This window comes from Mytilus californianus, unplaced genomic scaffold, assembly GCF_021869535.1.
Source record: "Mytilus californianus isolate M0D057914Y unplaced genomic scaffold, xbMytCali1.0.p SCAF_7, whole genome shotgun sequence".
Taxonomy (NCBI): domain Eukaryota; kingdom Metazoa; phylum Mollusca; class Bivalvia; order Mytilida; family Mytilidae; genus Mytilus; species Mytilus californianus.
This window is the reverse complement of record NW_026262723.1, coordinates 72,565,400-72,637,488: the sequence shown is the minus strand read 5'-3', so window position 1 is coordinate 72,637,488 and position 72,089 is coordinate 72,565,400. Positions and strand designations below refer to the sequence as shown.

Genomic DNA, 72,089 nt, shown 5'->3' with positions numbered 1-72,089 from the left:
ATGTTTCAGTATCTACATCCAAAGAAAAAAAATGATGAAAGCTTCCTACACAACTTTGACAGTACGACGGGATGAAAACAACTACAGCGGAATACCACAGCAAATATCAGCCTCTAATACAGATCAATGGTATGAGGTATTGCCATTATGTGATGTGATGGGTTATTTTTTGTTTAGTTAGAAACAACTCGAAAATCCTTGCAACATGTCCAACGAAAACTAAATGTAGATTAAATATAATCATTTGATTTGGGATATTAAATTAAACCATTGTGGTGACGTCAGCCTATTCATTTACCGTGGATTCTTTTTCTAGAATTAACGCTTTCTAAATCTGCCGCTGAAATGGACTCACCAAATTATGTTCAATTGTTTCCTTTGTGTGTCTAATTTCATTAAGTTTGAATTGGCTAATTTACTGATTTCTGTTCACTGATGGAATTAATTTAAAAACTTACCTTTAATTTTTGTAATTTGTATATGCCTTCACTGGGAATCGAACCCTTCCTTGAAATCTGTTATGAATGACTGACATCAACATATCGACGAAACCTCTCGGCTACCAATGGGTTACAACTTAGATGTCTATTTTATACATATAAATGAACATCGGACACACAGGGATTGTACCTTTATATATACACAAAGGGTAGGCGTATAGTATAAGTTGGTAGCCGCGAGGTTAGCATGCTTAAAATCAACGAGTTAAAAGATAGGGATTTGTCGGTTTAGGTTCGAATCCCTGTATTATCTCTGTTGTCCCAATTCTGTTTTTTTCTAATCTTGCACGTTATAGTGGATATTTTTGTAATACTAGCGAGTTTTACCGTTTATTTTTTGGATTATTATTGGCTATTTCACATGTTTGAAACAAAAATGTTTACATGCTATTTGTCAATTTTTGTTGTATAAATATAGTATGATTTCATCTGTTTTACTACATAATTTTTACTAATGTTTGTTCGCAAATTCCTATGCGAGAAAATCGTGATGTGCCTAGAGTGCTAGAAATTTCGATAACATACTTATTATATACACTTTATATATGCTCTTACGTCGGGTTGTTGTCTCTTTGGCACATTCCCCATTTCCATTCTCAATTTTATTAGAAATAAGTTCGAATATGTCTTATTTTGTAAAAACAGATAATATTCAGATGCCTGATAATATAAAGATCTTTAAAGGTAGAAGTGTTATATTTGTATTTTGTTAACCAATTAGTTGTGATCTGAAATTTATCAATGCATCATTGAACACGATAACATGGTTATTTAAACTCACTAACAATACCTTCTAATTAAGAAAAGGCTTTAATTTTGAAAAGAAATTAACACAATAGTTTAAGTTATAGATACAATGGATAAGCGTAGATTCATGAAAAACAAACCACCGTCCGGGCTCATGGTTTCTTTTTCAAGAATCCACGCTTGTCCATTGTATCTATTTAACATAGCACAGGGAGATATTCTTGGTAATCCCCATTATAACTTTACCTAGGATTCACTGCTATAAAGAAAGGACCATTCTTTAGTCTGGGAATTTTTTAACGACAGTTGGAACAACAATAATCATAAATGGTTGGAACTATGCCAATTGACGATATTCCTTTTAACTTGCAAATCTTTATGGCACTGGAAGCTGGTTTTTTTCTGAATATAACCACGCGATACGATTTTGGCCTTATTTTGAACTGGTATAAAGTATAAATCCTGATCAAAGATAATCTTATTGTACCATACTTAGGCAAAAAGGGTGTGCGGTCAAAAATGACTTCTGAGCGAGTACTACTCACCTACAAAAATTTGATGCTTACGGGCATACGATACAGTTACAGGGGAGGTAATGACGTTGCAAATGTAATTTTTCGCGACGTCAAACTGCGACATATCGGGAAAAGATGCATTTTTCGAGTGATTTTAATCAATAGCTTGAAAACGAGTACATGGACCCCTCTTTTTTAAAATGACATTTGACTTGATACTGTATGAAGATGATTTATTCCATTTTTTATGAAGAAATCACGATGCTTTTTTTTCTTAAATTAGATAATTATACAGCAAAAAATGTTTTTTTCTAAAATCTTGAAAATTTGATAAAAATGAATTATTTCCTAAGAATTGTTACACAAATTAAGAGGATACTTTTGTAAAAAAAGATATTCCAAATCGTTTTACAAAAATCCGCATGTGTTTATCTTTTGAAACAAAAAAGGTTTAATATGTCTATCCAAAGGATAGAAATGTCCAAGAAACCGATATATGGAAATAGTTCCATATGGCACCCCAACGGAATAAACTGTAATACATTATTGTGTTCTTTTGTATGGTGGGGGTGCCATATGGAACTCTTACCGAAACTGTATCGTATGCCCTTAACGTCATTATCGAGGTGTCCTGCAAACGTTTAAATTTTGGCAAGTTGACAAACCAAAATATTGCGTAATAAATGTTGTAAACCACTAAGCCACTACTTTACTAGAACATGTAAAATAAACAACAGAATTCATTATATGATTATCTTGTTCTGTCTGTACAAGTTTATGAAACAGTTTTTCGCTATTCTTTTTATTTTATCCTCTTATTTGCAAGTTTTGCTCATTACTTTCTACTCTATAAGCCCATCCAGATCCTCCTCTATTCTTCTATCATTTTAAAGGACCAAGATGGCCAATCGTATGACTATGATATCAACAAATAATGACATGTACGTTAATAATAGAATAACAAATCGAAGAATTCAAATACAAATACTATATGTGTACATTATCGGAAAAAAATAATTGTATTTGAACGAGATTCGAAACAGGACGAAAAAACTTTAAGGCTCGCGAGTTGTTCGGTCACGATATTTATCGAAATTTGAATTAGTTTTTTTTAAATTTCATTTACAATGGGCTTTTTAATGAAAAAAATATAGAATACAAGAAACTATATCTTTTTCTACACTTTCACAATTAGTTTTGATGCAACGTCAATGATAATGATTGTCTTGACAACACTCGTTGTTGTATGACGCCAGTGGAGTTACACCCCAGTTTTATTGTTATACTTTATAGTTTCTATTTCTGAAACAAGTGTAAATTGAATAGATCCATTGTTACGAATAACAATGGGTTTTTACCACCTGTTGTGACGAGCGTGGTTTTGGAAACCCCTGCTTCTACATCCCGAAAGCACAATCCATTGTTATTTATAACAATAGAAATTGTTTTTTTTTCAATAGCATGAACAGAAGTGATTAGTAATAGTGTTCACTACAAATTGTATCAAAAAAACCCAACATATTTCAGTAAACCCTAATAGTGAAAACTTTCTATTCTGAATAAAAAAAAAAGTTCATTTACATTCTCCTTTGCTTGAAGCTAAATTTTAATCTCATATGGCTCAAAGAACATATATATACATGTAAAGAACTTTTATTTGCACGATACATTAGACAATATATAATATTCATCTGGGCTTAATCATCACTTGCTAAAATAAATATTAATGTTTGAATTGTTGAAGACAAACGATGGAACGGAGTCGGAGTTTTTGCGGTAATTGTGGTAGATGTTTTGAACACGATTGGATCGCTTCTGGTGATGGCTTGTTTCGCCACAGTTAGGCCGCTGCTGGTGGTGACTTGTTTTGACACGGTAGGGCCAATGCTGGTGCAACTATCCTCATTTAGTTGCAGGATATCGGACATTTTTCGTTTCTGTGGTTCAAATGGTAGGTTGTATGATCACAAAGCATTTCTCCGACGTCCTTTTTGCTCCCGTATTAGCTGCTCCGGATTGTCGGCATTGAATAGACGAGTTGCCGTGGTTGCCCTTAGAGAATGATTGGTGTAAAATCCATTTATGCTGGCTTTTCCCATCACAATTTTTACTTCTTGGTGTAGGTCTAAAATATGTGGACGGGACATCTATCTTGTTGTTGCCTATTATCGAATGCTCTGGCCGTGTGTGGTTCAATATTCATGTAGTCAAGTCCTCCCCTGTAAGTTAAGGACTGTTTTCTTATAAACCGAAATTTGCTCGCCATTATCTGCTTTTTCTAATTTAAAGTTTTCCATGCAGAGGTCGCGGTGTTCTTGGCCACCTGTCCTCGTAGACCAAACTTTATACCTATTGTCCAAAACATGGTATGAAATTTCTAGGTCTAGGTAATTTTATATCCGAGAGTAGCGAAATATTTTTTCCATTAATTTCAATTTTTTTTTTAATTGAAGTGATAATCGAGAAAATTGTGTCATTTTTATATTCCTCACAATCTTTTCTACTGACAGACATTATGAACTTTGGAAACAGAGATATTATTATCTTTTTGTAGAATGCGTCGTTCTTCTTCTTATGCATCCAACATTGCACAAAGACGACATGAATTGTACATGTTTTTTGACCAATTTGTTTTTTCATTGTATTGACCGGTATGTACGGTTGAGCATCAACTTCGTCGTTTTCTACGGGCTGGAATCTAGTATTCACCTCGTCTTTTTCTGAAACACAAGGTTAATATTGGAAATTATTTTATTCAATAACATGCAGTTTATCTGATATTTGGGCACGGATCAAGGACAAGTGTTACGAGGCGAACAGTTTTTGTTTTAACATTCTAGCCCACTGCATGAAATAGAACGGATATGGGGCAATGGCATTAAGACATCATCAAATCACCAAATGCAACACACAAAAAGAAATTGAGAGCTCACAACATGAACTATGTATGTTTTCGGGAAACACGTTTTTTTAAATTATTTTACCTCATTTGAAGTTAGTTAATGTATGTGTTTCATCTGTTTCAGGATATAGAATGGCTAGTGAGTGCCCCCTACCTTTCAAAGTCCTACTCCGCCATTGAAATGTAATAGATTATTTGTTCTTCAATTGAGTTATCAATGTTAATACTTTTTATTTTAATGCAAAGGCGGATTTAGGGGGAGAAGGGGCCCGCCCCTTATGGAGCTTGTCATTCTTGGTTAATGCAAGACTTTTTCAAGTTAGTAAATGTATGTGTTTCATCTGTTTTAGGATATAGTATGGCTAGTGAGTGCTCCCCCCCCCCTTTTTTTTCAAAGTCCTGAATCCGCTATTGAAATGTAATAGATAATTCGTTCTTCAAGTGAGTTATCAATATCAATACTTTGTAATGTTCGTGTAACATGCCTTCCCAACTAATTCCCACATATTGCGCCAAGGAAAGGCCATATAACACTGAGCGCGTTTGTGTAACATAGGGTTAACGTTGGATTCCTAAAATATTTTGATCAGGGAGAAGGAAAAATACATTTTCTGCAAAAAGTAGTAATTTAATCAATTGTTTGCGTATTTGATTTGATTTTGGATTCAAAACATTATCTATGCATCCCGGCTTAGACAATTTAATTTGAATTAGATTTCTCACTTGTCCTCCCTCCTTTTGCAACGTGACCAAAGGGAGAGCAAGTGAGATATCTCATTTTGATTAGATTGCGGCCTAAATGATTTATATTTTGAACAGTTCAGTGCATACAATGTTAATCCCTATTTTATTTTGCAATCGGATTTTATCCTTTATGTCTGATATTATTCCTGCTTGCAACCGAGTTGATTTCAGGGATAGAAGACTTAAAGGTAACTGGGGTGTCTCAACGTTGACCATAGATTTTTCTTAAACTTCTGTAAAAGACTTCTGGGTCAATGGACTTTAAACATTTCAAAATAAAAAAAAAAAAATGGGTCACAGACCTCGTATTTTCGTTTTAACAAAATCGCAATAATTTTATATTCATTTGGTTATATATGGGAAAACTTAGTTTTTCTTTATTAATATTTTCAAAATATCAAATAACAAGATGTCTCTGAACGACACGAATGTCCCTACTCGCAAAACAAAGAGTTTAGAAACAAGTGCGGAAAGCTGTTATTTTCACAAAATTTTTAAAGTCCAAAGCCTGTAATTTCGACAAAGATTAGCGAAGCGAAACAAAATGTAAACCTGATCTGTAACTCATCATAGTAGACATCATACCAACAATCAGCTCAATATTTGGAGGCGTTTAGAAAAAAAAGTCCGGAAAACATAGAGGGTCACGGGCCTTATTTTCTTGAAAAGTCAATAAAATACAAATTTCCCTATCAATTCAAATATAAATATCTAACCTTGATTTTTAAAGGAGTTTGTCTGACTATTTTGAATATATAATATTTTTGAATCAGCCTCAAAAGGGATGCTCAGACAACGAGCCCGGTCTGCCGTAAAGCACTTAAAGTGCATTTTCTATCTCTGATTTCCATATATGTAAATGAGAATGGTTTCCATTTCTGTAAAAAAAAAATGATAAACTGTTGAAACAGAGATATGTCTCGCCTTTTTGTAACTTTTGTAATATAATGCAAATATTGAAGGCAAATGGCAATATTTAAACATGTAAACTATACAAAACTAATCAAAATCAATGAACCATGACTTAATGTGCAGGACCAATTAACCTTGACTTATCATAAGTGGTACCCTTTATACTAACCAAAACACAAACTTTAACTTGTAAACAATGTAAAAGTTTCAAAGTCAATGAACCAAGATGAGGGGATGGGCCCACATATAAATCTTCATAGAATAGAGACTTGTAAATACAAACACAACTGCATACCGAATATCATTGACGTAACATTAGTTGTTCCTCATAAACTAATCTAATCACAAAATTTAGCATGCACAACATTCAAAGTCAATAGACCATGACTGAGGGGGCGGAACCAAAAAATCTCCATGGAATGAGATGTGCTAATGCATCTATACCATTGACCTACCACTAGTTGTCCCCTTAAACTGACCTAATTACAAACTAATACATGTAAACTAAACAACAGTTTCAAAGTCAATAGACCATAACTGAAGGGACGGGGAAATAATATCCATGGAAATGAGATGTTCATATGCTAATACAACTGCATACCAAATATCATTGACCTACCACAAGTGGTTCCACATACACTGACTTATTCACAGACTAATACATTGTTGACACCGCTGCAGAGTACGCCTCCGTCTGAAAGAGCATACGTTAGGGAGCTACCATTTGATTTTTATGGGGGGGGGGGGGGGGGGCTAGGATAAAAAATTGTGTCCTGCCTACTTATTTTTCCCTCTATTCGGTCTTGCCTTTTTATTTTTTACTCTATTCGGTCCTGCCTTTTTTTTTTTAGTTTATCCTGACTTTTTTTTTACATAAATTGTCATCCTGCCTTTTTTTTGCAAATAATCTCATCCTGCCTTTTTTTTTTAGTTTATCCTGACTTTTTTTTTACATAAATTGTCATCCTGCCTTTTTTTTGCAAATAATCTCATCCTGCCTTTTTTTTTTAGTTTATCCTGACTTTTTTTTTACATAAATTGTCATCCTGCCTTTTTTTTGCAAATAATCTCATCCTGCCTTTTTTTTACTCAAAACTCCTGTCCTGCCTATTTTTTCAAATTTCGCCCCCCCCCCCCCCCCCCTCCCCCCCATAATAATCAAATGGTAGCTCCCTTAGTCTCGGTTTTTGACGCCGTCAAAGCAAGACAAAAATCTACGTCCACTACTATAAGGTTTATTTTAAACTTGTGACAAGTGCATTTGTATTGCTCACCTGTCTATACAATTATCGACCATGACTTGTGGGTCCAAGTGTGAGTGAGAACATTTTATTTCTGTACAAAGCTTTGGATGTTTTAGAGGGGTAAATTGAACTCTTTTAAATCATTAATTGATCAAGGAATCATAAAGGCGAACAATAAAAATGTTGTTTGTCACTAGTTTGAAATGAATTTATATAGACATTTTTTTTTAACTTTTTACAGAAATGGATACCATACCAAATAATTAATCACCTTGTAAATCTGGTATAACAAGGGGAGATTATAAAATGAGTAGTTCATTTTATAAATGAATATCTTTACCTAACGAATAACCAATCCAAAGCTTTGTATCAAACGTAATCTGTATCGCACAAAAATAAATGGAAAATATCAACAAAAGCGGCATGACAATTTTATATCAAAAGATCAAGACAATTTCTAGTGAAAACAGGTAAAATTAAGCACCCAAATTTATGAAATGTTTATATATTTTCTCCAAATCAAAAATCAGTTGCGTGTTGTAACCGCATCTGCCACACTATATAGAAATCGACGATATAAAATGTTTTTGCACTAAAGATTCGATACAAAGTCTGCTATCCCTGAAATCAAGGATCGGGGTATACCTGAAATCAGTTATAATACATTAATTCAAGGATTATACCTGTATAAAAGATCAGCCTTTTACAAACTTTCCAAATATTGTTTCCATTGTTTTGTCGAATTAATGCAGCGGATTAACATATTATTTACTGTTCAACATACCTTTAGAAACACATTCTTCTAAGCGCAAATCTTCACATTCATCCGGAAGTAAAAGTTGAAATATACCGATGTCAAATGCAGACTCTTCCTCGGTTACGTTTTCTGCAGGTAAAAAAAATCATGATTCTAATGAGTTAAAAGATGTTAGGGGTTTCTGATAAAAATAGTTGATTGACTTATCAAAGATCCAATGATATGCAGAAAAATGTAATAAATCATATATACACAAGTATTAGCTTTTCCAAAAAAGAGCGTCGATTTTCTTTGTAATTCGAATACTTATTACTTTTTTGGAATTAAAAAAGATACAATGGTATTAATAGCGCCCATGTTACTGGTAAACCACCGTCGCTGGTGAATCCAGGGAGAGGCGATGCCAAGCTCCTCCCCCTTTATCTAGAAAAATGCGAAGATGTTGATGTCTTATATCAATATAAGTTAGATACAGAAGTTACATTTAAATGCCAATTTATAAATCATGGTTTGATAACGTTAATAAAAATACTATCCGTTCTTTTTCATTTATTATGCAATGTAAACAAATATATAGTTTAACATCGGTTGTAAGTTAGTTATACACTTCGGTATACGGCGTGTCTGGATAAGAAACCTAACCTTTTACTAACTGCTAATAAATTTAATTTATCATATGTGTTCTAGCTTTCTTTCATAAATTCACAAAACGCCCTCAGCATGTATTTTTTGTATTTGATCAAATAATTGAATTGACCAGGTTGTTTATAATATAAAACGGAAGTTCTGGTATGATTGTCAATGAAACAAATATCCACCAGAGATCAAAGGACAATGAGCAAAACCAATACCGTATACCTTATAATAAGCTATCAAAGGCCCCAGCATGACAAAAAGTGAGAAAAAATTAACGGCCTGCTCTATGCTTAAAATAATTATATATAACAAAAAAGAAAATAAATCCACCAGCAACCAACGGCTTTCTATAATCTCATTAAGTTTTGCTTGATGATATTTTCATGAGTTTCAATTGAAAACTTGAAGTGAAAGTCAAGGATAAAATGTATGTGTAAAATTTTGTTTTAAAAACGACAGTATTTAAAATAAAGGTAGTAAATAATCATACAACTAACATAAATCAAAATCTAAAAGAAAAAGATAAGACAATTACAAAGAATGAAAAGTATAAAACATTGTATTTATAATAAACTGAGCACATGACAAGAATAGAAAGCTACATTTGATTTGTATTCAAGATCATTACAGAAAAACATTTACGCAAATGCTAACCTTGAAGACCTGCTAGTGAATTTATTATCTATATATACTTACAAATATTTTTAACTTATTTCTAACACGCAGCACGACAGGTGCCACATATGGAGCAGGATCTGCTTACCCTTCCGGAGCACCTGAAATCATCGCCGGTTTTTGGTGGGGTTCGTGTTCCTTAGTTTGCTATGTAGTGTTTTGTGTTCTGTTGTTTGTCTTTTCGTCGTTTTTCGTTTTTTTGCCATGGCATTGTCAGTTTTTTTCGACTTATGAGTTTGAATATCTCTTTGGTATCTTTGTTCTCTGTTTTAACGTCTCTTCAATGATGCTAAGGGTCTAAATATTTTTTCAAAGTCCGAAACCTAACACAATCGTTAAAGAGCTACAGAAATGCGTAATTTGTGGTTACTAGTTCTAAATCTACAAAATAACTCTATCTCTATCTGGAAATATATCTTAATATCTTTCAAACTCAATTTTTTCTTAAATAATCGGTATAATAAGCCTTATGACGAATTACCAATATATGAACGCCAGTTTTGTTTAATATTTTAAGTTATCCCCTCCACAGATTAACCATATGCAATGAAGGTTGGAGAAGAATTCTTCACATTTTGCAATGTTTTGCAAAATTTCAAGTAAACTCTTTTAGTAGTATCTGTATTACTGAATACCAAAGTTTCAAATAGATTAAATATGCTTCACTATTTTTGGAAATAAATCATACTGGAACTCACAGATAGGATGTGGACGCTCCTCCGTTTTAGTTCTTTGCAAATTGCACAATAATTAACGCCGTCAGTGGAAACGGACAAAATAAACTACGAATTTACAGACAGTTTAAGTACTCATTTGAGACTGAATCATATGTGACCAGGGAAAATGCAGCTTCAGTTTAATGTTTTGGACTTTAATATAAAATTCTCAATTTTGATGATTTAGACTTTATTTCTATGTGTTTTAAAATTCATTTAATTTTATATTTTCGTTTCTATTTACATTTAATATCCAGGACTTAAAATCAACATGCTTTGATATGCAATTTAATTCTCAGTTTGGACATTGAGTGACATGTTTTATTCTATTAGCTAATTAGTGACATTATACCTTTTTCATTATTATATATTTTTAAATATCATAATCAGATTAGTAAATTAACTTTATTCTTCAAGTTCTAAAAATAGTTTAATCAGTGAACAATATTACTCAAATTAATTGTTATTTGTTATGTCTATACTTGTCAATTCAATTGTGTATAAATACTTGTTTATAATTTTTATAAGCAAGATTTGGACTCAGGACTTTACACTGAACACAGTCCATCTGTAATAAAAGTATTAGTATTCCATGCTGAATTATTGGTTTATTCATCGCTAGTTCCAGAGTCTCAACAGTTAGTTTTCACCAGAGTTTCAGTCTCAGAAGTGTCATTGCTATTCAGAGCAATCGTTCATTGTGTGATCAGGTGCATCACACATTTTCAGTAACAAGAGGCCATTCAGTCAGGCTCTTGTTACACAACCCTACAAGTCACCCATTTTTCCCCGGTGACAGATTGGTGGACGACGACGGCGTGCTGACTTCTTAGCTCAGCACACGATTCAGAGACCTCAAACAGCCAAGCGAGTTCCCCAGACAAGTAGCGTAAACAATATTCAGCGGTGGAGTACAGCTTTCGACCACAATGGAAACCATGGAACGTCCAGTCAGGTTATAGTCCAGCATGTGGAAGATGCGGTAAATTTCACAAACACTATATATGTAATTCAATCAATCAGAGATGTTTTTCTTGTAAAAAATTCGGACATTATTCAAGTAAGTGTTTTTCAAAAGTAGCAAGGGACAGACAAAGTAAACCAATTATAGTGAAATCTAGAAAACAAAAGGATCGTGATACAGCTAGAATGAACAGCTATATTGATCGTAAAGATATCATCCGAGCCTTACTGTTCTCTGGTATGAGAAATTCAGCGTTCGTTCAATATTTGGATATTGCAAATGTGCTCAAAACAGAACTGATAAGTGTAAAGCAGAAAATTTCACAGGAAAGGAATAAAAATCTAGAACAACAAAAGTGCATCGAGGACCTTAAAATTGAATTAAAAAATCAACAGAGTATCGAGTCCGAGAGAGACCAGTATAAACAAGAACTTGAAAACATTCGGCAACAAAAAGAACAAAGTGCTTCGCCTATAGACGTTCAAGAATATGTACATCAAATTGCAAGACCAGGTATTTGAAAAAGACAAGACTGTGAAAATGGTGCATGATCTATACTATTTACGTTCAACCGAATTTTCTGACGAAATACAAACATTGAAAAAAGAAAAATCATACCTTCATTCAAAATTGCAATTTCATGAACATTCTATCAAACAGCTGACAGAAGAACTTCAAAGCCTTCGTCATGAAAACTACATGTTGTCTTCCAGCCAAAACCAACAGCGACCCAACTATAACAACAGACACTATAACAACCGCAGAGGAGGCCGATTTAGATAGTGCTAATTCCGAGGACGGACTTAATTGGGAGGAGAGGCATATGTGACCAGGGAAAATGCAGCTTCAGTTTAATATTTTGGACTTTAATATAAAATTCTCAATTTTGATAATTTAGACTTTATTTCTATGTGTTTTAAAATTCATTTAATTTGATATTTTCGTTTCTATTTACATTTAATATCCAGGACTTAAAATCAACATGCTTTGATATGCAATTTAATTCTCAGTTTGGACATTGAGTGACATGTTTTATTCTATTAGCTAATTAGTGACATTATACCTTTTTCATTATTATATATTTTTAAATATCATTATCAGATTAGTAAATTAACTTTATTCTTCAAGTTCTAAAAATAGTTTAATCCTTGTCAGTGAACAATATTACTCAAATTGATTGTTATTTGTTATGTCTATACTTGTCAATTCAATTGTGTATAAATACTTGTTTATAATATTTATAAGCAAGATTTGGACTCAGGACTTTACACTGAACACAGTCCATCTGTAATAAAAGTATTAGTATTCCATGCTGAATTATTGGTTTATTCATCGCTAGTTCCAGAGTCTCAACAGTTAGTTTTCACCAGAGTTTCAGTCTCAGAAGTGTCATTGCTATTCAGAGCAATCGTTCATTGTGTGATCAGGTGCATCACACAGTTTCAGTAACAAGAGGCCATTCAGTCAGGCTCTTGTTTCACAACCTTATAGGTCATCCAGTTTCCCCGGTAACAGATACCTGAAAGTTAACATGCCAACAGCATACAGAAGTGCGTACGCCAAATTTAGATGTACTTTAGCCCCTACCAGGGAAGAGACAGGAAGGTATGAAAATTTACGAGTACAAGAGAGAACTTGTGTTTGCTGTCCGAATTCCACTCTAAGAGCGTGTACTTTTATTTTGTCCATTATATGACAATTATAAGAGACGGTTGTTTTAATAACTTTAATGTTGGTTTTCATAATTTTTCTAGACAAAATAACCTATCTGTGATTCTAGGTGGAGCAAGCAATATCCGTTTGAGTGCCAAAATCTGCAGAGATATTTTAGATAGACGTCGTAGATTTTTTTATATACATATAAATACATATTTTTTTCTCTTTTTTTATTTTACTGTTTTAAGTGTTTTATCAGTTTGTTTCTAATGTGTAAGTAATCACCTCTTGTAATTATATACGAATGGTTTTTAAATACTTGTTAGTTGTTCTAATCAATGTGTTTTGTAAAAGGGGATATGTTAATGAAATATTGTGTTGTAATGTGAGGAGCATTGTCCTCTGGTGTTTATTGTGTGCCAAAATGTTAATATGTTTATGTTGTTTTAGCATGTTCTTTGCGGTAAAGAATTCCTTCAAGAGATATAATTTGTGGAATATTTAGTAAATAAAAGATGTGAATTTTCAGTATATTTCTAGTTATTTTCATAGAAAATTCTCCTTGATTTACTAATTATATCTAAAAAATATATTTTGGGTATACACAATAAGACCACAACCTAGAGATACCAAAAGTTAAAAACATTTATTTGTCTCACTTCTTTTACTGTCTTATCGATCATTTTATGCCATCAATCGTTGTTCAAAAAGACAAATGTGAATTTCAGGTAAAGGTTTTAGTTATTTGTACATCATCAGTCCTCATCTGTTCATAGATTTCTGGGTCTGGTATGTCTCCTCTTTGTTATGTATTTGACAGTGTGTAACTGTTTAGCTATTTCGTTTTTTTTATATGTGATGAATCATTACTTAAAAATATATTATAATAAAATTATTATTAGTATTTGAAACTTAGTCAAACTGTACAAACCATCAACTCGTACAAAAAAACAACAACATAGATAAAATAATAAAGAACATCATATATGCAGACAGCCAGATTTGGATCCCATCAAATATCAAATTGTGTATCAAGACCTATCCTTTTCTTTTTTTATACCATTTGTCGGAAAACTATAAACTTGATTACACATATGGGTTTTGTTCAGGAAATTTCAAAAACTTTAACGTATATATACTTTATTTCTTCATTTTTTGTAATAAGTTTTCGATTTTCAAATTTGTTGGCCCCGCGCATCAATGAAGAGACATTTATTGTCGAAATGCGCATCTGGTGCAGAAATATTTGTCCCGTTAGTGCTATTAGACTTTTATGCAGATAAAGAATGGTTTCTTTTTTTTATATTATTATATAAAATACATATAGAAATAAAATGGTCACTTTGATATTCAAATATGGTATGGTGACGGAGAAAAAGATGAGGAAATTTAAAACTTAATTGTCATCGTGGCGACGGTGATAAATCTATTTTAACGTACATGTGACCTTTGATGTCAACATCCGTTTTAAGGATAGTAAAGTTAAGTATAGTAAGTACTATATGTAATATTTGCCAATTAGTTAATTAAGGAGTTATCACATGCTGTATATAAGTGTTATTAGTTCCTGTAAAAAGTTAAAGGAAACGTTCAAAGCTAGTTAATAATCATACGAGATACAATGTTTGATAGAAGTGATAATGATTTTCTATAAACGTCCAAGACGTCCATATTATTTAAAACAAATACCTTATTTGAAGAACTGAAATGATCGTTTTGAAGTTTATATGTCTGGTTTATTTATCATTTTTAACGTTCGGGAATATATTTGCATTAACTCAAAGTCGTAAGTACATATAACATATTACTGTTTACTATTAGGCAGGGTTATTATTTTCATGACTTTTATACGATTGAAACTATGAATGATTCAATACGTAATACATATACAAACGACTATCAATGGAGAAAGTACCGTTTTGAAACTTATGCAACCCATAAATTATTTTATCATGTACATTATTCTTTTGTAATATCAATCATTTGATGCTGCAAGGTAAAATAACTGTATTTATGTGTAAATATCAGATTCGGTTTAGTGTCACAATTTGACTTTTACGTCTTAAAAGGGGCACTATCAAGAATATTTGTGGGAAAAAATGAGAAAGAAATGAGCTATTTTCAGGAATACTAGCTAGTTTAACATAAAGCACGTCAAGCGTATATTATGTGGCAGATTATAAAATACACCTCATGTAAAATGATATATTGTTAGAAGTGGTAGTTCTCCATGCTATTTATTTGCATGTGTGCGTCAAATGGTTCAGAGTAAATTGCCTTTCTATCGAATCCACAGTCATAATCAAACATTTTGACAAAAAATAACAAATGTTTTTGATTAATCATTGAAGTACATCGTTTCAAATTTGTAATCCTGAAAAATGGTGAAAAACACAATCTGATTTTACGGTCTATTTGGACCCAAATTGTACCATCTCCTTTATAGCCGTGTATCGTCTTCTTTCACTGTCTTTATATTCAGCAAGACCTGTCTAAGATAATACCTGCACAAATCGAAATAAAGTCATTATTGATCACACAACGAATTGAATCAAAACATATATTACAGTATAAAGAGTTAATTGATTTATCTATAAATTGTTTTATTTAATATATGAAGCAACTATCATGCTTTGTACCATACTTAATGATAAACAAATTATGGAATTATGGGAAAATTGTTTATAATTGCAACAATAATTTATATGTTGTGTAATAGTAGAGAAGCCTTATCTAAATTAAATTCACATTTAGGTACAATTATTTTATGTGAAGACGAGAAAATAAACATTTCTTGCGTCGATGGAAACATATCTATTGAAACGGTGATCTTTCCACAACAACGCTCACAATGCAGTACTTTTCGTTACTGTGACGACAAGGCGACAAAAATACAGTCGAAATGTAATGGAAAGAAATGGTGTGCAGTGGAAACAAACGCCTTCATACATGGCCAATGTACCAAAGTTCCAAGGCATATTGATTTGAATTTTACTTGTTCTCACTTTGATGGTAAATAGTATACAGCTACAAATATATTTCGTGATGTAAATATATTAATAAGCAGTCCATTTTATGATATTTATACATCGCTACCTTATCAAGTCTTCAGTGGTCATTAATAAAAAAAATTGTTTTGTTTTCTCAAATAAAAAAAAAAAAAAATAACAAGCGAACGAACTAGATTTTTTTACTTTAAAGAGGTAAAAAGCAATATCATAAAAATACCGAACTCCGAGGAAAACTCAAAAACGAAAGTCCCTAATCAAATGGCAAAATCAAAAGCTCAAACACATCAAACGAATGGATAACAACTGTCATATTCCTGACTTGGTACAGGCATTTTCTTATGTAGAAAATGGTGGATTGAACCTGGTTTAATAACTAGCTAAACCTCTTACTTGTATGACAGTCGCATCAAATTCCATTATATTGACAACGATGCGTGAACAAAACAAACAGACACAATAGGTAAAAATATCAAAAATAGGGGTACAGCAGTCAACATTGTGAAAACAGTAAAACGCACGATCGCCAAAATATATATGACAGAAAGATTTTAATTCGTTAAATTTAAAGCATAACGTGTTCAGAGAATATTAATATAATTACTTATGCATCTTTAAATCAAAATTTTAATAAGTTCTTAGGTAATGACGATCACTTAGTTGGCAAAAATTTGCAAAAATAGAATAACAAAGAATTACCACATAATGTACAATCTAGTTGTATATTCAACGTTTTCATAATTCTTGATATTTTTAATTTTTTCAAGAATAAAAATCATAAGATTTGTAACATATTCTTTTACTGCAAACTAATGCTCACATAATTTGAAATTGCAAAAGACGTGCTGAAAATGGATTTAACTGGAACTTCATTTGCCATTTACCATTTCCAACATATGAAAAGATGATGTATCTATGTACATTTACTTTTTATTACTCACGAGGTTTTGTTTATACAATGTCATTCTTATATTTCAGTCTTCAGGAATAGTTTAATACGTACCTATCGAAAACAAGATATATGTGGTTCGGTAGAAAATGTACAGTGCTATTATATAAATAGTGTCGTTACTCACTTTTACGCCGGCTTTTATTACAACAATCTTGTCTCGTGTGAAAAACCAGTGGACAAAATAGAAAAATGCGTAGTAAGTGACCTCAGATCTGCGTGTAGTGATGAAATGAAGTGCGATAACAGGAAAGTAACAAATCATTTCTGTTTCTTTATGCCGTTCAGTATAGAGATAACGTACAGCTGTGTTCAAGGTAATATTGTTATCTCGATATCAGAAAAGAACCTTTACATGCAGCAATTGGTACGAGGTCGCGGAAATTTTATATAAAAGTCAAGAGAGTAGGAATGTTCTTTATAGTGAAGCGTCAAACGCCCTCATTTCGCTACCAATAACTATTAGTAAATCAATGATAGGTAGTATGAAGTTGTATAAGCATTGACACATCTCATTTCGATGGAGACTATTTGGCCCTGTACACTGAGTCATGGTCTATCGACTTTTAAACTTTTGCACAGGTTACATGTTAAAGTTTGTAATAGGTCAGATTAAGGATAACCACTTATATATAAGTTAATGATATTTGGTGTGCAGTTTTATAAGGTTTGGCACATATCATTACAATTGGGAATGTTTGGTCCGGCCCCCTCAGTCATGGTCTAGTAACTTTGAAACGTTTGCAGTTCACACGTGTAAGTTTGTGATTAGTAACGTTTATTCTACGAACACAACAATCTTTTAGTCGTATGATTTAATTATCAAGTCGTCCATATTGTTCACTGTCTAAAAAACATGAAATTGTTTTTGGTGATATTGTTGTTTTAATTTACGCTTTCAATCTGAAAAAAGGGATTCGTACTATGATAAAATGTATGATGTGTAGAATTTTTATTAATTCGTTTACTCATATCTAAAAAAAAAAGGTATTTGATTCGAAAAGTAAACCATGTGTATCAATTCGATGACGTTGAAAGGAATAATTAACTCATCAAGCCGCCCTTAAAAGGTATTTATGATTTTTATGAGTATAGCCCAAAAGACCTTTATTTAATAAAGTTTTATTTTCTATTGTTGAATACTTGCAGATGCAACAAATCCTCCGATTTATTTGCAACCAATTCCAGAAGATCCAATCTTCAAACCACTCACAAATTGGACTCCTACCATGCACAGATCATATGATGAAGATACGAAGCATCACTCAAATGGTACATGCTGACATCTTACAATGTCTAGATATTCTGGTCTAGAGTTACAAATGATTAAATTGGTTTATTTAAGGTTTGATTTCAATATCAACACGAAGTCTTCAACGTGCACTATAGTAGCCAAGTTGTGTAACTTCGTATTGTAGCTTTATATCCAAATAATAAAAAAGCAATAAATTAATCCTTAGTGTTGATTTTAGCATATTATATGGGTTGATATATCTACACCAATACCAAAAATAACATGAAATAATATAATATATTTATAACAAGTAAAATTGCATAGGTCAATACAACTGCAATCACCAAGCTTTCAATTATCAGTAAAAACACCATGTACATAGCGGAACAAAAGTCATAAGAATAAAGAAACAAACGGCGAACCAGATGGCTAGAAGACCACAACCAATAAAACGTGTCAGTACATGTTAGCCTATGTTTATTGATTTAAGGAAATAATTATATGATAAATAAGGTTATTAATAGTTGATTTTGTTTATAAACTTTATGCGTTTAACGTTAGTTAATGCATACTTTTTTTTTATAAAAAGGAACGTTATTCGAAGATATTAAGGGAAAACATATAACAAAAGATGCAGAATTAAGGAGGAAAGAGGGATAACTCGTAAAGAGTCTATAACTATCATTTATAATATGACCCTGATACCTTTCCTTTCTTCGTTCCAGATACCAAATATCGTTTTCAGGTTAAATTAGACAATGATTGGAGAGTTTTGATACACGATCGGCAGCTAAATAAAAGTTTTGTCCTATGCTCAAATATGTGGACTGACAAGCACGCTACTATTGTTTGCAGAGAGCTTAATTTGTCAGACCTTGGATTTGCTATTACAGTAACAAGAAAGAGGGAATATAAACAACAACGTTTCTATGTAAACTGTTCCGGTAATGAATCGACATTGCTGCTTTGTTCATTCAACAAAACATCTCAGAGGTTTTGTGAAAACAGGGACTCGGCTGTTCGTTGTACATGTAAGGAAACGACGATAGTAATGCTGAAATCTAAATGATGTGTAATTGCAACAGCTAACGTTCAGATATACAACTTTTGATTGATAATTATTCGTGGGATGCCAATTTTCGTAAATTTCTTAGGTATAGGTAAACAATGAATTGTAATATTGATAGCACAAATTTTCTTTAGGCTTGTATGACCAAAACACAACATCAACAACCATACAAGTTTTTCTCCATCCATGAAAATTGGTATCCAACAAAATAAATGAAACCACAGTATATTTTATAAATATAGCCTGCACTGCATGAAACGTTTATTGAATTGTCTTAAACTAAGCCCTGAAAAGAACATATACAATTAGTGTTACTTTGTGGTATGTGGGTTTTGATTGACACGTAAAATAACGCGTATTTTACTAGAACGCGTAATTAGTTCGTGCTCTTTTGGTTTTATCACAGTATCTTTGGTTTTATGTTTTTTTATAATGTATCCTGTTTTTCTTTTAACATACCATATGTAAAAGAATCCGGAAACTTCTAACAACGCATCGACTCTAGGTTAAGATTAACATTAAACAACGAAAGGACATATAGCAATTGTTGATTATTGAAATACACCTTACTAACTATCAGTATTCAAAATGACTGACATATCTTTTTGTATCCTTTTGGTTAAAAAAGTAGAAAAAAATCGTATGCACTTGTGCAATGCTGATTATATAAATGTCTGTTTGTTTTGTTCACAGATTGTTGTCAATATAGTGGAATTGTATGCGACTGTCGTACAAGTGAGAGGTTTGGCTGGCTATAAAACCAGGTTTGATCCACCATTTTCTACACAAGGAAATGTCTGTGCCAAGTCAGGAATATGGCAGTTGGTGTGTTAGAGCTTTTGATTTTGCCGGTTGTTGGGGGACTTTCAGTTTTAGATTTTCCTTGGAATTCGGTGTTTTTGTTGTTTTACTTTCATTTGTAATACACAAACAACTATACAGACAGAAATGGTCGCTATCCTCTACCATAATGACGCAGTACTACTTTGAAGACTAACAAATATTTGAACATAAGAACAACAACAAACATGTGATTTGGTAAGATATGTCTATATAAAATTGCATAAAATTATTATAAATCTGTATTGCAGCATTCAACACAAATCCTGTTACATCAACTGAGGTAATTTTGCCAACAGATATTCATTCCAACACAACAGGTAATTAATTTTGGTTCTACCTTGCCAGATATTTTAATATTTACGCTAATTTTGATTGATTTACTTCTTTAGCAACTTTTGTAATGTACTGAAAATAAAAACATACATATTTGCAAGTGGATGTTATTTATTGTTTAACCACTTTTTCTTCAATGTTTTTATTTATTTATTCAAACTCCTTTCGTTCATTATTTTTGTTGTTTGTTGGTGTTAAACGCATCTTTCAATTAGCGTGGCCATTTCATAGCGCCCAGATTTTAATGGTGGTGAGCCGAAGTACTTGCTTGAATCTATTTTGTTGCCGTTGTTATTGCTTCATTCGTTTAGAAGACATTTCATTGTGAGGGGCAAATTGTGCAAAAATCTTGGTCTTTTATCAAATAAACAATACTACTGCTTATGTGAGACACGGGGTCGTAATTTTTATATGACATATTATACATCAGAGAAACTGAAACAAATACTTTATTAATGTCTCAATGTTTTTTGTCATTTAGACAATCAGGTGTTGATAGAAGATTTTTTTATGGTGACTGATAAATATTTCCATAACATTTCAGGTTTGGGACGAATAAGAGCTTGAAAATTGTATAGACTTGTGCCTTTTAAGACTGTATATTGACCTGTTGATGACTTTTGTTTGTTGTCGTTCGACTGGTTGCCTTATATCTCAAGATAACTTATGACAGAGACAGACCGAAAACATTATTGTTAATTGTAAAATTGACGACCAAATGAGAAAAAAATCGTCAGCTAACATATTCGTGGAAAATGGCAACCTCTACAGAATTAAATATAAATGGCTTAACACTTTTAATCTTTTCAGGAACAGCAATTGGTTTAATTTCGTCAATAGTATTCATTGCTACTGTAGTGTTTGTTATCATCGCCATTTACAGGTATTTGATTTTTTCAGTTTGGAATTACAAGTTATTGAAACGAAAGCATAGATATTTGCTCTGGTTTTCTTGGAGATAACAGCATTTCAGCAAATTACTATTTTATATAAATTACAAATGATTTCTATAAAATACTGATTTTAACGATTAAAGTGATGTGATGGAAATAACAAACCAAGTAATATTATACAATTACTGTCTTTCGGTGTGGTAATTATGTGGTTTTATAGACTTGAGAAAAAAGAGAAAAACTGTTTCATTGAGGTCGTAAATATCAGGGTTTTTTTAAAATTTAATTAAACCACATACTTATCGCATCAAAGGACACTTATCGTTTTATTTCATTATGTATTTAATGCCAACACAATACCCAAACCAATTGTACATTAAAAAGAGTTGTTACAAAGGCTCTTGTACATCCAGGGAGTCTTTAGTATACCTAACCGTGTACAAAGTGTAAATCAATTGTCAATTGACAAGCATTCATATAGATTAGACCGTTGGTTTTTCCGTTTGAATGGTTTTACACTAGTATTTTTTTGGGGCCCTTTATAGCTTGCTGTTCGGTGTGAGACAATGCTCCGTGTTGAAGGCCGTACCTTGACCTATAATGGTTTACTTTTATAAATTGTAACTTGGATGGAGAGTTGTCTCATTGGCACTCATACCACATCTTCCTATATCTATTCAGAATCTCCTTTGATTTATATATATTTCTGACTATACTGTATGAGTTTTTCTCATTGTTGAAGGCCGTACGGTGGGCTATAATTGCTTTTATCAACGTCGTTAGAACTCTGGTGGATAGATCATACCACATTTCCTTATTTTTATATGCATAATTTGGAAAGTATTTTCAAAATGTGCTCGCTACTACAGGAAGCTAATTAAGGTAGCCTTAGCTTTTAGTTGGATAATGTTGCCCAACAAAAAAAAATCAGACACACATTTCTAACATGATTCATTAAGTCACATCATAAAATTAACATAAATCAACAGTTTTGTTTTATGATAGTATAAGTATTATTCTGAGTCATTTCAGTCGGAAACAAATTAAGGAAATAGTTTTAAGTAACGATTAAAAGTGTTGATTAGTTAAAGTACTTACATCTCTCAATTACAAAAAAGATGTGACTCAGAAAATCTACCAAAAAGTTATTAGTATAACATACATCTGTCATTAAGTTACTTATAATCTAGTTATAAAAATAGGGAAAGTTGGTATAATCGTCAAAGTTTGTTTGTATGAATAAGGATATTTACGAAGTGAGACATTATATAAACTGACGAAGCTAGCTTGTTTGATGCACCATCAGCGAATTTTGAAAACATTTTTTTAGTCATTTGTGCTTGAAAGCAAATATTTTAAAAACCGAAAATTCAAAGCGAGTAGTAAGATCTATGCAACATAGGATATATCTTACTTGAAGAAATGTCCCATTTTTTTGTCATATGAAAACTTGATTAAAGATAAATCATGCTAGTAAAAATGCTGACTACATGGCTTCTTGTACCTTCAAGTATTTGCAGTTAGTCATCAGTTGCATTTAATCTTTGGTAGCAATGTCAACTTTAAATATACAGCAGCATGCATTACAACTCGACAAACCTCCCACTTTGTCAATAGCCAATACTATTTTGAATTACCTATTAATCTCGGAATCAGCTCCAAAATTGGACCTGATCGCATATTTGTACTTCCCACACATTTAAACGGATCTGCGAGAGAACAAACCACATTGATACAGTTACTAAAACTAGGTAGATAAGTAGTCAGTATCATACACTAGGTAGATAAGAAGTCAGTATCATAGACTGCGAAAATCCTTGCATGTTTTCCATAATTTCGTCTGTTGCAAATATTTGTATTTCCTAAGTATCCAAATCCCGTTCCGCTACTTTTAAGGCAGTCTTCAAGCAACGGACTTCATCTATTATTGACAACACCACTACTTGTTACAGGAAAGAAAGAATCTTTCAGGAACGACTATCATGGATAAGATAAGGAAGTAAAATAAAAAAAACATTGGTACCAGATTGATACTAGATCGAATCAATGAAAAGTGGTGTATACTGCAATCGTTTTATTTGAGTATTCTAAATGTGTTGGATGTATATTTTAATGTGATATACAGTCACTGACCCTTTATTACATTAAGCCACACTTAAAAAATTCTGTAAATTATTACCTTTTTTCTAATGGTTAAGAATCTATTTTGTAATCAGTCAAACTCGTTTACCGGACCGCTTTCATTAACACCATTTTGAAATGTGTTCAGCTAAGGTGACAAGTCTATTCTATTTTAGACCTTTAAAAGCAGTTTTAAAATATTAAAAAAAAAATTGTAGCACAAAATTGTGTTAGATTGCAGTATTAAGACAATGATAGTGAATTGGCTTGACATAATAACGATATGAGGATTTGGCACGAAACGAAGAAATGTTTGGTAAAGGGTTCGTGTTTTTCAGCCTTTAGTTTTCTATGTTGTATTTTGTATAGTGTTGTCATTTTTGGTCTTTTTCGGGTTTTTGTTTGCCATGGCGTTGTCAGTTTATTTTCGACTTTTGAGTTTGAATTTACCTTTGGTATCTTTCGCACTTTTAGTAGTAATAACAAATCTTCCTGTTTCCATGTCTTGTGACTTGGCAAACGTCAGTTATGCTGTGATGACATTGTTACACTGTCACGTTGATTCCTAACATCCAAAGTTAACTAGAACTCGAGTTACTTAGGAGATTTAGGGTGATGTAGGACCCAGTTTGGTCCACAAATTAATTCGTTAGTGTCATTGCCGAATTAGAATTACTGCGACAGCAACTCACGAATATTTCCCTCATGAGGGCTAAGACTAATTTACAAGAGGGTTGCAAGTGTATATGTGTGCTCATCATTTTTTGGAGGAATGTACCTATAATTTCGGTATTTTCATTATTATTTTTGTTGATACATTCTAATAATTGTATTATGTAGATTTCTTCCTCAGGATATATGATGAAGGTTTTCCTTCTATGTTTTTAATAATATTTTTTTATGACTGTCATCATTTCAGAAGGCAATATGATGATACTTTCACTTTGGCCAAACCCGGGTCGATGTCACTGCTGGTGGGCGTTTTATCCCCGAGGGTATCACTAGCTCAGTAGTCGGCACTGTTGTGTTCACATAACATATCATTAATATGTACATTTTCTGTAAATTTACTGTTTATAAAACGTTGTATTATTCGAAACACGGTTTTTTCTACCCCAAGGAATAGACTGCCTAAGCCGTATTTGACACATCTTTTTGAAATTTTCGATTTTTAACGTCGTATTTGATTTGGCCGTAGTTGTTATATAATCTATAACAATAGTAATTATGACTAGAGTTTCACAAGGGATTTTTTTAAAGACGAAACATGTGTCTTGCGAAACAAATTATAAACCTGATATAGTTGATGATTTTTTTTTTGTCCAATTCACATAATATTTTTTGCCCGTTACATTAACCCTTCATAAATGCTTTTCTTACACATACATTAATGACATATTGACTTCTGAATATGAAGCAAACAATCTTCTGTACACTCAAATCGATATATTCCATATGGCATTCATACAATTGCAATCTTATATATAATGATTGATTAGTCTTCTCCTGTACCAAGTCAGGAATATGAAAATTTGTTTTCCATTTATTCCGTTGTTTGATATGGTCTACCGTTTGATTTTATCAGGTTTTATGGACTTCCTCCTTTTTAATTTACCTTGGAGTTTGCATTTTTGTTAATAGTTTTTTTTATCATTAGCTAATCCAAATGTTACTTGTAGCCAGGTAATTTAATAACTTCATATTTTTATTCATAATTTAATCTAAATTTCAATTTTTATAGGAAAAGGAAAAATTCAAAACATAATTCTGGATCAAACATATCAGCACCAATAAATTACCAAAATTTACACAGAAGTGATGGTTTGAGTGAAGGTGTTCCGCCTTATCATTGGTATATAGATGGAAATGCTACAAACGGTTCAGATTCTCCTCTTGCCGCAAATGCTGAAACAGGAAATACATCATATCCCGTAAATGTTCCTCAAAGGGAAAATATATCTGTAGATTATTCACATGGAATGGAAAGAAATGTGGGAAACAATTACTTTCTTATTGAACCTAATGAAATGGAAGCAACCATGGACAATAATTATTCAGACATAGATAATCCTGCTGCATCGTCTTCCAGTGGATTGCAACATAATTCACTCAACCAAAATGATTATTTTGTTCTTGACCCGATTGAAACAGGACGCTCAAATGATGTAAATAATTATTCAGAAATAGAAGAGTCTTCACCAATCACCTTAAAAGAAAAGAATGCAGTTTCGATATCAAATAATTATGGCCATTATGCTATTTTAAAAGAAGGTGTGTATGATGAAACAAATAATCGACGTCACGTTAACCAAGATGTCTATAATATTTACGATCGGTCGATTGATGAAGCCTATGACAGTACGACATTTGTGAGGAATAAAACACTAGACATAACATACGACCATTTAAAACAACCCAACAATAATAATGATAAAATAATTAATTAATGTAATAACAGTTTGTAAGGTGCCTGAAGGGAGGAAATTTGTATTTTTTCTTTCGAAAAGATGATTAGCCCAAATTGTGTTCATGAGGTACCAGAAGACAAGTTATAAATATAAAAATAAGGAGATATGGTATGATAGCCAATGAGACAATTAGCCATCAAAGACGAAATGATAAATATCTGAACAATCACAGGTGACCGTTAACAATGAGCAAATCCCATCCTGTATAGTACATGTAACACAATAACGACCCCAGGATGACAAAATGGGGATATAAATCAAAAGAGAAACCCGAACTTATACTACAACAATAAACGAGAAATAATTATGGCAGACATCAACCAACGACATAATAGATTACAGGCTACTGTCTGGGGAGGAGAGGGGATAAACATTTTCACAACGTGTTAACTTTGCATATACTGGTATCATATATAACACTGTTTTTCTTTTAATTGATAATTCGTCAAAGCACAATATATATGTCAGAACCAATCATACTAAGTTTATGTTCCAACGTGTTCGATAATATCTAATGTTACATGTCTCAGTGAACATGGAATTAAGTAAAATACAGAGGTAATAATGTGTGTTTCATATCTACATCTTATTCTTGAAATTGGCGATGATAGAAACTCAAAACTAGGATCTATGACAAAATAATAATTTCAGTTTTTCAGATGTCAACTTTCGTATTCCTGTGTAGTATGCGTTATTTTACTAATTGAATGTATCTCTCGCATGCACAGCTTTGATTCCTTGTTCGGTTTTGGCTGTACCTTTGATCCTTTCGTGTTTTATCCGCTCTTCAACTTTTGTATTAAGTTTTGGACTTTCAAAATATTTTGACCTCGAGCATCACTGAAGAGACATTAAAACAGAGGCGAAAGATACCAAAGGGATCTTCAAACTCATAAGTCGAAAACAATATGATAATGCCATGCCAAAAAAAATCGACCAAAAGACAAACAATAATCTTCAAAACACAACGAAGAAAACTAAAGACTGAGCAGCATGAACCCCACCAAGAACCATATGTGATCTCAGGTGCTTCAGAAGTTTACACAGATCATGCTCCACATGCTGAACCCTTCGTGTTGCCTTTGTAAGTACAAACCCGGTAATAAGTCTAATTCGGTACGTCACATTCGGACAAAAAGGGACGGGGTTGCAGTTCTTCAAAGGAACTTCAAACTCATAAGTCGAAAACAATATGATAATGCCATGCCAAAAAAAAATCGACCAAAAGACAAACAACAATATACAAAACACAACGAAGAAAACTAAAGACTGAGCAGCATGAACCCCACCAAAAACCATATATGATCTCAGGTGCTTCAGAAGTTTACACAGATCATGCTCCGCATGCTGAACCCTTCGTGTTGCCTTTGTAAGTACAAACCCGGTAATAAGTCTAATTCGGTACGTCACATTCGGACAAAAAGGTACGGGGTTGCGGTTACGACAAGTGGAACATATCTGTAGTCATATGTGAAACATATATTCCATAACGGTCAACTAACTCGTGATGGCGTCCGTACACATTTCGAAGGGTTGATTTAAAATTTATCACTTGGAACTCTTTGTCTTTTGTTAGCAACAACCCTCTATCAAGGAAATCATGATAGAATGCAAGCTCTGTAATATTGTATCACTGGAAAATATATACTTCATATGAAGGCGCTGCTGGAATGTTGCTACAAAGAAATGGAAAGTTCACAATTGGAAAGCTGATATCATCCATTTCGTTGTAATTGTTTGTTCTCGACTGACCCTCAGTGTCATCTTCTAGATGTTAGTCAAGATAAGAGGCAGATTAACCGTTGTATCCATTATTTCAAATTACTTTGGATTTATGCGTTCACCAAAGTCACCAAACATTGATATTTTTAGTGAGATGACATCATCTTTATAGCAGATCGTGAAGTTCTTTTCATTCTTTATAAGAAGCTCATGTATGAAGTCTGCCTAATATGAACAAAGGAACAAGTCGGCAAGAAAAGGAGCCCAGTTGGATCTCGTCGAAGTGCCGATTGTGTGATAAATAAAAACGTCCTTCAAAAAGAACAAATATGTTTCAATCAAGTATTCAACCATTTCCAGTTTCAGAGCATATTCTGTTTGAATCTGGGTGTGTTTTTTTGTACGATTAATCCCTCCCTTAGACAAGATACTTGTATCTACGTCAGCCGTTCTTTCAATTTGTCTTTTCGTTTCGAATGGGGAATACTTGTTTAAAGGGAAGAAAAGTTAAATGTTTAAATGATATCGTAAGAGGAAAGAGACTAGATTGCATGTACTTAAACAGATCTTTGGAATTTTTTAGTATCCATATCTGATTCACGCCGACCCTAGAGTAGGTAGTTTCACAATAACTTTGAATGTGATTTACACACAAAAAAGATGTTGTTTTTGGCTTTATCTGCGGGGACAGAAAAATAATTTTCATGGAGGAAGAACAGGTGCTAAGCAACATTACGGTCTTTAAAGATCGATGTATCATGTGTATGTATAGACCCATTCCGATTTTTAATTTCAATTTGTATCAACGACCTAACAGCCATAACCTATTCGGAAAGAGTATCGACGTGTTATTTTTTGCATTTAGTCTGTTGCCTGGTATAATCCTCGACTGATTCTATCAGTATTTTGAAGTTGTGTTTCCAACTGAAGGATTTAGGCTCACGATATTACGAGCCTTTGGATAAAGCATTTCGCAGAGGAAATTAATTCATTTAATTTAAAAGTTAAAACTGAACCGTGCGTCTTTCGACAGAATATACATATCATTTGTATTCTTCCAATTTTAGAATATTCTTTTCTCTTTCTCTTCATACACTGCAGCAAGTGAGGACACTCTTGAGAAGACGATACTATACTGTAACGCAAATTTATGTTATAAAAAGCTACGATTCATATACACTTTTTCTTCAGGGTTATCAATTTAACACCGTACGAAAGTTTTCAATATTATTTTTATCGGTACTAATATAGATTTTGAATTTTGATAAAGAGGTTCTGGTCCTACATCCTGTCGATAATATGTACTTATATTTTGTCATTGCACAAGGTCACACTTTTCTCAAACTATATTTGACGTCTGTACACTAAATACTTTGGAACTTTACTGTAATTGACTTTGAAGAAGCTTTTAGCCACTACAAGTACTTTTAGATTGGTTGTTTGTGTCATTTGTCTTTATTTTAGGTTTTTTTTTGTGTTTAGTTCTTCGTGCCAATCTGATGAATCAAGTCATTTCCAATTGTTTTGTTTTACAGTTTGTTCTTACATTGTGATGTTACCCACTGTCCCCAGTTAGATAAAAAAAAAGGTTTAACAAAAATACCGAACTCCAAGGCAAATTAAAAAAGGGGAAGTCTATAAAAACTGACAAAATCAAACGCTATCAATCAACAGAACAAGTGAAAAACAACTGCCATATTCCTGACTTGGTACAGTCATTTTCCGAAGAGTTGGTAGATAGATGAACGCTCATAAACATGTTTAATCCTGCCACATTATTATGTGTCGGTCACCAGTCAGGAGTCTGTAATTCAGTTGTTATCGTTGAAAACTGTCTGTCATACTTCTGTTTTGTTTATTGTTTTGTCATAAATCAGGCTGTTGTTTTTTTCTCGTTTGAATTGTTTAACATTTTGTCAAGTCGGGTTCTTTTATAGCTGACTTTACGGTATCGGTGTTGCTCATTGTTAAAAGTGGTGATCTATTGTTGCCTACATCCACATCATGTTAGACGATCTCATTGGCAATCAAACCACGTCTCCTTATTTCTTTAAAAATACAGATTAATATTCGAACTGTAGCCGGATTATGCCATTTATTGTATCTGAATCTACCAACTATAATCTGTGTAATAGCCAAACTTATACAGATCCAATAACTCGACTTATCTTTCTTCCTGCTACTCTCAGGCTCTTAGCCAATTTATTGAGTTCTATCCATACAGTTTAAACGTCTAAACAGACAAAGTCATACATTGTACTATAAATATTATTATTTATTTTTCAGGTCTTGGATGATCTCTTTTTTAAAGAAAGCTTCTTGTTGAGATATATATGATAAATAGAAATATTTTATATATTTTGACTTATTTGGGAAAATATTGATTTAATTAACTTAAATTGCGTTACATTTGTCAAATTTTCAGATTTCCTGTTCGCGGAAATTTCATCATAAAAATCTTAGTTTTTGACTCAAAATGGTAGTTATTGGTCATGAAATTTTGTCAGTTTCCGTACGCAATCATCATTATTAACTTTAAAATAGAGTTACATGTACATTTGACAAATTTTCCGGTTTCCTTTTTTCGGAGATTTCATGATAAAATCTTAGTTTTTTTTTAAATACTAATATCTGGTCGTGAAATTTTGTCAGTTTCCTTATACAAACATGTTAGTGATGTTTCAAATGAAGATTAATTGTATTAAAAGATGGTAATCTATATATACCATAAATATTCTAATTTCCCAATTTTCATTGATTAAAAAAAAAAACGATGATTTTAACCAAAACTCATCTATTTCCACCAATATTAACTGGACTATAACCACAAACTACCGATTTAAAAGAAAAGTTTTTTCTGGGATAAATATGAAACGAAAATATTTTAACAATAAACTGTTGACACGCAGATATGTGTCGCCTTTTTGTAATTTTGATAGTATCATACATATTATTGAATTAAAATGGAATAACTCTAACATGTAAACTATGCAAACCGTACAAAGTCAATGAACCGTGACTGAAGGTGCACGGCCAAATAACTTCCATGGAAATGAGATATCCAAATGCCAGTTCAAATGCATACCGAATAATATTGACTTATCATAAGTTGTTCCCTTTAAATTGTTCTGATCTCAAACTTTAAAATGTAAACTAAGCAATGTAAGCAACCTGTAGATAGATATAAGAAGATGTGGTATGAGTGCCAATGAGACAACTCTCCATCCAAGTCAAAATTTATAAAAGTAAACCATTATAGGTCAAAGTACGGTCTTCCACACGGAGCATTGGCTTACACCGAACAGCAAGATATAAATGTCCCCAAAAATTACTAGTGTAAAACCATTCAAACGGGAAAACCAACGGTATAATCTATATAAAAAAACGAGAAACGAGAAACACTTATGAACCACATCAACAAACGACAACTACTGAACATCAGATTCCTGACTTAGGACAGGTGCAAACAATTGCAGCGGGTTTAAACGTTTTAATGGTACCAAACCTTCACCCTTTTTCCTGAAACAATAGTGAAACATCACAACATAGAAAGACACACTATAAAATATCAACTGAAATGGCTTAACTCAATCAAAGGACATATTAACACCAGTGAACATACACTGAACAAATAAATTTGACCTATGATACAATGTAAATACAAAATAAATAAACTAAGGGAAGAATAATAAAAGTAACATGTTATACCGCTATTCACATCCGGCGATGTTGTTTATAAAGCAAGGAATTTTAGATACGATCCATGTAAACTAATGGATCCTTTGAATAAACTAATTCTAAAGGTTACCAATTTAACACTGTGGTAAAATCTTTAAATATTGTTTTTATTGGTATTAACATTGATTTTGTTTTTGAAAAGTTAAAACATAAATAAATATATATCGCTATATGTGTACAGTTATGAGAACTAATGATCCTACATCCTGTCGAAACTGATTACTTATATTTTGGCATTACACAAGGTCATGCGTTTCTCAGACTTTTTATGACGTCTTTACACTAAATCCGTACTTTTATTTCGATGCCTTCGTCTATTGTTTTACAGTTAGTTATTTTTGTGTCTCGTACCTATCTATTGAGCTAAGCCCATTGCAACTCATTTTTACAGTTTGTTCATATGTTGTGCTCTAACACCACTGTCCCAGGTTAGAGGATGGTTGCGCGCTCATTAACATATTAAACCCCGTCACAGTAGTCCATAGTTTAGTGGTTGTCGTTGGTTCCTATCTGTCATATTTGTTTTTCATAAATTTGTTTTGTTATAAATTAGTCCGTTAGTTTCCTCAATTGAATAAATTTACATGTTTCATGTCGGGGCCTTTTATAGCCGACTGTACGGTACGAGTTTTTCTCATTTTTGAAATCCGTACGATTGCCTATAATTACTTACATACTTCATTTGAACTTTGTTGGATAATTGTCTCGTTTGCAATCATACCACATCTTATTATTTTTATTAACATTTTAAAGTCAAATGAGCATGACTGAGAGGCAGAGCCAAATCATCTCCATGGAAATGAAATATGTTATTGATAAAAAATTGCATATAAAACAGCATTTACTGTTTAGTGGTTCCCCTTAAACTGACCCAATCACAAACTTTTTGAAACTGTTGACACCGGAAACCGCACCCCCAAGTCTCGCCTCCACCTCTTCGTAGAGGAGAGGAAAAAAAACGAGTACTCGTTATTAAATTTTGCTATTAAACAAAAGTATTATAATCTGATAAATGGTCTCGATTGTTGCACTGTTACACTTTTATTCGAATGGAATGTGTATGTCCGAAAAAGGTCCGTTTAAATTGCTGGTAAAACTTAGATTAAGACGTGTAAATCTTAGATTAAGACGTGTAAATCTTTGCTGCTTTTTCATTCTGCTTATGGTGATATAGGTTCTTTATCTTCTCTAGTTTAATTAAATACATATACGGAGATTTGGTGTGTTCCTGTTTTATGTTTTTTTTAATTTCACATAACAATCATACAGCTTGTTATAGCCATGGTTTGTTTTATTATAGAAAAATGATTACATTATAATATATAACTCAGTTCTCATTATCACCTCGATAAATGAAAAGGTGGATATAATCAAAAAATGCTTAAGTTTGGTTTTTCGCTTGTTGTCTTCGTCAGTGAATCTGCCCTTTGGGCAAATATCAAAATTTGTCTAACTAGGAGCAGACAATACTTTGCTCTTACTCTTAAAATGTACGGTGCTCAGTGACACGCTGCAAATACAACATTTAGAGTCTTTGGATTGACTTGGACAAAAATCGAAAAACGACCTCCCGCACTTGAGGTGTACGACCTACCAGTAGCTCAATCAATTAAATGATCACATCTTTTTAGATACATTCAAAACTTCAAATTAGTTTGAAATACAAAAGTAATATCATAATATTTCTTTTGATCGGAAATCACATACGGTTGAATGGGTTTTAATCAGGGTTAATGTTGTAATTTGTCAGTCTGTGTTTTTCTTTAGATACGGAATAACATCTGAGAAATATTATGTAGTATTGTAATACGTAATATTTCATGTAGATTTCTTCGTAAAATGAAAAGGCAACGATTGCCGATATTCTTTCTGGTCTTCATAACAGAGAGGTGAAAGATACCAAAAGGGACATTCAAACTCATAAGTCGAAAATAAACTGACAACGCCATGGCTAAAAAAGACCAACAGACAAACAATATAAGGAGCACACCCTGGTATATTACTGCTTAATGAATATACTTTAAAAGAACAGCATAAACAATTAGTTATAAGAATATTGCATCTTGACCGATATTGCATTCTATCCTTTCCCCTTAAAAGTTTGATATTCAATAGAGAAGTTCCGAGAAAAACGACATATGCACGCAAGTGAATGAGAGGTTAACAAGATGGAGGAAATGGATACATGCGTTCTTATTGCATGCTTTAAAACTGCAGAAATTGGACAAAGTATCATCAATGTTGTTGAAATATTTAGTACTATTTTATAAAAGGATTATTGCCAATATGTTATCCATAAACATGATAAACTCAGGCGCGTAGCTACGTTTACGTCAAAACGCCCCCGGGGGCGTACACATGAATTTAGAAGATAAAAAAATTTAATCTAAATAAATTTAAAGAACTGGTGAAAAGCACGTGCATCTTGTACTTCTTTCTTTAATGGCTTGTAATTAGGGATAAAAGTGACAAAATTTACCTTTAATCAAATGGTATGCTATGTAATTGTTCATTGTCAGTTATAGTCTGAATCTACTGTGAATTCTACTTCGTATCCTATTGTTAAAAGCAATTTATTATATGTTGAGGTACAATATGCGGTTTCCATTTTTGTCGAGCATGCGTCATTCAGGTTGCGAAACGAGTCTTAGCGATTCTAGATTCCGTCCGCTTCATCAACATTTAGGTTCAGTCTGTGGTTAAAGTTTGTTTTAAAACATTAAAAACATTGTCAAAACTTCAGGGAATTTTACGAAATTTGGACAGTAGCTTTTTATGATAATTTAAAGACAGTAGCCAAATATTTAAAATATTTTTATTTAACTGATAAAAAGACGGATTTTTTTTACAGTTGATATTAGTCTTAAAGTAGGTTAATGTTTTTCAGACATCAATAACTTTTCAAACCTTCGTGGAATTTTACGGAAATAGGACACAAGCTTTTTTTTACAAAATGTCAGTATCCAGAGCATAATGAAATATATTTCTACTTTTTTCCGTATTTTGTTGCTTTATAGTTAATAAGTATAGTAACAGTCTAATGTTAAAGTTTGTTACCCATCAACTACTTTGTCAAAATCTTCATCGAATTGAATGAAACTTTTTCAGAAGCATTTTTATGATAAGGAGATAATGTCAGAAGCAAAATTTGGAAAGTACATGTATTTGTTGTTGTTTTTTTTTTTATTTTGAAAGTATTTTATTGACTTTTTGCAATTAACAAACGGTCTGGGATTATATTTTTTTTTACATAATAAAATGTGTACACCTTCATTGATTGTTAGTATGAAACTTGTAAATTATCTAATTGGCATGATCAAGATCAAGAAAAAGCATCTAAATGAAAAATGTGTGATTTTTTTCCATAAAAATCCTGTATTTGACTGCATGATAAAAGTATTCTTTTTACAGTCAACATTACACTTTTAAATGGACAGCAGCAGTCCCAAGCCAGATACAGGGTTCCACGAATCCCTTTTGAATTTTCATAATACACCTGACAATCTATGATAATTAACTATTTCTTATGTATTCATTAACGGAATTTGCGCATACAAATAGGAAAAAAATAGATGAAGTCAAAATAATTAATTTAACGACAACATTGATATATTTTACAGGAACTGGTTTTGGACATTTTCCCGAAGATCAATTATCATTATATTCCACATAAACACAATTAATGAACTGAACATAAAACTAAAATATAGACTCTAAAGCATGATTGTATCTTTTTCTCGATAACGTCCCTCGAACCCACTGCCAAGACATCATCTGCTCTAGAACCGTTGGTTCGCGGAGGTTCGGGCGTACACTTAACAATGGTCAAGCTACCCACTGAAACTGCGCGAAACAATATTCCTCAATATTAGTACAATAACCTTATACTAGTATTATGTTATGCATTGGTTGTAGTTAACAACGGGTACAGGATAACTGAAAAAAATATGTTTAAAAAGGAATGTCAAAATCAAACTCCATTTGACAATGCAGCGATTTGAGACAAACTTAAAAGAGATTAACGAGGCAGTTATACGGAACAATAAAATTGACGTGTACACACACCGACCACAAAATATGAAGCTTTTGATTTGGAAGTGCGAAGATATATTTTATAGTTAATTAAAAATCAATAACACTTTAAATGTTTACATGTGATTAGTCACAATTAATTATAGGGAAGGAAATAGGCGACCTTAAGTACAACACAAACCAGCGTAAAGAGTTAACTTCATCAAAAAATTAGTAATGATGAAAACTCAATATGCAGAATATATTTTATTTTTTACGTTCTTGGCACCACATGTTTGGACAGGTAAGGAATTTTTAAAGTGATAAAAAATGAAAATGCAGTGCTCAATTGAAATAAAATGCTATTCAATCATATATATATTTATGTTCACTTCTTTCATATTCAGTTACCAAAACCAAAGATTCGTTGGGTTTTGTACAATTTACGCTTCACTGACCTTAACAAAAGATTGATTTTTGAGGAAATTTAAAAAAAAAACATATTTTACTTTTGAGGTTAAGTTCTTTCGATATTTGACCTTTCTATGTTTTACTTTTCCGGACAATATTGTTTCCTTGTTCACATTTTATTAAAACAAAAACAAAAACAATCCCAAGATTGTTGAAAAAACTGCAGAACTCACATTGAGGGATATTGTATACAACGATGCGCATCTTATAACCAAATAAACACGTTCAAAACCTAAAATGCAGAAGATTTTACAAAACTTTATTATTATTTCGGAATGTTTATTGAAAAGGATGGATGAATGGATTGGTATTTTGACGTCCAGTGCACATATTACATGCATATAAGGACGAGCGCATGCTAATGAAATATTCTACTCTGTTAGTACTAGACCGACATGCTATTCCAAATTTTTATCTTGCTAGTTAAAAAAGACACTTTCTGCAAGGAAACATGTCATCCTATCCTGAAACATTATTCTGACTATAAGCCGATCAGTTTTTGCACTTCTCAATACTGCGTGCTTAGCGAAGAAGCAGCAAATACCTATTTCTTTGGTTAAACCTGGCAGAAAATTGAACCCACGAACTTCGACACTCGGGGGTTCTACCACTATATCACGGGCACAGTTTAAGTAAAGATGATCTCAACACAATAAGCTATCAAGAATTATAGTTATTATAAAACCTCAATGCCGTTCAAAAAAGCGAACATATTGACAAACAATCACCTAAATTCTCGGGAATTTTATTTAGCTTTGTTATGAATGCTTAATTTCAATTTTAGAATATTCTTATTTATGTGGGAAGGAATCATCAGACCTGCAATGTCACCAAAACGAGACAATCGATATAAATGATGTGCATTTTCGTTTGTGGCGGTATGGATGTACTACTGCTAAAGATATCAATTGCAGTCATGAGATACAATTGATGAAAGAGAAATGTAGTACCAAGAAAAACTGTACTGTAAGCGAAAATGACTTCAAGTCGTGTAGTAAGCAACCTAGACGTGTGTTTGTAAAAGTTACCTGCACTAAGAGAAGTAAGAATTTCATTTTCTACCAAAACATAACATAATCATTATAATAATGTAGATACAGTTGAAATAAATAGCAAACTAGTAAAACTCAAAGTAACTAGTAGACGTATTAGAAAAGTCGATACTACTTACAGCTGGCGCTCGTGTTGGATGGCAGACGAATACAATATGATGTGGGGACCATCTCAAAAATACAAATACTCCATCATTTTTGTTACCTGTATGGGCGTCTTTGATACCGCTGCGATTAATCTTTAACAATTATATTTTTATTAAAATACCCAGGAGAATTCAAGGTCAAATATATTTTATAAGAACCCAAAATGTTTAGTAAATACAATTTTAGATCAATTAATATCAATCTTGTGATTTGTATTCTTGATAATCCATTATCTCGGATTGATAATTCGTTATCTCGGATTGATAATCTGTGATCTCGGATTGACAATATGTGATCTCGGATTGCTAATCTGTGATCTGGGATTGTTAATACAAAACTGAATAACTTAGTTATAACTTAGTTCACTTTTTTACGTTTCGTCTCATACTATATGTACTCACATAAAAGTCATTAAACCAATTTTATGTGAAACATATTCACCAAATATAGTCTGGACTAGTCGTCAACAATGCCTTCAGTTACATGGGAACTGGTCGAAAATTCCAACTGCTTAGGCAGTCATTGATGTTACAATCCATGTTATATACAGGCCTCAAGTTGGACTACAAGAAGAATATTACTCTGGACATCGCCATGTACATTGTATTTATACACAAATTGTAGTTGACAATGAAAATCATATACGCCTTGTTAAAAGTGGTTTTCTTGGACATCAAAACGATGCTCAACAATTCAATCTTTTGCCTAGTATTGGGACTAATTTGGAGTTAGATTTCCCTCAAAATTATGTAATCTTAGCTGATAAAATTTATGCAAACCGTGCACCAATTGTTACACCATATAAAAGATATCAATTAAGACGGAAAACGCCGAGGGAAAAAAGGAAATGTAAAAATAAAAGAATGTCCGAGTGTCGTGTGTATGTTGAACACGCAATAAGACGTTTAAAGACATTCAGGGTCGTTGGAACTTTACGGAGACATCAAAGAAACGAATTGAATAAAATAGTGAATTGTGTGCTGGATTTGTCGAGAGAGTTATTTTCGTATTAAAGTCATATGAAACTTCAAATTTAAAAAAAAAAGTCGAATATGTTTTATATACTTTAATGGCTAAGTTTTACTCTAAAAAAAGTGAACGTGAACCTTTTTTTAAAGAAAATCCAATTTTTTAATATGTTTTATATACTTTAATGGCTAAGTTTTACTCTAAAAAAAAGTGAACGTGAACTTTTTTTTTTAAAGAAAATCCATTTTTTTAATAAAAAAAAAGTCAGAAATGTAGCGATATTGAACTATTGACTTCCCAGACACCGATTTGCCGATATTTTCCCGTATGCAGTGACATTAACTACAAGACCTCTCGTTATAAATTCGGTCAACGCACAGCGCAAGTGCAAGGGGGAAACCGTGATGAAAGAATATAAACAAACGTGCTCTGGAAGGTAAATAGTGATAACTGATTCTTGAAGAACAAATTTAATACAACAATTCATTGTTGGGACCATAACAACTGCAAAGGAAAAGTTTATTCAACAAATGAGAACGCATGGAAAATATAAAAACAAATGTCATGGCTCTTTCAATTCACTTTTTGTCACGTTTTCCACGTGCTCTGTTTTTATTGTTTATCAATGTCACGATCCGGTAAACTTCGGCAACAAACTCGAAAGTTAATTAGCTTGCGATGAACAATCACTGAATGAAATATTATTTGTCGATAATTATGGCATGGTATTGGTTGCAAAAATTTGATATTTTTCATTTAAATGCAATATTTTTCATTTAATTGGTATATTTTTTCATTTATATGCAATATTTTTTCATTTATATGCAATATTTTTTCATTTGTATGGTATATTTTTTCATTTAAATGGTATATTTTTTCATTTATATGCAATATTTTTTATTTTAATGGTATAATTTTTCATTTATATGGTATATTTTTTCATTTAAATGCAATATTTTTTATTCAAATGGTATAATTTTTCATTCAAATGGTATAATTTTTCATTCAAATGGTATAATTTTCATTCAAATGCAATAGTTTTTATTCAGTTGGTATAAAATGTCATTTGAATGCAATATTTTTTATTCAATTGGTATAGTAGTTTTTTATTTAAATGCAATAATTGCATTATGGGAAATTCTTTGACGTCATAAGGTCAAATTTGCAACAACGTTTGTGATTGGTCGGAAATTGTTTGGATGTCTCCCCTTTCTTTCTAAACATGGGTGACCAAGAATTAAAAAACGCGTCAGAATATCGCCCCTCTAACTAAATCTAACGTTCGTGCGAGTCCTGCACTGGCTGTTAATGCCAATAATGGCCAGGACGAGCAAAAAATGCGAGTGACAAGTAATAATAATTAATTTGACACACAACTTGTTCATGGATAGCGCTGAAACAGATGCCTGCGTGCATGGCAAAAACACCTCCAATGAAAACCTTTTCTGAAGAAACTCTCCTACAGTCTACACATTGAAATAAAAAAAAATACATAGCTAGCCCCCCTCCCCCTTCTAAGTCCAGATACATGTAATCATGACGTTCTTTAGTGCTATATCATTTTTTATCTCATATCTCAGAGACGTTGCAGGAAGGCACATGAAAAAAGAATAAAAAGCATCCAGGACGTTACAATTATTTGGACTAAGCCCCCTCTTTTTTACTACATGTAGAAAAAAAATCACCTAATTACGACAGCAGAACTAGAAACCCACAAGTAGAGACATAAGCTGTTATACTCCGGAACTAATTCTTTAATAAAGACAATTCAGGATAAATTGGAACCAGTTACTAACCCATGTTACAACAATTGTCCTATGACATAGGACTTCACTATATGAGGCGTGAACTTCATATTTAATACTATCTATGATATGTGCTCTCATGTCTTATGCTGCAAATCATTTTACATTTAGGATTCGTTGCTGAGCTTTTTTTTACTGTTCTCGCCTCCGAATCCCTTAAATAGATTTTTTTTCAAGCCCCACAGTAGTTCAACAATTACTATATGTCTTTGCATAAATAAGTATGCAGGGCATATTTCAAAACATATTTTATTCTCAGGACTTTTAAATGATTTACTTTTCAATACTGCATTGGGAAGGGGGGTATACAAGTTTATTTTGTGACACATTATATAATATAATTAGGTATCCAACAAATTATATGATTGTACGTTTAGCTATTATCTAGACCCGTACACAATGTATATAATTAGACACATTTAACGGGGCGGATCAAAAACCTCGATGTCTAGAAAGGGGGGGGGGGAGTAGGTTCAAATTTAGATATTTGTATAGAGATGTATATATGCGAGTATTGGCAGTAATGGTTATGGTGTGTGTGTGAGGGTAGGGGGTTTCAGATCAAAGATCGTTTCTATAATTCTATATCTTTTAGTTTTTACCATTTCACTCTATTCTTTATCCTTTGATCTCTATTATATTTGTTCTAAACATGCGTGACATACTTGCCACTGGACATAAGGCAACCAAAAGTCAATCAACGTATTCTGTATATTTCATCCATTCATGGGAAAAATTGATTGACCAATAAGAATATATATAAAATCGATGTTAATTAAACAAAACTTGCAGCAATTTTGACCCCCCCCCCCCCCCCAACTATTTGAATTAAGTTTTTTATCCTTCATTGATTTTCTGATGTCGTCCCTTATCCTCTCTATGTAAACCCAATTCATGTCCTGATAAATGGTGACTCATGCATAGCATCATATGTGGTTATTAAAACAAGAAACATATTCATATTATAATAATTAATGTATGCTAGGACTTATAGATAGATGTCATTAGTCCCAGGTCATGTATTAAGTAGGTCTTATAAAAATACAATAGCATTTTAATTTGATTAATTATATATATGTTTATATATTTAATAATGCCATTTTTTTGGAAAAAAAGTAGGGGCAAGGCGTTTTTAAAACATATCAATGGGACGCGTTTTTTTTTTTTTGTTCTTCGGAAGTGAGCCAGAAGAAGTCCATTTCTGTTTTTTTTGCATTGGGAAGATCTTCTGGCTCTCTTCCACCTCTTCTTTTTTGATAGGTTGACGGCAGAGGCACATAACAAACATGGCGTCGTTTACTAGTAGTCTAAATGAAATTAATAAATTTATGAATGCAGATATATTAGAATGTGAGCTGTTTTTTTAACGTTTTATGGTATGACAGCCTTAGTTGGACATCCCTGTAGGACGATAAGCTGGATAAATATAAGAACTACACGGACAATAACAGTTAAGGGACGATTATTTGATATTCTAGGGAAGGGATTTTGATTGATTGGTGTTTTACGCTACTTTCAACACTATTGGGCTATTCCGTGGTGGTCAGTTTAAATTTATAGATGAAGGATGGGGAAGGGGAGAGGGGGCATTATTATTCATTTCAATCTGTCGCTAATCATGCCTATTTTTCAGCTCTTACCAGGCAAACATATTCATATATGAAATCCTTCTGTCCCCCGACCCAACAAATAAATAAATATCAAATGGGTTTCCTCTAATTTAACACAAGTTTAAATTGATTGATTGTTTGTTGCTAATTTTAACGCCCAGTGAAAATTATTTCATGCTTGTTCAGGAAAACACGAGTTTAGAAGTCACGTATATAATATAAAAATGAAGAGATGGAATATGATTGCTAATAAGGCAACTATCCACCGGAGTTCAAATATGAAGTGGATGTAAGCAATTATAGATAAGATAAGATAAGAAAAATTTATTTTAATTCGGGTTACATGAAATACTACAAACATGAGCTCTGTAGAGCTTTTTGCCGTCATGTAGACAAATGATTTTTGTAGACAATCGTAAGGCCTTCAACAATGACAAAAACCTGATACTGTAAAGTCGTCTATAAAAGGCCCTACATTAAAAGTGTGACTGACAATTCAAACGAAAAAACTAACAGCCTAATTATACATAACAAAACAATTTACAAAATATCAAATATGAGTCGAGACAGGAACCAACGACAACCATTAAACTACAGGCTCCATCCCTGGGACAGGCAAATAAAGAATATGGCAGGGTGGATATAAAAACGAAGATGTGGTATGATTGCAGATGAGACAACTCTCCACAAGAGATCAAATGACACAGAAATCAACAGCTATAAGTCACCGTACGGCCTTCGACAATAAGCAAAGCCTACACCGCATAGTCAGCTATAATAGGCCCCGAAATCAAAAATGTAAAACAATGCAATCGAGAAAACTAACGGCCGAATTAATGTACAAAATAATGAACGAAACACAAATATGTATAACAAAGCAACAAACGGCAACCACTGAGTTGCAGGCTCCTGACTTGGGACAAGCACATACATACAGAATGTGGCGGGGTTAAACATGTTAGCGGGATCCCAATCCTCCCCCTAATCTGGGACAGCGGTGTAACAGTACAACAACATGTTTGTGAGCAACCCATCCCGAAGCTGGGACAGTGGTGTAACGGTACAATAAAATAACAACCTGCACAAATCAGCAAATTACTCAAAAGATCGGTAGGAGACACACACAAAAACTAACATTAAGACAATAGACACAAAGCACCGACATAAGAGTATTTGCAATTACTGGAAGTTTGCTCAAACCTAATTACAACTGGTACTGAAATAAATCTTGTTCTCCCAGACCGAGTTATCAATCAGTACACAACGCGCGGCAAAGGATTTATTAAAAAAAGAAAACAGTCTGAGAAACGTCTGGTTTACGTTGAATATACATATAAGAAGATGTGGTATGAGTGCCGATGAGACAACTCTCCATCAAAGTCATAATTTGTAAATGTAAACCATTAAAGGTCAACGTACGGTCTTCAACACGGAGCCTTGGCTCAAACCGAACAGCAAGCTATAAAGGGCCCCCACAAATTAGTAGTGTAAAACCATTCAAACGGGAAAACCAACGGTGTCTAATCTATTTAAAAACCCGATATACTTGCATAAAAATCCATATACAATGAAATGGTTTTTGAAAAGTGGACCGAACGTTTTGACCATCGAAATTTTGCAATAGAAATACTAGTTATGACCACAAGATTTTAACAGCCAGTGCAGGACTCGCACGAACGTTAGATTTAGTTAGAGGGGCGATATTCTGACGCGTTTTTAATTCTTGGTCACCCATGTTTAGAAAGAAAGGGGAGAAATCCAAACAATTTTCGACCAATCACAAACGTTGTTGCAAATTTGACCTTATGACGTCAAAGAATTTCCCATAATGCAATTATTGCATATAAATAAAAAACTAATATACCAATTGAATAAAAAATATTGCATTCAAATGACATTTTATACCAATTGAATAAAAACTATTGCATTTGAATGAAAATTATACCATTTGAATGAAAAATTATACCATTTGAATAAAAAATATTGCATTTAAATGAAAAAATATACCATATAAATGAAAAATTATACCATTTAAATAAAAAATATTGCATATAAATGAAAAAATATACCATTTAAATGAAAAAATATACCATACAAATGAAAAAATATTGCATATAAATGAAAAAATATTGCATATAAATGAAAAAATATACCAATTAAATGAAAAATATTGCATTTAAATGAAAATTTTTTGCAACCAATACCATGCCATAGATAATACGTTATAGATTCGTAATAATATGGAGAAAAAAAATGTATACAAGACTTAGTTTAATATAAATGCATGAATTGGTTCAATAATTGCGCTAACTTTAAAATTTCAAGAAACTCGTTTATGAGGGTTGGTTGAAAACAAAACTTTACGACAAAAGAGATGATTTCAGCTTCCCAATAGTGAAGCATTGGGAAGCTGAAATCATCACTTCGTAAATTTTACGGACGCCATCACGAGTTGGTTGACCGTTATGGAATATCTGTTATATAGATGATATTAGATATGTTCCTTATGTCGTAACTGCAATCCCGTTCCCTTTTCACGAATGTGACCTACCGAATTAGACTTCTTACCTTTATTTGTGACATTTTTACCTATTGTGTCTGTTTGTTTTGTTCACGCATCATTATCAATATTATTAAATTTGATGCGACTGTCGTACAAGTGAGAGGTTTAGCGCTATAAAACCAGGTTCAATCCACCATTTTCTACATTTGAAAATGCCTGTACCAAGTCAGGAATATGACAGTTGTTGTCCATTCGTTTGATGTGTTTTGTCATTTGATTTTGCCATGTTATTAGGGACTTTCCGATTGAATTTTCCTCGGAGTTCAGTACTTTTGTGATTTTACTTTTTATATGACTTTTGACAAATGCTACCCCAATAATACAATTAATGCTGATGTTATTTGGCAAATGACCATAAAATCCCAAATTTTCATTTTAATTTAAAGCATTGAGCATTAATTTTATCTTGTGTGTTTTCCAAAATGAATTGTTTTTTTCTGATTTTTTTTAAAATCTTTCCGGAATGAGAGTAAAACAATAGTTTGTTTCCACTGGGATTTAAGGCGGGACAAAAATCTTGTCCCTTTAGTTTTTTTGCCAGAATTTGTTGATTCTGAAAATAAAACAAAAGCAGGTAATAAAAACGATAGAGTATTTATACTTTTGGAGATGACCCCCACATCATATTGTATTAATCTTCCATTAAACACGAGTGACCACATTAGAACTGAAATTTTAAATCAGGCATATTTGTAGGGGTTTCATCTCATATTTGATTCAAGATTCTTTATTCAATCATTATATAGCTGTCATGTAATAATGCTACCTCAAAAATCTTGATATATAGAAACCCCTTTTTGGTCATTGTTTTTAAGTCAGTTTTTCAATGACCATGGCTAACCCTTCAGATCAGCAATCACACATGCCCAGTGAAAATAGACATATTCAAAAGATTTCATCTAGAAGCAATAACTTTGAAAGTTTCATACTGTTTACAGATATCCCTAGCAAATGTGATCATGACTTCCAAAAGGCTTTCTACCTTTTCCTACTATCAACCTTGCTAGTTGGACTTAAATACAACAGGTGTATCTCGAAACATCACCAGAAACAACAAACTATTTTTTGCGTGAACCCCCTGAGGGGTTCACGCTTATATATTGGCGAGTTTTGGAAGTGTCTATGGGCCACTCGATATTCCTCGGCATCACGATTCTCGGAACGTCTCGAAAATTTTCCATCATTTCAAGTGTAGTTATTTATGTCTTTGATACGGCCCAGGCTACCACGTGACATTGTATATTTCAACAATCCGGGTATATGAAAGTAAAACAATAAAGACTAGGTTGCATTCTAAAATCATTTATATGTAAGAACCTATATGCCTTTTGACAAAAAATGATATATGTTTTAATAATGTGAATGTTTATCAAATATCAAGTATAATGATAACGCAATTATATAATTTATGCTTTGAGACGGTCCCTCTTCGCATTGTGTGTGTAGTATTTAATAAACCTGGGAATAGTTTATTGATTTACAATGACCCAGAATAAACTGATTATTTCTGGACGTTTATCTTTTGATATTTAGTATTTCAATTACAACATGAGAAAATGTCGGAAAGCATGAAGAAAATTAACAAAACAATATTGTTAAAACTTTTTATCGTAGGTCGGAAGCACAGTGGTCGAAAAGCAGAAAAATAATCGAACAAAATGGTTTTCTGTAAAAAAAATGTAATTTCATTAATAGATATACAACCACTGGTCCAGACCAGAGACATAATTATGTCTCTGTCCAGACTAAGGTAATTATAGAATATAATTAAAATTGTAATGTATACGTGCATTATGTCTCACAGGTTTGATCACTCATTACATCTATGTAAATTATATGTAACGTATGAGCCGGGATGCGTACCCAAAGTTAGCTAAATATCTATGTTTTAAACGGTCGTGAATGAAAAATACTTGCGTGGTTTCAATTCACAAGGATTTTAAATCAATGCATCTCACAAAAAGTAATTAATATTTTACAATTTAAATCATAACAAGATTAAATTTAAATTACTATCATAATACCAATTATTTTATACTGTTTTAGTAGGGATTTATAAGTATCTGCTTTTATTTTGTATATCAATAAATTAATATTGATGAATGTTAGACTTTAAAAAGAGATTAATATGATAAATAAAATGTCCGTCCGTCAAAACTTGACATTTGCGTTTATTGATACTATATTCAAGCTATTTTCGGAAAAAAGTTCTCAACAGGAATGTATGTTTATTATAAAATTTATATTTCTTTTTTTTCTTTTATTAGTTCAACCTTATAGCATCTTAATATTTGTACTATGGTACGGTTTTGAAAATTGTATTCATTGTGTTGACTAGCTATCCTACACGTCTTCAAGTTGGTTCATTCACATTATACCTCATACTGTTCACACGCACACTATATGTTTGCGTTCACAAAAATGCCGGTTAAAAGTCAATGAATCCGGAGTCAAAACACTTGAGGTAGGTATAGTTTGACATCCGAATTCAACTATTAGATTACTATATGTGATTTTCGAAATGCCAAGAATTTTCTACCTAAGGAATAGATTATTTAACTTCGACCTTTATTTGGCCTTTTTAACTATTTTATTCGAGCGTCACTGATGATTCTTTGTCGACTTTACTCGCGTCTTGCGTACAGCATGTTAATCCTGGTATCTTTTTATATCTACATGTCTTTTTATATAAATTGGTTCTTTTGAGAGTATGTTCAGGTATTCATAGAACTTCTGAAAATAAGATGTTCTTCAACACCAAGTTTCCCTGTAGAATATGTGGATTGATTTAAGTAAAATCAGGAAATCTTTAAAATTGTATATGTTTTATTAGACCAGAATAAGTCTCTATTTAAGAGGTCCTAATTAAGCTGTTGTGTTACTCTCAAGAAAATTATATACGAAACCTTCTTACAAGTTTTATGCCACAGGGTTTCACTTCACATGGAAAATGGACTTTTAAATTTATCTATGCAACATCTACCATGAGTACAGACAACTTTAATGACGAGTTAAGAATATGAAGGCATCCATGCAGGAAACAAAATATAAATGATAAATGCATCCAGATGATAAAGCAAACTGAGTGCGCAATTTGCATTATACATCCGGTTTGTAGAAACTGGGATTCGCAATAGGATTATGAAAAAATGATGTACAATCCCAAGTAATAAATGAAATAGTCGAGCTTTAAAATGTATATCTAAATAGTAGCTGTATAAAAATATACACTTTTCTATTCACAACTATCCAACACTTGTGCAAGAATGTATACACGATTACATATTTTTAATATAAAGGTATTTATCTTCTTCAATTCATTCTATTCACAGTCCAATTATTTCAATTCAAAAGCAAACAAAAATTCAGCAACAATCTTTTGGTGACCAGTCAGCGGTTTTAGGTTCACGTGTTGCTTTTCTTTTTTTTTTTAAAAAAAAACAACTTGTCGTTAAGTCTATATTCAGCAGCTGTGACCTTGAACTTTTTACCTGAAAATCAAGAAGATTCTCCCGCCTTCTCTATATCTTCCATCTACACATGTTTTATTGTAAACCAAAACAAGTTGTTTACTTTAAAAAATAATAAAGCAATACGTGAACCCGAGACCTCTGACTGGTCACCAAAAAATTGTTGTTGATTTTTTTGCTATCGATTTGAAATAATGGATTTTGAATAGAAGACGGAAAGGATAATGATGAAACATCTTTATTGTGGAAAATATGTAATTGTGTGTAGATTCTTGCTAGCACAAGTCAATTAAAAGCACCTTTGAATTTTAAATAGAAAAGTATATACAGCTACCATTTGAATATACCTTTTAAGGTTGGGAGTTGACATCAATTTTTCATCGTGCTTAATATACTTAGTCCTAATCCTATTGCAATTCCCAATTTCTGCAAACCAGGTGACTAAAGCAAATTGCACAGACCAATTGGATTATTAATTTCAACACTCAGTTTGCTTTATAATCTAGATGCATTTATTTTGTCTTTCATATCTTTATGTTTTGGTTGCTGGATGCTTCCAATTATTCTTATACTCATTACTGAAGCTGTATGTTCTCATGGTAGAGGTGGTATAGAGAAAATTAAAAGTCCAATTTTCATGTGAAGTGTAACTCTATGGCATGCAACTTATAGGAAGGTTCCGTATTTTGTTCTTGAGAGTAACACACCAGCTTTATTTGGACCTCTTATATACTGACAATTACTTTGGTCTCATAAAACATCTTAAAATTTAAGGATTTCCTAAAGTTACTTAAATAGATCTAAATATTCAACAGGTAAAACTTAGTTATGAAGAATATCTTGTTTTTAGAAGTTTTATAAATACCTGAACATGATCTCAAAATAACCAATCTATATAAAAAATATTGTTCATCAATATATATAGATGTAATAGAGAATGAAAACGGTGAATTTGTCAAAAAAACAACAACCCGACCTTAGAATGTATAGAACACTGCCCAAAGCCACCAATATGTCTTCAACACAGAGAGAAAATCCTGCACCCTTATGCGTGCTTTAGCAGACCCTTAAACAATAATGTATACTATTTAAGCGAATGGACGCCGCACTAAACTCCTAAACATACAAATTAACTAAAAGTAAAAAAAACGCACAAGACTAGCAAAAGCTAGTATATAGTATAAAGGTTCCTGTCTTGGGACGGACCCAAAAATGATGTGGGGTTAAACATGGTTAAACAGATACCAGGATTGAAATTTGGCACGCCAGATCCGCGTTTCGTCTACAAAAAACTCATCAGTGACGCTCGAATCAAAAAAGTTAAAAATACCAAATAAAGTACAAAGTCGAAGAGCATTGAAGACCCAAAATTCCGAAAGTTTTTGCCAAATACAGCTAAGTATTCACACCTTGGGTAGAGAAAGTCCTTAGTTTTTAGAAAATTTGAAAGTTTATAATAGGACAGTTACTCAAAAAATAAGAAAAAGAGAAACAGCTGGAGGTCTGAATACCTTAATGATGATCATGATTCATAATTATATGCCAAGCTCTTACTGCCGTGTCCTGAGTTTAGATATGAAATGAGAAAATCAGCGAAATTTTAATGTTAGTTGAATTCGGATGTCAAACTACCTTCCTCAATGGGTTTAAAAATTTGTCATTGTCATTTAATCCGGAACTTGTGTGAACGAAACAAATATTGTTTTCAAATCGGATATACAAAATCGCACCATACATTGCAAATATTTAGATGCTATAAAGTTGAACTATTAAAACAAAAACAAAATGAATTGAAAAAAAATGTAAACAACACGTTTTAAATTACATGTGTCCGAAGCGCTTTTCAGGATTTACCTTCATCAGGAATGCTCAAAGCCGAATATTTGAAAGCCAATGATGTAAAAACCAAAACAGTTGAAATCCATCCAAGGTCAATTCTGTCCGAGGGAGTTGAAACCTTAGTTTCTTTATAATTTCAAAATTTATAAACCGGACAATTTTAGAAAGGTTTGTTATAAATCATATCAGTACTGAGGTACTGACTACTGAGCTAATGATACCCTCGGGGACTGATAGTCCACAAGCAGCGGTATCGTTTACACACATTTCTGTAAATAAATCTTTTCTGAAAATTTTAAATATAGTTACTATCAATAAACACAATCTTCAAGTATTTACTGATGGACATTTTGTTATCAAATCAATCTCTTCTTCAAGCCTAACTTTCCATTTTAAATGTTTTAATGAATATATTGCTATACAAAATACAAGCAGCAGAGATTTACAAAACCATACTAAAACGGTATGAAATAATTAACGTAGTAATTAATAAAAATGATTATTTTAAAATATTAATCAAGTTTTTTTGTGAGATGCAAGGATTAAAAATCCTTGTGAACAGAAATATCGTTTTGTTAATTCTCATTTCTTTCCGACATTTGATCACATGTTGCGTATAATTGCGTCTACAATTAACACGGGATAAACGTTCAGAAATAATCAGTTTATTCTGGGACATAATAATTATATTGTTAATTTACTATTCCCAGGTTTTTTCTCAGAATGCACAATAGCACGTTGTATTAAATACTTCATACAAAACGTGTACAGGGACCGTCTCAAAAAATAAATTATTAACTACTTTATCATTATACTTGATATTTATAAACTTTCACATCAAAACGCATATGTTCTGTCAAAAGGCAAATACGTTGGAATATATAAATGATTTTTTTACTGCAATTTAGTCTTTACTTTTTTACTTTCCGATCTACAACAAACTTTGATTGTTGAAATATACAATGTCATGTGGTAGCCTATACATAGAGGGACTGTATCAAGATAAAAGACATCTATCCGTATAATTGATCGAAAATTTTCGAGACGTTCCGAGAATCTTGTTTCCTAGGATATCTGAACGGCCCGTAAAAGCTACCAAAACTCTAACCCGAATAATCCAGTCGTTATATTACGCTCACTATCGATCACTACACCTCGAAAGGCGGAGAGAATCGGAGACGGTAAGGGCTTGAATTATTCGAGTTACCAAAACTCACCAATATATAGGCGTGAATCCCACAGGAGGTTCACGCAAAAAACAAACTAAACATAGTAACAATTCCGAAACCCACTTTGTACTTTGTGAAGAAAATCTGATTCAAACTAAGCAAAACAAGATGCTTGATTTTTATTGACACCATATGTGCTACGTATCGAGGACGCGTTGTTTTGAACTCAGTTGTCATTTCTACGAGAACCAACCGCTCTTCTTATCGATTTGTTCAATTATGCATATGATGCAGACTGTATTATATAAACAAGAAATTCTCTAGAAGAATGAAGAATGAACATTCAGTTTCACTTTCTGCTATGTAGATGAAGTCTTCTGAAAAATAATTCAAAGTTTTGTAACAATGTTGAACACATCTATCCCACTGATTTGAAATAAAAAATGTCACCAACACAATTAAAAATGCCTCATATCTTTACTTGATATGGCAAGGAGGTTCGATTGGGAGCAATTATTTTGCGATGAAATAGATGATTTTAGCTTTCCAATTGTGAACTTTTTCATTTCTATATAGCAATATTCCAGCAGCGCCTGGATTTAGAATATATGTTTCCCAGATACTATATTCCATAGATGGCAATTTTTAAGATTTCCTTAATAGAGTTTTGCTGCTTATAAGAAAACTACTCAAGCAAGAGTTACTAGTGTAAAGAGAAGTTGATGTCATCCCTTCGAAAGATTTACGGATGCTACCATGATTTCGTTGATCGTTATGGAATATCTGTTTCACATGTATATGAAAACTGGTATGTTCTCTTGTTTATTTAACATAACAAAATGCAGCATTAGAAACGCAAGGGATTCTACTAGTCCAGTATGAATCAATTATCCTTCTGGACCCCCAAGTTCACAAAAAAATCATGTTAGGGTATGTGTTGCATAATCATTATTTTTTTTTTTTTTTTGGTGGACTGTTGTTTTGTCTTTTCATCGTTATTTTATTTGGTAACGGTGATGTATGTTTTTCATCGATTTATAGTTGATTGTCCCTAGGTTTCTTCTCTCTTTGTTTTTTACAATGCTTAAAATTCTTTTCGGTTTGATCAGTTCTTCAACATCTGTACTGAAGAGACTTAATTGTCGAAAGGAGCATCTGGTCAGTAAAATTAGAACAGTTTATGTTATTAAAAAATATTAAAATTTTTATTGTTTATCAAACCTCCCGCTTTTGACAAAACGGTAAGTGTTAATTTATAACATTTTTACACTGAAGGATGGTGGTCTACTAATCTTCAGTATACAAAAAGAGTTGAAGTGTGCGGTTCGTTGTCTGCAATATATTGCGGTGATGAGTATGCGATAAGTGGATTTGAGTTCTGGTGGTATAAGATTGAAGCTATATGCGAATTTGAAAGAGATATTAGCAACTGCATGCAGAAAAGTTTAAATTTGTGTATTGGACATACCAGTTGTGGCTACATCAATGTTGATACCGAATGTTTTTATTTGACTTGGAGGGCTACAATATCTTACAGCTGCAACAGAGGTAAAACTAAATATTGTCTTAAATTGCATTTTATTCGACTGATATTATGTTCATTCATTATCATATTTTACCATGACAACAGTAAATTTTTGATAGTTGTATATCATATTTGTTTTTCGTTCATTATTTTGTACATAAATCAGGCCGTTAGTTTTCCCGTTTGAATAGTTTTGTCATTTCGGGGCCTTTTACAGCTGACTATGCGGAATGGGCTTTGCTCATTGTTGAAGGCCGTACGGGGACCTTTAGTAGTTAATTTCTGTGTCATTTGGTCTCTTGTGGAGAGTTGTCTCATTGGCAATCATACCACATCTTCTTATTTTTATATTTAGATATCTTATAAGGAAAAAAATCGTCTTGTGTTTCTAATCTTAAATTAATGATGAAAATTCTGATTTCGCTCTTTTCAAAATAAACTTTATTTTGCAATATAGTAAATGCAAATTTTTAAAAATGCTTCTAACATTTCAATTTAATATGATCCTTTTCAAACAATATTTCAATATATTACTAACATGCTTTCGTCTTTCTCACGTCATATTTAATGGAAATATTACAGTTGCTCTACGTTGATAATTCTTCAATTTACAGAAGGAACTAATTCATCTACAACAACAGGGAAAACTACTGGAAAGCATAGTTATATTCCTACAGAAGACGTGTCACCAAGAACATTTGTTTTTGATATAACAAAACCGCCAAATACAGGTTTGGCTGAATTATAAAAAAGGAACATTTACTGCTCTTCTCTTAAATTATGGTTGAAAATTAATACATGTATATCAATTCGCGGATTTTTTGTACTTAAATTGACACGTTTCTTGAGTAAAGGCAACAACGATTTTTGCAAGGTTTTGGCATGTTATCTATTTCCCGCGTGTAAGAGATATAATTTCTCGTATTACACCAAGCAGATTGCAATATGAATAAGCGATACCGCAAATGCGCAAATGTTGCCAGTTTGCCTATCTTGCAATGCTACATGTATATGAAATTTTAATATTGGTTTTTTTCTAGGTCAATAATAACTACCCGAGGAAATAATAATAAACGATCCCCATATTGAAATTTAATATATTGAGTTGATATCATCTTCACTCCTTATAAAACCTATGAAAATGTACGATATGATAACCGTTTAAAAACATGTTAAAAATATTTTTTGTAAAAGAAGAACACAGAAAAGTATATACAGAATCATCAGTAAGCATTTGTTTAACGGAAGACTTTAAATAAACACCAGTTCTCATGTTATTTTTCTCCGGTAGGAATTTGTGTTCACGCATCACATTCCAAACGACAGTTGAACTTTTAGCTGAAATTAATATAAAATATCAAAACGACATTCGAATAACTAAAGGAAATATGTTAGTTTGATATTCATCGTTTGAACAAATTAAGAATGGATGCGATATCTTCTTTCTTTGGGAAATTATTCGTTCATTGTTGACTAACACATTAATAACAAATGAGATCACCAATCATTGAACTTTTTTTTCGCTAGCTTATATCGAAATTTGCTGCTGTTCGAAACAAGAAACAATAAAAGAAATTACGTCAATTGTTTATCTTTTTACTTCAGGTGAAATTGAATGGGTTTTAGATGTAGATAGAGATTTCAGATTGTTGATTATAAACAAGAAAGGAAACAAAGCTTACTCTCTTTGTGCAAACAAATGGAAAAATGAGTATGCTAGGTTTGTTTGTCGCCATTTAAATATATCATATAACGGGATTGCCGGTGAAATTCCCAGGAGAAAAAATCTAACGCGAATAGGCTACGGAGTTGACTGTCCTGTTAGTATAACGAATCCATTTGAATGTAGTCCAGACTACAGTAATGATTCAAAAGCGATATGTAACTCTATCGGAGATGCAACTGTAACATGTGACAGTAAGTTTTCAGTAGCATAGCTAAGTTAGACGAGATACTTTAAGATATTGTTCTGATCTTAAGTGTTTATCAATATATATAGCAGAACCAACCGGTATCTTTTTCTTCAGACAGAAAATACATACATGTAATTGATAAAATAAATACTTTAAAACTTTAAATCGCATAATTGCTTTTGAATTCCAAAAACAATGGGATGCAATACGAATAAAAATATAATAAAACAAATACCGGTATTACATAGAGGAAGGAAAAATATATGCAAGGAACTTGATAGTTAAAAATGACTAACCTTACTATTATTTTGTATTTTTTAAATGCAAGCGAAACGTGAATTCCAGTTAAAAGAATCACAAAAAATATTTAGAAATATTAAATCGGCAATATTTCAAATACTTCAATATCTTTATTTCAGATCACACAGAAAATTATAATTCGGATAAAACAGGTAAGGGAAAAAACGTTTACTCTAAATAAAAAAAATTATTGACTCACATAAAAGAAACAGCAAACACAATTGATAATAACTGATGCTTAGTAGATATATATTTATTAAGTTTCGTATTTTTGTGGGAAAATTCGAGGTTTTCTCTAGTATAACTAATACATGTTATAATGTTGGACCATTCGTTATGTTGAATCTCAGGCAGTTCATGTTAAGTTAATATTATCAGATTATTACATGGCATTTTTCATATCGCATGTATTATCAGCCCTAGGTTTTAATATCAGCCCAAGAGCCGCATGACTCGAGGGCTGATATTGACCGAGGGCTGATAATACATGCGATATGAAAAATGACATGTTATGATCTTTTTATCATATGCTTCAACAATGGAGAAAATAAAAGATTAATTTATTGATCCTTTTACGTGGTTCTCAAATAGAAGTTCAGAGAGTGAAAAGTTCACGGACGTCGGACCCCAAATGTAGTAAATTCGAAATGAAATCTTTCTAGCATATGCCTAAAAAGAACAGGAAAACAGCAGTATTATATATTTTAATATGGACGATAAAAGAATAATTCAACAATATACATAACGAACACTGTTTGGAAAAGTCAACAATTTTAAAGTAACTTTCTAGATTATATTTAAAACTTTTAAAAATGCAATTATTTTATCATTTGTTTTTTTGGTTTTTTTTTCATTTTACACAATACACTTTCCAGTATCCAAATAATTGTTTTGTACCTTACTTTGTATTGTTTTTCACTGAAAACGTACAATTGAGGTGTATTTTCCGGAATTTGCCGAGTATCGCCGGAATGCCATGTGATAACGTTACGGAAAGGCATGTGATAATAATCGAAGCATGTGATAAATTTTTCATATCATCCCGCTAAACACCATTTCGGAAAAATATGGAATTCACGTTGATTTAATGCTGTTATCATACTGTAAGAAATATATGTTATTTTCTCTAAGTATATGATAAGTATAGATTATTACATGGCATTTTTTCATATCAGACCCTTTATCGGCCCTATGTCATGATATCAGCCCAAGAGCAATTATCTATGCAAGTATGACGTCAAAACTATATTCGTTTGTCGAAAGCAAAGTAGTCATCCAGTACCAGTTCGAACAAAGATCAAAGATAATTACCTTAAATTTTCACACTTGGTCATAGACGAAGAAAAGTCTTTGGTTTTCCTTGTCGTGTTTTGTGGATCCTTTTTTTTTTATTGTGCCTTTTTAGCTCACCTGGCCCAAAAGGGTCAAGTAAGCTTTTCTCATCATTTGGCGTCTGTCGTCCGTCCGTCGTCGTCGTCCGTTAACTTTTACAAAAAATCTTCTCTGAAACTACTGGGCCAAATAAAACCAAACTTTGCCTAAATCATCCTAAGGGTATCTAGTTTAAAAAATATATCCGATGACCCCGCCCATTAACCAAGATGGCCGCCATGGCTAAAAAAAGAACATTGGGGTAAAATGCAGTTTTTGGCTTATATCACTAAAACTAAAACATTTAGAGCAAATCTGACACGAGAAAAAATGTTCATCAGGTGAAGATCTATCTGCCCTGAAATTTTTCAGACGCATCAGACAACCCGTTGTGGGTTGCTGCCCCTGAATAGGTAATTCTAAGGAAATTTTGCAGTTTTTGGTTATTATCTTGAATATTATAATAGATAGAGATAAAATGTAATCAGCAAAAATGTTCAGCAAAGTAAGCTCTACAAATAAGTCAACATGACTATTTTTGTCAATTGACCCCTTTAGGAGTTATTGCCCTTTAAAGTCAATTTGTCACAATTTTTCGTAATTTTTTGTAATCTTTTACAAAAATCTTCTCCACTTAATCTACTGGGCCAAATAGAATTAAACTTAGCCACAATTTTTAATAGGGTATCTTCATTTAGAAATGTATCCGATGACCCTGCCATCCAACCAAAATGGCCGCCATGGCTAAAAAAAGAGCATAGGGGTTTACTATAGAAGTCTATAGGAAAATTGTAGAAAATCAATTTCAAATGGTCACAACTTGAAAACTAATTTAAATAATGATAAGGGGTCTTCAGTAACTATTGTAAGACTACAATAGGATGACCTGCTTTTAATTTAATTACTGAGCCAAATTATACCAAACTTGGTCTCAATCATTATTGGGGTATCTAATACTATTTATTATGATTTTAACCTTATTTTACATGATTTCCAAAACCACAGTAGATACAGGTGAGCGACAAGGCTCTAGAGAGCCTCTTGTTTTGGCATCATCCGCCATTTTTTTTATAATTTCACTATAACCTAAACGAAAGAAGCAACAAAAAGTATATACGTGTACAAAACTAATTTATGACGTCATGATTATTAATTCCTATACCGTAAAACTAGTTTTGTAAGTGTCCATGAAACATTTTAATCGGAATTATAAGTTATATGGGTATTTTTACAAAGTGAATTGTTGTGTAATTTCTGTCGTTATCTCGAAAATCAAAGTTTTAGTCTTTCCGGCTTTTTTCAGTTTGTGAGTGAGTCGACCGAGTTTAAAGATTAATAAACTCCTTTTAGATAACCTTTTAGGTCGGCACCGCTGATATTGGACGTTTAGTTCCCGAGGGAACTACCCTTCTAGTAGCAAGAGTCTAGGATGTATTTTTTTTTTTCATCTTAAGTTTGTTTCCAAAAATCCTTTCAATCTTAACTTTAATGAGGGTTTCTTATCGTCGAGTTGCAAGTTGCGAGTTATGAAAGTCGAGTTGCGAGTTACGAAGGTCGAGTTGCGAGTTACGAAGGTCGAGTTACGAGTTACGACGGTGGAGTTGCGAGTTACGACGGTCGAGTTGCGAGTTACGACGGTCGAGTTGCGAGTTACGAAAGTCGAGTTGCGAGTTACGAAGGTCGAGTTGCGAGTTACGAAGGTCGAGTTGCGCGTTACAAAAATATTATGTTTCTCTAATTTCTTAAGAATTATATATATAAACGGTCTTATATATAACATTCGTGTCGTTTGATTTTTGAAACAGAATTTTCAGGTTTGCTTCGCATTTAATAACCAAAGCATACATGTACCCGAACTTAGTTATACACTGCATGAGGAAGGGTCCCGGAATTTTGATTGAAGGATTTGAAAGAGTTATGTTATACTTATTTATAAGAGTCTATATGTTGCAAAGTCACGCACGCTTAAATTTCTTTCATGAGAGCGACATTGTTCATTTTATAAAATAAAACAGGATATAATGTAGATATAAGACAAAATGTATACCGTACTGAACAAATCAAGCATAAGAAAATAAATCATGTAGGCGAATGATATATACTTGCAAATTATCGACATCTCACAGAATATGGCACTGTATTAGGCCTAAAGTAAATACTTATCAAAGGTACCAGGCTTATAATATTTTTAATCAGACTCATCAGTGACGTTTGAATAAAGGATATTCATTAGCATACCAAGTGCTAACTCTTCGTCTTTCGCAAAGGCTTAGGGTGCATGATATACGCACAATTGCACAATTAACTTAGGAAAATATATCATGAATTAGTTAGAAATGTGATATGTTATGTGCTTTATGTGATAAATTAAATAATTTTAAACTTTGTTAACTTTGTGATTCAACCCCAAGCGGAGAGTGCATATATATACCAAATAGTAAAATAATCGAGTTGTTCAATGTGTGTATATCTGAATACTACAACGCAAAAATAAGCATCCTATAGATGTCTTTCTATGGCATTATGGTAACTGCCTGGCATAGATCATAATATGATTTTTTTTTAATTTGGAAAGACGTTATTCTACAATAAGCTATACCGCTGTTATAAAAAACTAAAGGAAAGTTTTAAGGAATGTTATGGCGTGTGCTTTACGGTATGAGCACGGAAGCCTTGTCTGTCACAGGTTTACTTTTTACCTGCATGCAGCCTTGATACAAATGTTGTAGTTTCAAATATCAGCTGGGTATTGTACATATTTCTAAAAAAATGTGCTTACTTTTCATTTTAATATCATGCATAGCCTGTCACAAGAGCACCTAAAAAAGGTTTTACCCGGGTAAGTATGGCATCAAGTTGTACTTTCATTACTTAATTGTTAGGGAGTGCTGCTGGGGTTCTGTTACCCAACCCTTTGATTATATTTTAGATTTTAAAAATGTATACCTTTTCATATATAAACATAGGTAAAAATGTTACCTTTTACCATATTGTTTGGGTTTCATGTGGTGTGTAATGTAAAAATGGAATACCAAAGTGCCAAAAGAGAGAAAATTAGTTGAAAAAAACACAGCCGGGAACACCAAGAAAGATGACAGACGAAGTTATGGGTACCTTATTGACCTTATCATATATTTCTGATAGTTTTCCCGACCTATTCACATATTTTCAAGCTTGAAGTTGCTAATTCACTTTCAGACAGGCATATTACACTCTTGGGAAATTTGGAATTACCATGTAAGATAATGAATGCTCTCTGTGGTAAATAATTAAATAAAATAATTTTCCCTGAAAAATCATGTGCTGATTTAACCAAACTGAAACCTATATTAGTGTGTATGATGGAATGGTAACATAGATTATTATTATTTTCAATTCTCCTCAAAATAGAGACCACAGACAAAAAGAACCAATCAAATTGTCCTCCGGTTAAATACTGAGTTCTGGTTCACAGCGAATCACAACCAATAACACAGTGTTATTACCATAGTATCATCTTTTTGTCTCAAATATAGAACAACAAAAGAGACATTGTCAATTTGTAAATCATGAGCAACACGATTCGTTCCACATGGTGAACCAAATATACTTATCCTTCCAAAGCAGTTAAAATCAGATGATGATGGGTTTGTGATGTTGCCTTTTGTGAACAGCGGTTTGTCACTTTGTCTTTGGCCAAAGAGTTTTAAATCCTCCTTTCGGTATTTTCCGCCTTTCTTCTATGGTAGAATGCATAACTCAGGATTTAGGGTTGCTGTCTACATAAAAGCTACTAAACTAAGGGTTTCCAGTGGCATAATTTAAGATAACACGTAGGAAAAACTGTCTCCAAATACCAAATTGCCTTACATCACAGCGTCGTCGTCTCCGCCGAATGTGATACCATCGGATAACTCATCACGGAATACATTCTTTCATAAGCCATACTTCTGTCGCAGAAAGCGAGACTTAGGGTTAGTGATCCGGCGGCGGCGACGTTAGCTCTTGACTTCAAAGCTTAGTATTTCAGAAGGTAGAAGACCTGGATGCTTCATACTTTGTATATAGATGCCTTATCTTACGAACTTTCCGTCTGTCATATGACCAATGGCCTTGACCTCATTTTCATGGTTCAGTGACTACTTGAAAAAAAGTTAACAATTTTTTGTTATATTAATTTTTCTTCTATATTTGGTATCTGCGTACCTTGCAAGGTCCTCATGCCTGTCAGACAGTTTTCACTTGCCCTTGACCTCATTTCATGTATCAGTGAACAAAGTTAAGTTTTCGTGGTGAGTCCATATCACAGATACTATAAGCAATAGGTCTTTTATATATTTGGTATATGGAATGACTGGCAGGTGTCATCTCACCATGACCTCATTTCATGGTTCAGTGGTCAAAGTTAACTTTTTGTGTTTTGGTCTATTTCGCAGATACTATAAGTATTCAGTCAATTATATTTTGGTGTATGGAATGGTTGTAAGGTGTACATGTCTGTCTGACAGTAATCATCTAAACTTGACCTCATTTTCATAGTTCATTGGTCAATGTTGTTTTCTCTGAATTGTTCTGTTTTTTTAAATACTTTTCAAATAACTAACAACTGCACATATTGATGTAAAAATGTTTTTACGTTTTATACAGTCAATTCAAACTTTATGTAATCAATTTCCCATCTACTGCACAATGAGTTACGTGTAAAAAAAAAGTAAAAAGAGTTATATTTGTCAGCATGTTATTCCTTAATTAACTTGATTGATTTGGGTATGATTAACCTATTTTTTAGAAAGAAGTTACATATTCCAAAAAATATTGCGTCTTTTGCCTCTTTTACAAAAGTATCTTTGACAACAGTTACATGTATACAATAAAGAATGGAAACGGGGAACGTGTCAAAGAGACAACAACCCAACCAAATTATACAAGTCAACCCAAGGCCACCAATGGGTCTTCTACACAGCGAGAAATCCCACACCCAGAGGCAGCCCCAAGCAGGCCCCGAAACACAATGTACGCTAGATGAAGAAAATGGACGCCATTCTATGCTACGAAACATATAGATGAACCAAAATTAAAAAAATATACAAGACCAACAAAGGCTAGTGGTTCTTGACTAAGGACAGACGCAAAAATGCGACCGGGTTAAACAGGTTTTATGAGCGCTCAGCCTTCCCCCTTCACCTCTAGCCAATGTAGACATATATACTAGTTTAAACGTCCACAATTTTGAGTAACACTGCCAAAGAATAAATTTTGGGGTCCATAACAAATATTGCCTCTGCAGCTGCCCCAAAGAGCCCACTCTTAACGAAATCTGCAGAAGGGGTCTTTTACATGTAATATAGTTTAGTTGCTATCTCCCTTTACGATTAATATGACGGTGCTAGCTATGAAATTTAATAATAATTAAACTACAAGTTATCCACTGTATTTCAAAAGGCTATCTGTTTCTTCAGAAAATACTTTGCGTAGTGATTATGTAAGCAATCCATCCATTTTTTTACACGAGACTCAGATGGGGTCCAAACAACAAAAAGAATCAACAATACTGTATACAATTCTATAATCAATCATCACTCAAAAATGTTTAAGAGGTACACCAAAAAATTAAAATAGTTTTCCCCATTTTCACGCAACTCGACTTTCGTAACTCGCAACTCGACCTTCGTAACTCGCAACTCGACGTTTGTAACTCGTAACTCGACCTTCGAAACTCGCAACTCGACCTTCGTTACTCGCAACTCGACCTTCGTAACTCGCAACTCGACCTTTGTAACTCGCAACTCGACTTTCGTAACTCGCAACTCGATACTCGACAACAAGTGAATCCAAACTTTAATATACAGTAACATGTAACAACTTCAGTTGGGTAAACTGTATTTCTGAACACGTAACCACAATAAATGCATAGCAATCTCCTAGATCATCATTTTTTTGACAAACTTATTAATCATAAATAAGAAGATGTGGTATGTGTGCCAATAAGACAACTCTCCATCCAAGTCACAATTTATAAAAGTAAACAATTATAGACTAAAGTACGGCCTTCAACACGGAGCCTTGGCTCACACCGAACAGCAAGCTATAAAGGGCCACAAAATGACTAGTGTAAAACAATTCAAACAGAAAAACCAACGGTATAATCTATATAAAAAACGATAAATGAGAAACACTTACGAACCACATCAACAAACGACAACCACTGAACAACAGGCTCTTGACTTGGGACAGGTGCGTACAAATGCAGCGGGTTTAAACGTTTTAACAGGCGCAAACCTTCACCCTAACCTGAAACAGTAGTGTTACATTACAACATAAAAAGACACACTATAAAATATCAATTGAAATGGCTTAACTCGAGCAAAAAGACATATAAACAAAAAACAAGTAAACGTACACTGAACGAATAAATTTGATCTATGACACAATATAAAAACAATATTAATAAAAAAGATATAAAACATGTATTATGTCATTAATTTATTAATGACTGTATTACAAAGATGGCTGATTATATTCTTATCCACAAAAAATAATTTAAATCGGAAGTAATGTGAAGTAAGGCTATCTTAAAAATATTATTAGCAAATGTTAACTATCAAGTCGGAAAAGAAAACGGGAAGATCTGTTTTGTTTACGGTAAAAAATAATCCAAAAATCTTTGTGATGAAGTGCACATTACACATGATGCAATATACGAACCAGTGGGGTACCAGAACTTTATAGACGATGAAAAGAAGCATGCAGCTGCATAAGTCATCATTTGACAATTCAATTAAGAAACATAGTTAAATATTTCTATTTATTTAAATCACTTAGTCAGGTCACAGGCAAAAAAGCTTGAAATCAATATGACGTCATAAGCATGTTAAAATTAACGTATTTGATCACAGCAAAGTCGTACACACATGTATACAGTTTTTGGTAAACTTAATATGAACATTAACCTTACCTAAAACGCATATTTGACTTTCAAAATAACTGTGCAAAACATCTGCGCAAAACATATATTTGGTAAGGTTGTGCATGTCAAAATGTGATCAGAATATAAAAATAAATAAAGCCGGTTTGATACTTTTATCCTTATAATTAAACAAGCAAGTATCAAATTCACCTAATATTCTAATTAAACAAGCAAGTATATTAGACAAAATTAATATTTCTACACTTATGTCATATACGCACACATATATGAATCAGCTTTCTAACGTCGATTTTTTTAGGGTTAACAGGAATAATAATCGGAGGGATTCTAGGATTTGTATTTGTTCTGGTAATCATTGTAGTATTTATCTGCTGTCGCAGGTGAGTATCTTTAACTTGCTATATTCATGTTTTGCATGAAGTATTTTCAAAGATTTATAAAAGAAGTTGGTAAAATTCTCATTTGAACAACTATATCAGAAGGTTCGTATTAGAAAATCCTCTACTCAATGAAATGCACAAGATGGTAACGTGTCGACATTGAGAAGTATCATTCTTTGGATTAAAGCTCCCATCGTTTTAACTATTTCTCCCAAAAAACATAGAACTAGAAATCAACTGCATGTGGTATATATATAGCAGTACAACTAAGTCACATTATAAGTCTGATATCATATTACAGAATTCTTGATATCTCACATTCGTAATTAGTTATCAAAGGTACCAGGATTATAATTTAATACACCAGACGCGCGTTTCCTCTACATAAGACTCATCAGTGACGCTCAGATCAAAATAGTTATAAAGCAAAACAAGCACAAAGTTGAAGAGCATTGAGGACCCAAAATTCCAAACAGTTGTGCCAAATACGGCTAAGGTAATCTATTCCTGGGATAAGAAAATCCTTAGTTTTTCGAATTATTCAAAGTTTTGTAACAGGAAATTTATAAAATGGCCATATAATGTTATTCGTTATCTTTATATTGTAGTTATAATTGATGCAATACAACCCTTTTTCCATAGAGAAGAAAAAATTCAGATTTTTCATACGTATAAGTCAAATCCTTAGAATACGTACATTCGATGACTAGAACTCGTAATTCCATTTTTAATATACAAACCAATGAAAACATGATATCCAAACGAAATAAAATCGATGGAGAGGGTAGGCGAGTCTAACTATGCAATGTTCACCTTGCATGTGAATTCAGACTAAAATCTAATATCACGAGATAGATATAGGTGACAATCAGAAGATGAAAGTAGTGGAGATGAAGAAGAACACTGTTACGGGAGTTATAGGTTGCACTTTGTAAATACAGTGTTTCACAAACCACGCCTCTTTTGGGGAGATATATAATATTCATAAGATATTTTGTTTTGTTTACGTACTGGTTCCCAGATATGATCCTTATGCTTCATCTCAAAGAGACATAACTTGGGAATGTTATCGGTATAAATAAACATAAATGGCGGCCGCCTTGAATTCTGCGGATGACCCAAAGTGAAGGGAGGGGTAGTACAGAATTTTAGTATAAGTTTAAACTCTAAGAAGTTCGGGGCATATAAATGTTGAAAATATGCCGCACAGCCGTATATTTTGGCCTTTGAAAAAAATAGTAGTGCATATGAGCTTTCCATTCTAGGATATAATTTTTTTCGAAACTTCATAGTAAAAGTGGTACAGTTTTAACCGTAAAAGGAGTTCCTATGGGAATTGCAATGTCTATACTTACAGAAATGCAACCTTTAAGAATAAGATTTTGCGACATTTAAACAGTGGGAATCATATGAACTTCAAACGAAATCCAGATATGTTTACATTTCTTCCTGTTGTAGTCGTTCGTTTTTTTCAATCAATAAATGTAAAATAACACATAGTAAATACTTGTAGAAAAAAGAACAAGAAAGAAAACAAGAGGGCTGGAGATGAAATGAGAGAGAATACATCAACATATGACAAACCTTGGAATATGAACAACCAATCAGCTACAGCAAATTATCATAGAGAAAATGACATGCACGATACGGGAGAACAAGAGCGTGTCGCATTAACTATACCGACGACACCGGAAGCTGCAACTCAGTTGGATGGTGGTCAGTATTTTGTTTTAGATCCCGGTGCAACAGGATTTAATAGATCAAATAAGAATTACCCAGAAGTAGACAATTATAATGCTATAATGAATAGTATATGCGACAATGAGGCTCAATATGCAACGTCTTCTGACGGCATTTATGACGTCACGAATGAAAGACGACACAGGGAAAAGGATAACATTAACATTTACAGTCATACTGTTGATGATGTTTACGACACTTCAGTCAATGACAGGAGAGGAAAAGAACGTGACAATGCATATGATGATTGTGTTTTACAAAATGATGGTTAGCATTATCATACATCTCAGCATTACCGATTAACTTACAGGTGGAAATAAACTCATCCAAGAAACAAGGCTTTAATAATTGTGTACGGGAGGCGTGCGTTTCCTCTACAAATACAACAAATTCATCAATCCTTTCTTGTATAAAAGAATCCTTCTTACTAATAGTTTCGATAAAATATCAAAGTAATTTAATCAAATATAGTTGGTCAAGTCTATTTGAAAAATAGGGATATATTATTGACATGAATGCAAATGTGTGGTGTTTATGTGTTTATTATAACCAATTATGGATAAACATATGCAATAATCGTCACAGTAACAAAATTTTGCTAAAAATTAGACACCTGAAACTAACTACTAATATTCGATTTTCAATTACGTAGATCACCCATATAGCAAGCTTTAAATCTTCCAAAATCATGATGTATAGTAAATGAGAAAACTACCTCATTATTCTGTCCAAAAAAATGTATGTTTTAAGGTAACAGGTACGTAACGTGGCGATATAACGGATTTTTTGGAAATTATTCTTTAATTTCACGTTCAGCTATTTGGATGATGTCCTCTCACTAAAAATTTCCAAGTGTGTGGACGCTTTTACCACCAATAAACTTTAAATAAAGGATACAACAGACACTGGTAAGTGTGCCTCATATGAACTGTGTATGAATATCGGAAACAAAAAATATATAATAAGTAACCTTTATATTTTTAAGACAGATCAAATTAAATATTTTGCAGAAAGAAGTACAAATGTAAAGGAGGCACATACATTTCACGAAGATATTAAATAAATTGACTTTAGATTGTCTTTCTCAAAAACTTTTCCTTTGAGTTTTCTTTAAAAATAATATGTAATTGCCAATTTTATTTCAGATTTTTGATATAAAATTGATAGGGGTCACGGAATTCGTCTTTTATTTATAAGTCATTCAAATGTAGAGGAAATCTATGTTTTAAGGGCATACGATACAGTAGAGATCCCTCGTTGATTTTTTCTTGAAATTTTGGTAGAAGGTCAATTTCGATGTGTACTTTTGAAATATGCAAAGAAAAATATACCTTCATGACTTACTTTTTGAGATAATTTGGTTCGAAATTTGCATATTTGAAGGAAAAACCCTGAAATTTCAAAAATCAGGACTTTTAAGGAAAGTACCAATACTTTTGAACGAACAGTCATAATTTAACCGGGTTTTTTGTAAAATGTTCCCTTGATCCATGGCATCAGCATGCTGTAACAAGTTAACGGTTGAAATAAATAATTATATCCTAAATTCTTTTAATACAAGTGAAATAAAGAAGATGAAAATATTTTTGCGTCTACACAGAAGTGCAGAAAAAATTCTATCGTTGATTTTTTCTTAAAATTTTGGCGGAGCGTTCTTGAAACAGAACTTGATTGATTGCAAAAGAAAAAACTGGGGGTCCATGTGCTTGTTTTTTCAATAAAAGCAATAAACCTTAATTTTTATTGGCAAACGGGACGTTTGCCAATAAGGCGCCAAACTACGTTGGAATAAGTTTTATTCGCAACAACGTCGTGAAATCTTTCCCGCCGTTCACTACTACGTTGTCAATTTCAGTGGTAGAGCCAAGGTGTTTTTTTTAAACCAATGATATTAATCATGAAAATTAATAAAGCTGGCTCCTCGTAAATAGCATCATATTTGCCAAACCTTTATGAATTGTTACGAAACTTGGATAGAAAAAGTATTCTAGTAAATTACTTTTAGAAAAGACATGTTCGGAAACAAAACAGATATATATAATAAAAAAATTAATTTGCATCTCTGCATGTACGACATTAGTCATACAATTCATGTAGACAACACAGCTTGAACATAGTTTTAATTGTTCAAAAGGCCCCGACATGACAAAATGTGCAACAATTATAAAGTAAGGGGGATGATATAAAAATAAGGACATTTGGTATGATTGCAAAAGAGACAACTATCAACCATAGTTCAAATGACGAAGATAAACGCTATTAAAGGTAACCCTACGGCCTTCAACACAAAAAAAAAAAAGAAAAAAAAAAGCCACACCGTATAGTCAGCTTTAAAAAGCCCCGACATGAAAATGTGAAATAATTCAAACAAGAAAACTAACGACCTACTCTATAGGCATTACATGAACACAAAATCATACCCACATTAAATCGGGTCAGCTTAGTCCATTACAGTGTAGTACTAGTATAACATTTCATACAGCAGTCGATATAAGAGCATGAAATTTAATGATTCTGTATCAATAGATAAGTTACCTAAGCTTGTCTTCAGGGTATTTTTTTTTTATTACGGTACATATAATCATTGAATTACTTGTCTGTATTTTACCTTCAATCTAGGAGTGAGTGCAACCACATTGTTTGTCCGGTCCAACAAATATTTTGTTTCTTATCTGAGAAACTTCTTTACAAAAAGACTTCGTATTGTTCAGTAACTTAACATCAATGAGTTGCAACTCTGGTCTGTCAAATACCTAATTCCTGTGTGCCGATTTTTCTCTCTCAATATGTACATAGAGGATATGCTTAGCACATCAACGGGTGCGTTTTTGTTTTTGGGCTATAATACGGGGCTTATAACTGTGTCATTTTAACTGACAGTTTTTCTTCATACACATATATATTCCACGGGTTAAATTCTAAAAATGTCGTTAAACTCTTTATTGTACCTTTTCAAAGTCAGGAACAGTAAGATGCGTTGTCATTATTTATTACGTTTTTTTGTTAGCCAAATGGTGAAGTTACGATATAAATTACTTATTGTTTTGGGTTTTTTTTTTGTGTAGTTGGGTTTCTCTCTCATCGACGTCTTATGTTTTTCATATCTCTTATTCATTTCCTATATGAAATAACAGACATACAAAGTTAAGAATGTGGATTTGATTTTTTTCCAATTCGAAGTTAATATTGTTGACTTCCTCATTAATGAATAAATATAACAATTCTCGTGATTTGGCCGATTTTCATTGCAGGTACTTTTTTCAATTTCGCGCAATCGGGATTATGACGTCAGTGGATTTTCCGCAAATGTGACTACATCTAAAGCGACGTCGCGAAATGTAATCGGTCTTATTAGAAACATCGCGAAATTACAACGTTCTGATTAACAACGTCGCGAAAACAACATGAACAGTTTTGAAAACGTTATTATCTGCCCCTGCTACTGTATCGTATGCCCTTAACTGCACAATGCAGTGAAGACGTCACGCTTACTTTTTCATTTCGGCGCTTTGTTCATGATGTGTAGAAGTTTCAAATATTTATACTCGAACAACGAATTCGTTGACGCCATAAATTCTTTATTTATAAAACGGAAATTTCAGTAGCAATAACATATAATTCTAAAAAGAGTTCGTAGGACAGGCATTTGATAAATTAGAAATTTAAAAGTCAAATTGCTGAACTTTTTTGCGATATTTACATCGATGTATATTATTCATTAGTACACATATTTTCCGGATATTTAATTTGCTATATCTCTGAAAGTATTTCAGTTACATGTATCAGTTTTTCGATATTCATATGTTCATCGTGTTTTAGTCATGAGCAATTTTCATAAAAATCCGCGAGATAGCCCATTTACGTACCTGTTACCTTATGTCAATTTTTATTAATAAATGAATAGGATGAAGTAATCTTGCCACCTTAGTGCTGAAGTGGCGTGTTTTGTGTTACTTTGATGTCATAAGCATTTGCTAGTTTGTGATAGTCGGATAGGCCGAATTTGTGAGGTCGATTTTGTAATAGGCTGAGTTTGTTATGGGCCGACTTTGGTATTGGCCGAGTTTACAGACTCGGCATATAACACACTCAGACTATAACAAACTCGGACTACTAGAAGAATATAAGAATGATAAACGATGTTATCTAATATAATTGTAATGAATTATCAGTACTTAATTTTGAATTAATTATGAGTTAGAAAAATGTCAAAATTAATATCACCAAAAACAATATAGCTATCATAATTTACAATTATTTGATCAAGGTTTTTTGAAGATTTATCTGAAAAGTCCGTCATTTGTAGATGGAGGTTTGTAAATACCGATTATTAACAATTTTTTCTCATCAATAAATACTTCATGTGAAATGTTTTCGATTTGTAAGTCACTTTGAGTAATAAGATGCCTCCACCACTTGAATTTCTATCCCGTCGGTATAGTTTGTAGCCTTCACAACGGTGAAACGATTGTGATATAAACATATTCTTTTCGTCGTCACCAGTTAATAGTTGGTATTAATTAGTTCTCTTCGGTCTTTAATTTCATCCGTTTTCAAACCTCGTATGGTTTTTTTAATCCAGTATCTTATACATATGAGAGGAACCGATGTGAACTTGTAATATTCCACTATTCCTGCATTCCCTTTGCTTGCACGTGCCTAGAGTTTGCTATAAGACGAGTTATCCAGCAACGGCAGTGGCGACACCTGTTAATTCTTGTATTTTATCTGTTTTCGTTTTTGACCTCTGTTTTTAATTTTTTAACGTCTGTATTTTAATTTTATGTCTGTTTTCGTATTAAACATCTGTTTTTAATTTTTTATGTCTGTTTTTTTTATATTTTAAGTCTGTTTTTATTTTTCAACTTTAACGTCTGTTTTTTTTTTTTTTTAATTTATGTCTGTTTTCGTACTTGTATTTGACCTCTGTTTTTTATTTTATGTCTGTTTTCGTTTTTTTATGTCTGTTTTCGTTTTTTATGTCTGTTTTTTAATTTAACGTTTTTTTTTTTTTTTATTTTATGTCTGTTTTCGTTTTTGATGTTTTTTTTTAAATTATTTTAACGTCTATTCTTTTAATTTTATGTCTGTTATCGTTCTTTAAGTCTGTTTTCGTTTTTGGCCACTGTTTTTAATTTTATATCTGTTTTTTTATTTTAACGTCTGTTTTTTTTTTTACTTTTATGTCTTTTTTTGTTTTTGACCCCTGTTTTTAATTTTTTAACGTCTGTTTGTACATTTTTTTTATGACTGTTTTTTTTTCGAGTTTGTTTTTGATTTCAACGTCTGTTTTTAAAATTTTGTTAAATTTTGCCCGAATGGCTGTCCATACGAGGATGTTTTGTAGATTCATGAAATTCAAATCTATGGGTTAAACTGTGGACTTTTCTTTCCTTCTTCAGTAGAATTGAGTGCTGATTGCTGTAGGCAATCGGAGAGTGACAGAAAATACATTTCAATGTTTTTAAAATCATTTTAAACATTCCTCTTTTTAAACCAAAAACTGATAGCGACCACAAAATAATTTTCATGCCATCAAAGATTAAAGATATAACCGACTTATTTTTATATTATTTCTCCATTGAAATTATCATGTTTGTCGTACAGACTAGCGTTATACGTCAACTGATATGTCAATAACAGAGAATGTGGATTAAACGTAAATGAGATAACCGAATGACACAAACAGCCAAAAGTCAAAAAACACTATCTAGTTACAGACAGGTATATAAACAACATGTTAAGTTCTAAATTGCCGGAGTCTATAAAAAAGGTTGTGATTTAATTTAAAAGAAACGATCAGAGTCAGCTACTGACTAGCATATAATATTAGTTCCTTCGTCTAACTCAAGCTATGAGTCTCTGATTTTCATTTTCATAAATTCAATCCAGTGTAAAATATTACATGTTCATGTTCCTGTTATAACAGTTTGATATTCCAATTGTTCATATGTCAGTGTTTTTTTCCTTAAACCCACAAGTGTTAAAGGAAAGAAAACATGAGAATAACGATAGAGGAAAATACAATATCCAAGTAGTCCTTTTTTTACATATGGACACGAGAATTATTGATTACATTTTTATTTACTCTTTACTATTTCTTTTACCAATCAGACCGAAGAAAATTCTCAAATTTGGTCCTAAAAGTAGAAATAGTAAAAAAATTAACTATACTGTGTGGTATTTTTTACTTTGACTATAATTGATAACTATAACATACAAATAGGTCACAGTAAGTCGGTTTAATATATTAATATATCCTCCAGAACTAGAAATTAAAGAAACAACAGACACGGCCTCCTCCGCCTCATTTTTAGACTTATACCTTGAATTTGACATAAGCGGTCATCTCAGTACAAGAATCTATGACAAACGAGACGATTTTAATTTTGAAATTATCAATTTCCCCCACCTTAGTAGCAATATACCAACTTCACCTGCATATGGGATATACATTTCCCAACTCATTTGGTATTCAAGAGCTTGCAGCTGCTACTCAGACTTTATAAAACGTCACCAGTGTCTGAGCAGAAGGTTGATGAATCAGGGTTATGTCAAAGAACGTCTCGTCCTTTTTCTAAAAAAAGTTCATCGGAAGATACCAAGACCCTGTTGAAAAATATTCCGTATCAACTTCACAAACAATACATCATGGTCTTGAAGTATAGATTCTAGGTAGTGACGTTGCTTATCATCTTAACTACGTGTTATAGTGTTCTTTTATTTGTCTTTGTAAAGTATTATTTAACATGTACTGTTTAGTCAATTTTTGGTAATATCCTTTTGGCGTTGCGCGGTACTTATGCATCCCGCCACTGTGTTGTTGTGCTGTGGTCATTTTTTGTATTCTTATCTTTCATTTTTGCTTATGTGCTTTGTCTATATGCCATTTTGTTTTTCTTTGTTGACATATTTGTTTGTCTTTATAGTGATTAAGATTATAATATAATGTTGACTGCTGTACCCCTATTTTTGACATTTTAACCTTTTATGTCTGTTTGTTTTGTTCACACATTGTTGTCAATATAATGGAATTTTATGCGACTGTCATACAAGTGAGAGGTTTAGCTAGCTATAAAACCAGGTTTAATCCACCATTTTTTACATAAGGAAATGCCTGTACCAAGTCAGGAATATGACAGTTGTTTTCAATTCGTTTGATGTGTTTGAGCTTTTGATTTTGCCATTTGATAAGGGACTTTCCAATTTGAGTTTTCCTTGGGATTCGGTATTTTTTGTTATTTTACCTTTTAGTACCCAATCCCTATTCAGAAAATCTTAAAATCAAGGTTTGAATTTGTTGTGCTTCATTTCTCATTGTTCAGTTTGGAAAGCATTTAACGGTTTGAAGTGTATGCCATTAATTATTTGTTATATTCCAATAAAGAAGTATTAACAAAAGTACAGAACTACAAGATATATTCAAAAAGGAGAAGTCCATAAAAACTGACAAAATCAAACGCTAGACTTTATCAACCAATGGAACGAATAAGAAACGTTT

The 72,089-nt window shown here is 32.5% G+C and overlaps 2 protein-coding genes and 1 long non-coding RNA gene across 4 annotated transcripts in view; 2 read left to right on the top strand and 1 right to left on the bottom strand.

Annotated features, from left to right (window-relative positions):
- Positions 1-14,565: 14,565 nt before the first annotated feature.
- On the top strand, positions 14,566-26,464 carry LOC127709847 (uncharacterized). 2 transcript variants are annotated; one of them, XM_052215516.1, is made up of 8 exons: positions 14,566-14,754; positions 15,723-15,980; positions 16,955-17,242; positions 18,075-18,197; positions 18,885-19,190; positions 20,320-20,388; positions 21,215-21,287; positions 25,160-26,464. In XM_052215516.1, exons 1-8 carry the CDS (start codon positions 14,676-14,678, stop codon positions 25,863-25,865), a joined length of 1,902 nt encoding a protein of 633 aa, XP_052071476.1. In that variant the 5' UTR covers positions 14,566-14,675; the 3' UTR covers positions 25,866-26,464. The 2 variants fall into 2 exon arrangements, with proteins under 2 accessions (XP_052071476.1, XP_052071477.1); XM_052215517.1 differs by having other exon boundaries at positions 16,955-18,197.
- A 10,191-nt stretch (positions 26,465-36,655) lies between these two features.
- Positions 36,656-53,545, top strand: LOC127709848 (uncharacterized). The gene is made up of 3 exons (XR_007985783.1): positions 36,656-36,870; positions 51,728-52,000; positions 52,592-53,545. It is a non-coding gene; the product is annotated as an uncharacterized LOC127709848 (long non-coding RNA).
- Positions 53,546-70,579: 17,034 nt separating this feature from the next.
- LOC127709519 (uncharacterized) overlaps positions 70,580-72,089 on the bottom strand; it is a 5,090-nt gene continuing 3,580 nt past the window's right edge. The window contains exon 6 of the mRNA XM_052215124.1: positions 70,580-70,728. Within this exon, the coding sequence (XP_052071084.1) occupies positions 70,673-70,728 (56 nt within the window). The 3' untranslated portion in view covers positions 70,580-70,672. The remainder of the gene's footprint in view (positions 70,729-72,089) is intronic.

What these genes read in the sequence shown, in the direction of transcription:
- LOC127709847 (XM_052215516.1), top strand. Translation starts at nt 14,676, where the DNA reads ATGATCGTTTTGAAGTTTATATGTCTGGTTTATTTATCATTTTTAACG. An exon ending in TACTTGTTCTCACTTTGATG is followed by an intron (nt 15,981 to 16,954) that starts GTAAATAGTATA and finishes CTTATATTTCAG; the next exon opens with TCTTCAGGAATAGTTTAATA. An exon ending in GTTATCATCGCCATTTACAG is followed by an intron (nt 21,288 to 25,159) that starts GTATTTGATTTT and finishes CAATTTTTATAG; the next exon opens with GAAAAGGAAAAATTCAAAAC.